We start from the raw sequence: 72,089 nt of genomic DNA, 5'->3' as shown, positions 1-72,089 counted from the left end.
CTCTGTTTACCCAACCTTCTGTTTCAAATTTGGGAGACAATGGCTCGTGGGGAGCCGAGCGGGGGTGATTTGCCGCAGTGCTGAGTCACGGGAGTCCAAGATGGATTTTCTGTTAACGCCGAGGCACAGCCCTGGTTATGGCAGTATTTGGAATTATCCTTGGACCAGGGAATGCTACGATGCTGAGAGAAATGGAGTGCTGGTGCCCTTGAACATCCACTGCATCACCTTCATGCTGGAGGCTAGGGAGGACTCCAGAAGGGAATAGTGGTTATCACTATCGTCTCCTTCTCTCCTTGTCTCCTTCTACCAGCTTTCCAGCTGGATATAATCACAGAAACATAGAATCATAGATTCACAGACTGGTTTGGGTTAAAAAAGACCTGAAAGCTCATCTTGTTCCACCCCCTGCTATGGGCAGGGACACCTTCCGCTATCCCAAGGTGCCCCAAGCTCTGTCCAACCTGGCCTTGGACACTTTCAGGGATGGGGCAGCCACAGCTTCTCTGGGCAACCTGTGCCAGGGCCTCACCACGCTGACAGGGAAGAATTTCTTCCTTTTGTCTCATCTAACCCTGCCCTCTGTCAACTTAAAGCCATTCCCCCTTGTTCTGTCACTCCAGGCCCTTGTAATGCTTGAGTTCAGAAGTTCTCTTTCTGGGGAAAGCTCAGGAAGGAGCCAAGGATTTATGGAGAGGCTAGAAAGAAGAACAACAAAGATAAAAAGCAATCCAAAGGCATAACTTTGGGGCATTAATGTTCATTAGGAACTGGTGGTGATAGGAGGATATTTCTGTAGATTAGTCTGGTTTTGTTTCATGCAAGATGTTCTGCTTTCCTTTCAAGCTGTTCTCAGAATCCAGATTCTGTGAAAACAAAGATCTGTTGTAGCCTGCAGTGCATTCTTGCCTCTCCTTGCTACAAAAAATAGTAGCCCAGATTTGCCCCCTTTTATAAAATAACACCCAGTTTAATTTAAAGTTGCAGTGAAGCAACGTCTATTCTCCACAGATGTCCTCCTTCAGTAGACTTGTCTCAGCACACAAATGTTTCTTGGATCAGCAGTGGATGGATGGATGGATAGATGGATCAGGAGGTGTGCTTCTCCCTCCATCATCTGTCAAAAGCTACTTCTGAAATATCTCTAATGGAGAACATTCAGGAAAAAAAGTCAAGTAAACATGAGGTGGAAGAAAAGGAAAAAAAACCCCTAGAATCATGGAATCACAGAGGTTGGAAAAGACCCTTAAGATCATCAAATCCAACCATTCCCCCACTGCTGCCAAGGCCACCACTGACTCACGTCCCCAGGTGCCACATCCACATGGCTTTTAAATCTCTCCAGCGATGGGGACTCTCCCAGTGCCCTGGGCAGCTGTGCCAGGACTGGACAACCCTTTGCATGAAGAAATTTTTCACAATATCCAACCTAAACCTCCCCTGGTGCAACTTGAGGCCATTTCCTCTTGTCCTGTGACTTGGGAGAAGACACTGAACCTCACCTGGTTACAAACTCCTTTCATGTGGTTGTAGAAAGAGAGAATGTCTTTCCTCAGGCTCCTTTTCTCCAGGCTAAACCCCATAAATCCAAGGACTTTGTAGAAATGAGAAGATTTTCAGCCACATTACTTTATTTTAATGACTTTCCTGAGAAAGGTTTGAAGCAAAGCATGGGATACTGCCCATGGCATCATTTCATAACGAATTTCAGCATGGAATTTTGAATGTGCCACTTGTTGCTGTGCAGTTGGAACCTCCTTCTCTCTGGAGGCCTCATCCTGCCTGTGAAACACAATAACCTTCAACTTTTCTCACCAGTTGGAGGCAATGCATGTTCATATTGCCATAGGCCCCAGAGCATCTAAACCTTTTGCTTTGGAGCAAAGTCCTGCAGGAACACGGCCAGCCCAGAGGAGACTGTGAGAAATTCTGTCCTCTGGAGAGTCCTGTTTATTTTAAGCAAAACAGCTAGTTTACATGTTGGCCTTTTAAGCAAAATACTCCGGTTCATTCTGCCTTGGATTTAGTTATGTAACCAAATCGCTATGTTTTTTAAATAATCTGAATGGAATTTGCAATGCCGCCTCCCAAGGGAAAGGGCCCGATTCTGATTTTCCAGCTGATTCCCTCACACAGGTGAGACTTCACCTTCAGGGCACTTCTGCTTGGGGACTGCATTGCTTATCTGTGCCTTGCACCCAGGACACCTGAGGCCTGGAGAAATGGAAGGGGATAGACCAAAGACAATGAGCAAAAGAACATCAGAGCCAGGTCTTGCTGCAACACCTCTGCGCCCTGGGCTGTCTGCTCGCTGGCATTGCCTCCTGCCATGACCCTGGGAATGATCCAGGGGGACTTGAACGCTGCCTGTCTCTGGCACTGCAACATTCCCAGGAGATGGTAGACTCAGCCTTTGAATGACCCAAGGCCTGGCCCATGGCTTCCTGCCTTCCACACCAGCGCTAGGCCCTGTCCCTAGGCTGTTTCACGTGGCAGAAGGTGTCATGAGGTTTAAAAATGTGCCATGTCTGGTTTAAATTCCAAATTATGGAAGGTCTGTTGTTGGGGCTGAGGCATTCTGGGGAGTAGGGGTTGGACACTGGTGTCAGGAGTCCTTGGCTACTGCTTTTGGGGCTGATTCACACTCTGGTTGTGAGTCCTCTTCATATACTATCTACTGAAGTCACTATTTTGATCAAAAGTCATTATTTTGGTTACTACAGGACACCAATATCATAATTGTCTGCCTCTGTACTTTTTGCCAGCCCATACCAAGGTCTGCTATCACAACTGCTGCTGTCTGGGTAAAACCAGAACACAGAATTTCTGAAAAACTTGGTTTTGTGAGATTTCCAACCCAAATTAATGAGTTGTGGAGAAGCACAGCCTTTGATGTATGTACAAACACCACCAAGCTCCCAGCCATCTTGAACTGAAAGAACTCTTAATCCTCAATCCCTTCCCTGCAATTAGAGCAAGGACAGTTGGTGCTCTCCATGACCAGTAATGCCATGTTTTGGCTTGGAATTGCCCCTGCCAGCGAGGAGCTGCTGTGTAAGTTAGAAGTCCATGTGTGGTTAGCTGCAGCTCTGGATTTTTGCAGTGTCTATTTCTACAAATTGGATTGACTTTGAATTCTACAGCTCAATTTCTTTTCTGTCACAGTATCGTGTGAAGCAGCAAAGCCTCAATCTTTTAACTGATCCTTACACTGTCAGTGCAAGATCCAAGGCTAAATTTCCTATGGATACGTATGAATCCTGACATGGCAGATGGCTCTATCCTGTGTTGAATTATGGAGCTTATTGTAACACACATAGTTCCTTGATAGACCTTAATTATACCAGAGGAGGGAGCCTGTATGATTTAGGCTGAAAATATGCTCCAAACAAATTTCCAGGCTTCAAAAATTATCAAACGCCCATTAATGCCACCATAAAAGATGATCCACTTAGGTGATGTGCATAAAGAGGAAATAAATACAAAATATTGGGGTGGAAAAAAATGAACATGAATGTCATGGATCAGTTCCTCTTGGATGGCATGGAGGGCTTCTTCACCTCGTGCCCTGGGAGCCACAATGAGTTGACTTCAGCAAGAGGAACACTGCTGCAAACCTTCCCTTCCTTCCATCTGCTCCGTTCCCTCCCACCCCTCTCTCGTCAACCTCCCTCTCACGCAGGGACAGAAGGTCCTTGGCAGGTAAAAGTGGGATGTCCTCTCCAGCCAACACCAGTGGCCACTTTGTTCTTCCTTTTTCCAGGCTGTGTCTGCAAGACTAGAGCATTCCCAGAGCAACTCAATCCATCTGTCCTTGCTCCCACATCCATCACTGTGGTCAAGGACTCAGGAAATGAAGGATTTGGGGTGACCGCTTCAGAGCCTGGCCCTGTGACAGACCTGGCATCTCCTGTCCTCCTCCTGGGTAAGCCCAGCACCCGGGCCCGTGCTTCCCTCGCCTTGCCTGGCTGTGTTCCTCCAGGCCAGTGTGCTTTGGCTGCTGCTCTCCGAGCTCTCGGGTTCTCAACCCGGAGTTATTTCAGGCAGCGCTGCTCGGTTTCTCTTCCAAGGGCTTATGAAACGCTCTTCTGGGACTCTTCACCTGACTCATTGTTTCCTCTGCCACCCCACGCTGGGAAGCACCGCCTTGCCGATGACTTCTTTGGGAAGCTCCTGAGGAGAAGAGAGCAAGAGGCGCCAGGCAGAATCTTTAACCCCCGGCTTTATCTCCATGGGCTCACAAAAGTGGGGATTTTTCTGCTTTTTCTTCTCTTCTCAGCAATTGCCCGGCTGTAGCTCCTTCTCTCTTGGAGGAGATTTGCTGTCACTGAGCTGACACCCGAACACACACTTTGGCCACCTCGCAGGCCAGACTGAAGCGCTACAATAGGGACCACTCCGTACTTAGCGGGACACGCCAGAATTGCTAAATGCCGTCTAACCACACCCATCATCAAAGGCCCGAACGCTCCCATTGCATCCGCTCAATTACAAACCACAGAACGACTTTGTTTCAGTCAATGGCAAACAGTCGGACATGGAAGCCACCCACCTTCAAAGCCCTTCTGTTTGTTTGTTTGCCATCGTACTCGGGCCGGCTTTTCCCGCCACCTTCCCGCTCCGTGTGTGTCGGAGCAGCCCCTCATAAATATGAACACACTTCTCATTTCGCGTCTTTTCCTTGCAATTTCTGCCTTTCAGCTGGAAGCAAGGAAATGGCTGCTTAGTGCAGACAAGATTAACCCTTTTTCTTCCTCACTAATGGTCTGAAGTTTTCCCCCTACCCACTATTTTTATTTTAAGAAGTTTTTTTCCCCCTGAGACTCTCAAACTAATTATTTCTCAGTTTTGAGGCCAGTGATTTCAAAGTAAGGACAAATAGGGTCCCAAATCTACAAAGTCTTTCCTGTCTAACGTATTCTTCCTTCTCAATTGCTCCTCTTCTTATAAATCACAATACCTCTGATAAAGAGAACAACAAATTCTTCTGCAGGGAGGCAGACAAGGATCCATCTATATATTAATAAGCACAGGCTTCACAAAGATGTCTTATGACCTCCATCTACGTGTTTTTAGCCCAGATTCTTGCAGGAACAAGGCCCTGTTTGATCAGATTACATGTCCATCTGCCCATCACTCTTCACCAATTACTGTGGAATTCCCTGCCATCTTCTGGTTGGGTTTGATGAGATCTTCAAGATGTTAAGTTCCTCCAAGGTCAGTGAAAAAAATAAAAGGGTGGCCAGAGAGAAAAGTTGAAGCAGGAGATCAACTGTTATGAAACCTCATCAAATCCACATGGGCACTCACATTGAAATCAAAAAGCCATAGGAAACTGAGGCTCATTAATCCCATTGCTGATGGAACAGCTCAGATTTTCTTTCCGTTTCTGTTTTTGTTTGTCTGCTTGTTTGTACATTTGCTAGAACAAATAACTCACTCTTGTGGAGCACTACAAACTTCACAGATCCAACCCAAACACAGTTCTGGCTACAAACACTCAGGAATTTGGGAGTCTTCCATCCAGACCCACATCCAAACCATCCCAGCTGAGATCCATAAGAAGTAACACAGGCAAGGAAAAACTTGTCTGAGTCTGCTCTGGCTTCTGGTGTCATTCCTCTGTGGGGAACCTGGCTATATCCTGATCCTGCTTTTCTGGTAGATCCCACAGGTCTGATAGCACAGCGCAGACAAATCCATACCTGGGATATTGAGTCCAGTTTGGGGCATTCCCTCAGGTCTTGAAGCTCAAGGTGTTCTGATTTGACATCAATAGAAAAGCTTTCATTTAAAGGTGGTGCAGCACTGGGCCAGGTCACTCAGTGACAATCTCCCTCCTTGGAGGTTTTAAAGGCTCAGCTAAAGCCGTCACTGATCAGGTCCCATTCCAAGCAGAACTTACAGACCTTCAGAAAATCCTTCCCACCGATACTTCTGTGGTTCTGGGAAAACATCTGATTTATTTTCCTCTTTATCACACTAAGAGCTGAGTACATCACCCATGTTAGCTCTCAAAAATTATTATTTTGAGAGCAATGAGGCTTCTTCTACTTTCCCTGTCACAGGCTGGTCCTTAGCACTGAATTTAAAGTGGAGGGAAAGGGCCAGCATCATCTGTCATTCTCTGAAAATGAGAAGCATTTTCAGCTCATTAATCTAACTTTTCACAGCCCAGCTCCTGCCCCTCTCGGAGGCATGAGACCATGTGTCACAGAAATCTTTATGCCTAATAGCAATGAAACCTTGAAAAGTGAAAACAGTCATAGGCAAAATACCCAAAACTTCCTATGAAGATTGAATTTCTCTTTCTTTTTAGTACGACAACAAAACTACCTGGGGGTGTGGAAACTGAATATGCCACTGAGCACATTTATGTCCATCAGTGCCCACCCTTGGACAACCTGTCCCTAACTACATTTGGGAAAAATCTTCCCATTTCAGCATGTCAAGGAAATAGTAAGGATGTTGCTGATTCAAGGAGTATCTTAGACAGAATGGAAATAGGTGACATAACCCCAAATCTCTGCTTGCTACGTGGATACTGAGGCCTTCAGTTCTGATAAATAATCTGTATTTTTCTCTTTTACCTACTAAAATAAGCAAATAGCCCCAGGGTCAGCTATGAGCATTTACTCTGCCCATAATCCTGATTCGTGAGGCAGATAGGCAATGCATTTAAAATTAGAAAGGGCTAAATATTCTCAGATTCAGAATATAAATTTCATTTAAAGTCAGTTTGCGATTGCTAAAGACTCCGATTCATTAACTAGCTTGTCTGAATATTGTCATGAAAACCTAAGCTTTATTGAGTGCTAAAAGCCTTAAAAAAGATGGAAACATATGAAAATAAGAACATAAATTCCCTGCCACCACCACCACCACTCCAAGTGTAAGAGAGAACCAAACCATAACAATGGGCTCATTACAAATGCTCCATCATTTTGCAATAACCAAGCACTTAAAATGTTCTTGGTAGCTGCTCTGAGGATGCCATTTTTTTCATTATGAGCTGTACTTAGTGCATAATTTATAGCTGGCAGGCCAGGGATAATCCTACAGTGTGAATGTGCTGCGAGACTGCTGTAATTACACCAGAGCTGTGGTTATGGGCCTCGTGGAACTGATACTTCTTTTTAATTGTGGTGGTGATAAGATCAAATCCAACCCCGTGTATCTCAGTGGAAGGTTTGTGGATGTAACTGTAGCTGCCAGCTGCCCTCCTGGGCATCTGCTCTCCCTCCAGGAGCCTGTGAATAAAGGGATGACTTTTCCCCCAGTCTTGCATCCCCCAAACCATCAACCAGTTAGAGCCTGGCCCCACTGGAAACAGCAGTACAGCACGAGAGATTTAAAGGAATGGGATCAAACCAAGGAAAACATCCAGATGTTTCTTTTCCGTCGCTTTTGGTCTGTGCTCCGTTTTCTCCAGTAAGTCACTAAAACACTTTGATGTGAGAATTTTATGTTGGTGATGGTTTTGCAGCAGCCAAGCCAGCAGACAATAATCCCTTGGTGTCGATGTTCATTGGCTTTGTCATCTTCTTAGGACAAAGGAAAAAAAGACCTAAAACTGTTCTCTACCAAAAATAACTTTAGAAAATAAATATTTTGGCCCCATCTTGCAAAAAGTCAGTGTGACATTTAGAGGGAGCTAAGAAAAGGAGTCTTTCCTGCCTTAGGAAGAAACTTCGCTTAACTTGGGTCCTGTTAACTTCGTCATACTATTACTTGGGCACTGTTTGGTATTAGTCACTAGCTGCTCCCTCTCAGCTTTATCCAATTTAATTTCAAATATAGTGCAAACAGATGCCTTTATGTTTCATTTTTAAATCATTTATTGTTCTACATGTAGCAAAGAAGCTTAAAAAAGAATGTGAAAGAATTGCCAGAAAGGTTTTTTGGTTTTTTTAAAAGATATATATATATAATTGCAGTTGTGGTTGCTGTGGTTTCTTTTGGGTGGATCAGAAAAAAATCAAGTCTTCCTTCCTCGGGGATATAAGGGGAAAAAAAAGAGAAAGGATGGAGAGGAAAACTCATTCCCATGTCTAGTGCTTTTTATCAGTAATGGAATGAAGCAATCAGGTTTAAGGGCTTGTCTAGACGGAGGACTCTGGCACTGGTGTAACTCCCGTGGTGGAGTAAAGTCTGTGCAAGTCCCAAACGCTGCTCACAGCAGCAAAAGAAGCTGCAGGGATGCAAAGCCACCACACAGAATGAGGGAGCTCCAGGTCCTGCCCAATCCCAGCTTAGGCAATGCAGATTGTTTGGACAGGGGACGGCCAAACAAAATTTGGTAAATCATTTTTTTTTAATTTATCGAAGTGCCCCAAAGCAGCATTACCAGCACAACAGAATTGTTGATCAATTAAAGTATTTTAACAACTTGATTCTTCTGGAGGAGAGGGGGTTGTAAATAAGAGAAACATGAAGAATTGCTGACCACAGTGCAATAAGCCCAGGTTTTAAAAGAGGCTTATTTTAATGGAAAACATAACATGGCTTTAAACTGACAGAGAATAGGTTTAGATTAGACATAAGAAAGAAATTCCTGGCTGTGAGGGTGGGAAGGCCCTGGCACAGGGTGCCCAGAGAAGCTGTGGCTGCCCCTGGATCCTTGGAAGTGTTCCAGGCCAGGTTGGATGGGGCTTGGAGCAGCCTGGGACAGTGGAAGGTGTCCCTGCCATGGCAAGGGTCTTTAAGGTCTCTTCCAACACAGACTGTTCTGGGATTCTATGAACAACAGATGAGCAAAATATTCTTTGTGAAGTTTTCTAACTGAGATACATAATAATAGAGGGATACCTTGGTTTTACTCTGCTCTGTTTGTCAACAAAGCTTCAACCATGTGGCAAAGCCACTCTGTGTCATTATCCCCGTTTCACTGGCAGGGACACCCTGTGACTTCCCAAAGGCCTCGTGACAACTCATGGCAGCATCAGCAAGAGCAAGAACATCTCTTGAGCTTCTTTCCACATCCACGCCCTTGGGCAGTGCATCCTGCACTTGGGAACATGGTTGAGTGGTGGCCTTGGCAGTGCTGGGGGGACTGTTGGACTCGATGAACTTTGAGGGCTTTTCCAGCCTTGGTGATTCCAAGATTCCATTATTTGCACATCCAGGAGAGGTTAAGCCTGGCTGGGTTAATTTTGCAGTCCGTTTTTGGCAGAAAAGGAGGGAAGCTTTTTTCATGTATCTCCAGTGTGATGTTCATTTTAGTGGCTGTGATGGGACACCTGGGGACACTGGCAAGTTCTGAAGAGCCCTAAATCCCACCCCATAAATATGAATTATCGAGGAGACGGAAAGAGCCTGGTTTGCCCATAAACCTCATAAACCAGGGGTCAAATCCTGCCCTCAGCACACCATGACCTTCCCAAAGCCACTGTGGGGTATTAAATTAAAACAGGTAAAGTCCAGGAGCCCCAAAACACACTAAACCCCATCAAAGATTTCAGTGTTTATCAACCAGGACTGCTGCAAGTCAGGGGAGAAACCAAGTGCAGCTCAGATCTGCCCTGTATTTCACCACCTTGAACAGGAAAAGGAAGGTTCCTCTTCAAAAGAACACCACAGAAACCCTGCACAGAGCCAGAGGGCACACATGCAGGCCCAGATAGGGAAATATGGGAGCACAGGAAGCAGCCAGGCAGCCAACACTGTCCTGGAAAGGCTAATATTTGCGTAATACTGAAAAGCTTTTTGCCTTTCGGATCCTTCCATGAGAAAAGGCTAAAATATTTGGTGTACACATTTCTCAAAACGAGAACATACCATACATAGTTAAAGTAATGACTAGTGCTCTTAATCCCAGACACAAACTTTTCACTGAAGCCTTTTTTGGGCCGGGTCATGTGATTTATTCGGTTTTCAGTATCTATATATAAAACTACTTTTTTTTTTTTTCTTCCTGGTTCATCCTTCCCCGTGTTCTAAAACCTGCATGCTTCATAAGCTATTTTGGTTTACCACACGGTTTGGCACTTGGTATTTTTTCCTATGATGTGAAAACAAAATTTCAGCTTGGCTCTTGGTGGCCATGACCTGGGATGCAAATCTTCTCACTCAATTAAGGCTCTAGCAAGTGGCTAATTACCTTTCCTGGTGGCCAGGTGTCCCTATTACTCAGAGACCTTAAATAGGGGTATCCCAAACCCTCAAAGTGAGAGCTGTTGGTCCCTAGGAACCTCTACCTTCTGCATGGACAGTCCTTTGGCTTTTTGGTGCCAGAAACTTTGGTTTGGGGTAAAAAGCCTCTGTTTTGTGCAAAAAGCCTCAGGATTAGGCAGAGCAGAGCAGCCTGAGACCTGTAGACCCTTGATCTGCTGTACAGAGCTGCTCATCTTCTGGCACCAGAGCTTTTATTTGCTGTGCATAAATTAATACTAAATACATCCTCAAGCTTTACTTGTCCACTCAGAAAACTGCTCTGCTCAGCCACACACATGACATCATCACCAAATTTAGTTGCAGGAAAATAAAACCAGGATTACCTGCATTTTTAGCACCAGGAGAGGGGAGGGGGAAAAAGGAATGGGCCTCCTTTGGGGCTTGGTTGTTGAGTTTGGCTCTTTTTTTTTTAATATAAATTCTGATCTCATTTCATTTTTGTTTACAATTAGAGACACTGAGGGGAGACTTTTAATGGAGAACAGAGAGACCTTTTGCATGGGGGCACATTAACTGGGGGCTGTGTTACTAACTCCAAGCTGTGTCTGAGAGATCACGTGTGGTTTTCTCCCATCACAGACATACGTGGAGAACTTGGCAAAACCTTCCATGCTCCGAGCCCCAGGAGCTCTCTCTGTCCAGGATTGCTCTCCATGGGGCATTGCCTCCCTTTTCCGTCCCACCAGCTCAAGGACCCCTCAGAAGCATCCTCAGGGTCCCCCAGCTCCCCATGGGGGGCTGAGGATGCATTTGCTGGGACATAATTTAATGCCCTTTAGTTGGTCAGAGAAAAATCACCCCAATATCTGCCTGACTTGGTTAAAGTGCAGTTTTTCCAGCTCTGGAGAGGCACATGCACCAAGCCACCATCTCCCAGAGCTCATGTGTACTTTCCTGAGCTGAGCCCCTGCTGCCAACCCCATTGTTCTGCCCCCCACCAAGTCCCTATTGTTTGTGTCCCTTGCTGGTGGCATCTGGCTCAGCCAAACTCCTCCTGAGTGGGGGCCCAGGCTGCAGGGTTTGCTCTGTTGTGTTGAGTTGGTTTTTTTTTTTCCAGGAAAGACTCTGAATGATCATTTTTAGGGGGCCAGTTTTAGGCACTGCAGATGGAGTTGATTTGCAAAAAGAGGGTGTTGAGGTGGAGGGTCAGCAAACCAGGCGTTTTGGCAAGATGGAAGCCTGAAGACTGAGAATCCAAATTGATGCATTTACTCTGAAAACCTACAGACAACCCCCTTTTTTTCCCCTTTCCCATTCTCTAACAGGTGCTGCTCCACTGATCCCAAGGTGAGGAGTAGCAAAAATGAGAAAGAGGCACATGAGATCCTGGGGTAGACACGACACTACTCAGCAAAGCTCTGGCAAGGCCTAAACCCTCCTTATGTGCTGGGCTGTACTGGGGGCTCGTTTAGGGCGATGCCACTCCCAGAGCAGAGGGAAATGAGCTGTCTCTCAGGACTGTCATCCTGCTGACAGGCTCCACGGCGTGCGGTGCGTCGGAACTGCATGGGAGCACATTTTGTTTCCATCGGGAACCGTGCCGGATCAGCGCTCGGCATCCTGTTTATGTTAAAACATTGGCGTTCCATTTTTATAGGGAAGCTGGGAGAACGGTGCAGCTGGGGCTTCCACTGAAGTGTCACCAATTAAGTCACTTTTCAGCAGGCTAATCAGTGCTCCAGAGGTTCCCAAGTGAAGTATCTCCAGTTTCCAAGCTGCTCTCCTGGCCAGCAGATGTTGGCCAAAGCAGATGTTGGCTGAGGCTCGGAACCCCTTCAGCCACCCTGGGCTACCTGCCTTCTGCTCCCATGCCTTTCCCATGTCCCCTGGCCAAGGTACAGCCTGCACTTTCCACCTCCCCAGCGTGGTTTAGGGAGCAAAGGATGAGGCGGGGCACAGCCTGTTGTGATTACAGCAGCACCACTTGGACCCCATGGTAACCCGACTGTTTGTTTCCCTGTTGCATAAATGAGAAGGGCAGGATCCCAGCCCTGCAAAGCTCCTGGGGAGCTGTGTTGCTTGGGACATGGGATGGGAAAGGGTCATTTGGTGGGGCTTCACTGTAGGTTTGGAGAGGAGATTTAGTAGCCCCTGCATGCAGGGTCAGATGCATGTCCTTGGCACAGCCAGCTCCTGGGATCATTCCAGCGTGGACAGCCCAATCTGTGGGACAGATTCCCCTTGGAGAGGGGTTCCTGCAGCTGTGCAGAGCTGATGTGGTGATCCCCAGCCCTGGTCATGCAGGAGAAGCTCTCCAGGGCTGTGCCAGGAGCACTTTGCCTGCTCCAGGCAGATGAAAGCAAAGCAATTTTTCTCCTACCCACCAGCATCAGCCCCAAGGGGGATTTATTGCCCTGGGACTCCCTCCTCACCTGCAAGCAGAGCACAAAGGAGTAGAGAATGTCACTACACTCAACCCCTGAAATAAGGCTAAAAGAATCACTATGAGGCAATTCTAGCTGCAGTGACAGGCTGAGATCACCCTCCACCCACGGGGGTTGTTGATGGGGTCAGAATTGGTCCCTTAGATCTGCAGGGTGGAACCAGCAGGGTGTGGTTGTTTAAGACCACCTTTCATATTCTCCCATGGCTGGTGAAATCTCTGTTAAATAGCAGCCCTGCAGGCCCATCCTAGCAGAGAAGTTTTACCTTTTTTACTGATGTTTGCCTACAGCCACAGAGCTCCAAAACCCCGGCCAGCTCAGTAATACTGGCTTGGCTCCTTAATCATACATAAACCATTTAAATACACAACAAATAAATAGACACGTTCTGTGTTTCTCCAGGAGGGCTTAGCACCTTTACAAAGGGATTTCTTTGATACTTAAGCAATAATAGATTGGCTTTCGTTTTGCTAAGACCTTCCTTATATCAACATATCTCTTCAAGTACTACACTTCCTTTTATGAAACGCTGGAATTCTTTCATGTTGAAAATGCTTTTACAGCCAAGTGCTCAGTTGTGCTGGCATTTCTTGTGTCTTGAACTCCAAACTGGCTAACCGCAGTCTCAGAATTCCCAAAGGAAATAATGAAAATTCCTAAAATCCTTGGCAAGGAAACAGTTGAAATTTTAAATTGAGTTAATCGTTTTAGCGAAAATGCTTGTAATAAAATAAATATGGGGAGCTGGGGTGAGGAGGGGGGAAAATCTGCTTCAGAAATGAGCATCAGAGGGAAAAAAGAGAAAGGGAGAGAAGATCCTCAAAAGTGAAGCCTCCTCTGCTTCCTTACAGTATTTACTGTTAGGCATAGCTGCAAACTCCTGCTGAAAGCAAGGCTTTGGTGGGTGTCCTGGTGCTGTGGTGAAAGTGAGGTCCTTGAGAGCCCACTTAATGCTCCAAGATAACCCTGGTCCTAAAGGTCTGGCCTTAGTGATGTCAGGTGTCTTCAGTGGCTGTGAAAAGATTTCTGAGGAGAGAAACTTGGTCTCTGGGATAGCACTTCTGTGACACCAGCATGATTAAATTAAACTTCAACTCAAGTAGGTAACATAGGCCTTTGACAGGCTTTCTTTTCCTTTTATTATTTTTTTTTTTTCAATTAAATCTGAAAAACTCTAATTATAGTTGTTCAAATATGCAAGAGAACAAAACACACCATGATTTTTGCTTCTTCCCTTCATTTTAGCTAATACAATAAATGGCTAGAAGAAGACTCAATTATCAGATCTCAGCAAATAATTTCCAGATGACAGGTCGTTTGTGGAGATCCTTCACCATATTTTCTCTCCCTACCCTTTGTAGGTGATCCAGCCCACTGACAATGTGAAAGAACAGCAGCAGCACCCAGGTGATGGATTGCCAGGAGGAGGATGTGGTGCCCAAGATCTGCTTCGTACCCTGAGCAGTCATTTCACAGCTTTCCCCAGGCATGAGCTGAAACCTTGGCAGGGCACTGCTTTATTATTTGGTCTTTCATAGACACCAGAAACTTAACATGATATGGCAACAGGCACTTGCAGTCCTGGGCTGATCCCACAGTGTGGGCAGGAGGCAAGGGGAGGATTCTGACCCTCTGCCCCACTCTGTTGAGTTCCCACCTGGAATTCTGTATCCAGCTCTGGGGTACCAACATAGGAAGGATGTGGAGCTGCTGGAGCAAGTCCAGAGAGGCTCCAAGGGCTGGTGCCCCTCTGCTCTGGAATCAGGCTGGGAGAGCTGGGGGTGTTTGCCTGGAGAAGAGAAGGCTCCAAGAAGACCCCGGAGCCCCTTGCAGGGCCTAAAGGGGCTCCAAGAGAGCTGGAAAGGGACTTTGGAGAAGGGGTAGAGGGACAGGACAAGGGGAAATGGCTTCCCACTGCCAGAGGGCAGGGATGGATGGGATATTGCAAAGGAATTCTTCCCTGTGAGTGTGGGGAGGCCCTGGCACAGGGTGTCCAGAGAAGCTGTGGCTGCCCCTGGATCCCTGGCAGTGTCCAAGGCCAGGTTGGATGGGGTTTGGAGCAACCTGGGCTAGTGGAAGGTGTCCCTGCCCACGGATGGTCTCTTAGGTCCCTTCCAACCCAAACCCTTCTATGAAGGGTTCCCTTCCCACTCATGCAGTGCTGTCCTGTTCTGCAGGAGACAGTCCCAGGAATGCAACATTGACAGCACTGGATCAAACCAAGGGCTTGTCTGGACAGTGTCTGTCAGTGACCAGTCCTAGGGGTGGGCTGTGGGAAAGAACTGCAATAATTACACATGGAACAGAGCAAATATTCTGGAGCTCTGCTCTGCGATAGATCTCAAACAACCAGACTCCTTCCACAAAAGTGGGGTGCTTGATCCAGGTGCTGCAGCAGCTGGACTTGCCTTCTCCTGTAAGGTCTGTCTTGTCTTCCCCTTCAGAGAGGGAATTCACCAGTTATCCATAGGAAAGACATAATAGCTGGAGAAAGAGTGGGGATTTTCAAAACTAAACAGTGCTTTAAAAAAAAAAAAAAGAAAAGAAAAGAAAAAAAAGGAAAAGAGAAAAAGAAAATAAAAGAGAGAGAGAACAGGAAGAAATTGCTCTAAAACATGTGATGCTAAGGGGAGGTCAGGAAAACAGAGCCAGCAGGGGTAACAAGTCAGATAAGATCATGCCATCAGTGAAAGCACTTGCAAAAGGAAATGGATAGTGTTCTAAACCTCAATTAATTTAATCTAGTGCTTCACTGAAAACAAATTATGATCACAGATAAAACAAAACTCTGGTGAAATAAAGAACAAAGCTATTGCAGCTATGATTTACAGTTCAAAGATACTCTGTTTGTTTCCTCTTCATCAGAGATCTTGGTTTCCCCTTGAGAGCATATGAATAATTAAAGGTGGTCTCTTATGATGTGTTTGCTGCTGCTCAACGTTGCCAACCCAAGGGCTGATACAGGAACAATGGTGAGTTATGAGACCTGCTGGTTGCATTTGCCTTCTGTAAATAAACCACGAGGCTCGGTGGCTTCCCCGCAGTCACAGCAATCACACTGCTTTGTTTAAGTCAGGAATCTGAATAACAGGCATATGAAGACTTGTGTGGTTTGTAAAATTGAGTTGAGTTGGAGGAGCAAGCACGGAGGGCCAAGCTGTCAAAGCAGCTTTTGGGTTCTGCAGAAACACCTGCAAGGCTGGAGGGGTGGAGATCCTCTCCCACCAGAGAGGTCCAGCCAAACTCTGTGGGCAAAACTTGGACAAGGGCAATAAGGCAGAGCTGTTGTGCCTCAAAACAGAGTGTAACTCATCACTTACACTTGAGACCAAACCTAAATGGAGCACAGAGACTGCACAAGCCCAGCTCCCTCCTCCACATCCCCCAGGCCTAAGCGTGGGCTTTGCAGCTGTGCTGGGATCTTGTGTGAGCAGTTGAAAGGGAGGGAGCAGGCCTGGGAACAACTCCTCAAGCATTCAGGATGGAATGGGTTGGATTTCTGAGGTGCCAACCTCTCTGTCTCTAGAAGATGAATCATTCCCTTAGACTTCCTTCCTGCCTTGTGGCCTTTGGTGAAGGGAGATGAGTCTGGAGGAGATCAGGTAAACCTGGCACTGTGGGCAGAAGACACAGTCAAGCCATGTTTACAATTCTGAGATTCCTTTGCATGCAAACTATAAAGCCAGGAGATTCTTGCTCAAAAAACCCCTTCCTGGAGATCACCTCCTCTGTGTGACCTGAGGAAGGAAAGCTCTGTACCAACATAAACTCCTTTTTTTGATATATGGGGACAGAGGGAACAAGAGAAATCCCCAACTGTAAGTCATCCCCCTGCACAAATCAGTCTGTCCTTGTGAGCAGTTTAACCCTGAGAATGAAGGAAAGGGAGGAGATTGCCTCTTTATCTGTGCATGGGGACAACATACAGTATCCAAGGAGGCAAACTGTGTTGCAGAGGAGCTCTGGCTGGTGCTGGAAGCTGGCAGGGACTCCCTGTCAGGCTGGCTGAACACAGGGATTGCAGTGAGCTCACAGCAGAGATGATCCAGCAGCAGAATCCCCAGGGACCGGGGAAGGAAAGTGTCTTCATTGTACCATTCCTAAGACATGCTGGGCACCTCACAAAACATGTGGTCAACATCCTGGATGGAGCAGATCCCAGGCTCTGGTGGGGTCCAGCTGAGAAGCACGTGGACTGCTGCTGACGGGACAGGACAGCATTGCTGGAGGCCAGAGGAGGACAATGGCAGGACACTGAGCATCTCAGGGACTGCCAGCCCGCAGGGGGAGGCCCTGCCTTCAGGTTATTGCTTTGCAGTGTGCCTGCTGGAAGAGGGTTTGGGCCCTGCTCCTGGAATGGGGTCCCCAAGGAGCCACCACAATTGAAGGGAGAATAATGAAAGCTCTGCTCTTAATGCAAGTCACCCACTCTCCCAACGAGGCTCTGTTCCAGGACCTCTGGTTTAACCCAAATTGACACCAACTTGGCGAAAGCCCCCAGCTGCACATTCCTTCCATACAGCTTTACAAGCTGCAAATGCAAAACCACAAACCAAACTGGGTAGGAAAAAGAAAGGGAGCCTGAACCATGCAGGGTCCCCCTGTCTTCCCTCCTGCCCTGATCACCACACCCCTGTTGCCTACCCCTTTTCCTCAGTAGCTTCTTACCTTTTAAAAAGCCTCCCAGGAGCATCAGTTTAACTCCTTGCTTAATGCCAGTATGTCCTGTCTCTGCACCAAGAGCAAAAATCAGCTTCCAAACTCCATTCCTTGTCAGGTTAGACCATCTTCCTAGGCACAGGCTCCTGGTGAGGAACTGGAATGCCTTTAGCCCCCTGGAAAGAGTCATAACTACGTGAAAAAAAACCTAAACTACTAATAAATCCCAGCAAAAAACGCCAAATACTTACTGGACAAGGGAAACACTTGCAGTTGGTCAGGGCTGCTGAAACTTCATCTGTGGAACTATGGGTTCATGGAAAACCTCCTCACTGAAGGCTCTGTCTGTCAGTGAAGTGTCTCACCCAGTTTTTTGAGCAGAAAGAACAGGCATGAACTGTCTTCCCAGGTCAAGCCGACCTCTAAAGCACCATCCAGATGTTAAGCTGGTTGGTTCACACCCTGGAGGTTCCTAAACTGATGATGTGACAGAAAATCCCAGTCCCTCACACCTGTGGGATGTGTGCCCACCTCTGCTCCCATCAACAAATCCTGTCACCAGCCTTTGCCAGTGGGAGCTGGACCAGTAGAGGTGGCACTTGGGGACGTGGTTTAGTGGTGGACTTGGCAGTGTCAGGTTAACGGCTGGACTGGATGATCTTAAAGGTCATTTCCAACCTACTCTAGGGACACTTTCCAAGGCACTGCCACGTGTGTGTTTGTGCTCCAGGAAGCAGCTCTCGTGTCCCCTTACTGAACCACGCGTTGGAAATGGGATGTTGGATTGCACACAGTTCCCTCTGCATTGCCCTGAGGGAGCAGCAAACTTGATCTATCCTCTTCTTTCCCACTTCCCTGCCCAGACCTGATCTCCATGGGAAGACCTCTGCTTCCAAAAGCTCTGCTCCTTGCTGGGAGCTGGCTGGAGAGCTGCCCACGCTTACCGGTGTCTCTGAGGTCTGTGTCACACAACAGAAGTGTCACAATGAAGTGAGCCATGCAAAGCTGCATGTCTGTGGTTCCTGGGCAGATCTGAGTCACTCCATCACATTCCCACCTGGCACGTGCTGTGCTAACTCCAAATTTAGCCCTAGGGATGAAGGTGATTCCTCCTCTCCCTTTTTAGGTGAAAGTCACAAGAGCAGTCAAGAAATCACAGGGAAGAGGGAGTCAGCACTCATGTCAAGGACTGGGAGAAGGTTGTTTTGCTTAGCTTTTGTTTTCCTTCTTCTCATTCTGCTTCCCACGTGGTGCTTTTTAATTTTTTTTTTTTTTTTGGTGTCTTCTTCTGTCAACTTTATTTGGATACTGCCCTATCATGCACCAAACTCTGTAAGTATCTGAGGGTGCTCTGGTGTATTCAGCAGTAGCTAAAAGAGAGCAGAAAATCAATGCTGTGGGAGAACTGGGCTAACCCTTACCCAGGAACGTGCTCTGGTTTATTAATACCAGGGAATTCACAACGAAATGTGCAGTGCACCTACTGGGTCTTCTCATGCTACTTTTGGAAGGATTAAAGCCCCCTAGGACAGCAGCTGCTCTCTGAGGATGTGTTTGCATGCCAGCACCGCTAATGCATAGAATAAACTGGATTTTTCCAATTGCTAATGATTTTAATCTTTTCCTTCTGTTTCTGAAGGGGCCGACACAAAACAGAGTTAGCTCATGGTGTTTCCTTCCCTTTTCCAGTGCATTTTATGTAATGTTCATCACACACACACACACACTTGGAATTCACCTTCTGCCAGAGGATGCCACGGGGTTACTGCACTTCCATGGATGTTCCTTTGCACAGCTTTGTCCCATTGCCCCGCTGAAGGAAAGATGTCCTCAGCACCTTGCTCTGCAGCTTTATTGCATGCATCACACCATCCCTTGGCATTTAGTTCCTTCATCAGCTTTAGCATGGAAGCCATTCCTGGAATTTGTCAGCTGTAGCATAGGACAGGCCTTGCTCTCCAAATCAGCTGCTCCACAAAGGCTGAGCCATGGATCTGCCTGTTCTTTGGTGGACCCAGACCTGAAAGCCACAGTGCAGCCATGCACTGAGCAGCCTCCCATGTATTTATCTCCTCTTTAAATTACCTCTTTTCAGCAGCTGGGGTTCATCTCCTCCTAAAGGCCAAACCTGAATACTTTGCAACTGAGGCAGAGCACTTCTATGATAGGAATTGCTTTCATCACAAGCACCTCCTGCCAGGCTGACTGGATGTCTCTTACTGATCTGACCTGTCCTGGAACAAGGACCTTTCTGCTTTCCAAGGGACGCTATTTCATCCTCATTTTTGCAGGTAGGATACAAGACTTTCTCTGTCTTCACTGCACAAGTGACAGACCTGGTCACCTTCACACCATGGCAGTGAAGGAGCAGAAGGCAGGAATCCTGTACAGGATCCCTAAAGGATGGATCCAGCTCAATCAGTCCCTCAGGACACCAGCAATGAGGGCACAGGCAGATCCTTCTGAGTGAAGAGCACCACTTTCCCCATCTCAGCTCCTGAGTACACAGTTACAGAGCATGGTCCAGGATGGATTCATGGGAATAACAGAACGAAAGATGTGCTGGACCCTCCCTCTGTAAGCTTTGCTCTCTGCAGCAAGTAGACCCCCAATAGTTCTCCACATCTTTGATAAGACAAGGGGGAATGGCTTTGAACTGAAGGATTGGATTGGTTTAGGCTGGATATTGGGAAGGAATTCTTCCCTGTGAGGCTGGTGAGGCCTTGGCACAGGTTGCCCAGAGAAGCTGTGGCTGCCCCATCCCTGGAAGTGTCCAAAGCCAGGCTGAACGGGGCTTGGAGCAACCTGGGATGGTGGAAGGTGTCTCTGCTGAGATACCACAGCAGAGGGGCTGGAAATAGATGTTTTTTGAAGTCCAACCCAACCCACTTCATGATTCTGTGATCCTGGACACATCTGGGCCTGGCTGGAGCCCCAGCAACACGTGTACACTGAGTTCACATGTGCTCAACAGCAGTGACTCAAATCAAAAGGCTACAGATCAACCCACCCTTTTTCCTCCTCTTTCCTGCTCCCACCCCCACCCCGGGTCAGTACGCAGAGCACAAATCTTCATGGGTTTTTTTTTTTTTTTGCCCTTCGAAGTGAAACATTCTGTATCTTATTTATTTTGAAAACAATTTATAAGGGCAATAATAACATCCTTTGGCTCCTTGCCTCCATAGCCCCGGGCTCTATACATGCCTCATTACGGGAACAGCACACACCCTGCCATGCACAGGCAACTCACTGTACGCTCATTAAAATTCTGTAGGTATTGGCTGATATAAACAAAGAGGAAAGTGCACAGTACTAGAAAGCTGAGTGCAGAAAATGACTGCAGGAGAGGTCGTGTGGTTCAGCGACACGGCTCGGAATCCTGGAAATCTGAACAACCTTTTGTGGTTCCGGCATCCCACGCAACCGCGCACCGTTCCTGGACGAGCGGCGCGGCTACGCCAGGAGGCAGTCGTTGGACACGGATCCGTGCTAGGGCCGGTGCAAAAAAAACCAAAACAAAGCAAAGTTTGCCTTTTGTAGGAGGAGATAAATAACACAAAAATCAAAGTGGCTGCGACAGAAAACTTCGGAGAAAAGTCCGAAGTTGGAAAGCCCAGGCTCTTGTTGGAAGAGTAACGTGCCTCAAAATGGTGAAGAAGAGGAAGAAAAATGTGCAGAATGCATTGTGTAAAGAGTAATTGCACTGGAAAGGAGTTATAAAGTAAGTAAACATGACTTCCAATTTGATCCATATTAAGATTTATTGACCCTGGAAGTCAATATTCTCTGCACCAGGGCCAAGGTTAACATTGAGTTTGAGGCCAATGGGAAAGTTGTAATGAAGTGCTGGTTAAGAGGCCCTTGCAGAACTATCTGGTTTTGCCGGAGGGTTGGAAGTCTTTCCATATGATCAGCCCCATCTTCCTCTACATTTCAAAGGCATCCAAATCTGCCAGTTTTTCTGTGAAATCCCAGCCACATTAACACAGTGCCAAACTGATAAACCCCTTGGATAGCTTTCCCAGCAGAAGTCTGAACTATCTCTATGCTACAATAGCCCTGAGGCTTTGATCGTGGTCAGGACCTGCTCGTCCCAATCCAGTGTAAACAGAGAGGGAAGGAAAAGCTGACCTCAGCTGATGACAAGTTAAGAACATGTTTGATGATGCTGTAGGAAAAAGCAGTATTAGTGAATTTCTGTCCTTTGACAATTCCTGCTTTAGGGAAGAGCAGGCATACACCATCACAGCAGAGATTTGCGAGGTTGTGCAAGTAAAAAGTATTTGTTTGGAGTCAATAACGATGTGACAGCTCTCTTACAAGAAAAGAACTCATCCTTTGCTCTTACACCCTGGCCTTGCCATTGCAATTTTGCAATTTTCTTAGAAATTCACTGCGAGATGTTAGATGGACAGAGAGCAGACAATCTCGGTATATTAAAAATAAAGCTCTTGTCCAAAGTCTGCTCTGAGGCATAACTTTATACTTCCAGAATATCTGAGCCTGCAAAAACCTGGATTTCCAAGGTTGGTTTGGGCACTTGCCTAAAACCTTACTGCACCTGCAGAAAGATTTGTGTCCCAGACATGATCTGTTTTCTTGAGTTTTACCAAGTAGGCCAATAAATGGCACCACTTCTCCCAGTGAACCTTTGCTTCCCTAAAACTGCTCTGCCAAATCTTCCTTAGCAAGAGGTGGGGGGTAGAGCTGGAGAGAAGACCATGGTTGTTATGAACCTGGTGACAGCACAGTCCAGCAGAGCTCACCATGAATTGTATGAATATTTTTGGAGACTGTACAAGACCACAGCCCCGACAGGGAACATGGATTTCTTTGGAGCACAGAGGAAAAGCAGCACAGCACTTATTTCAGTCCTGTTCCAGAGGAGCAACTTACTTTTGAAAGTACTCTAAATAAAGTTGCAATGATTTCCCCAGGACTTTGCTGGGTTTGTACATCTCAATGTCCTTCTCCAGCTGCTCGCTTTCTCCTTGTGTTCATTAAGACATTTGGTTTTGTTACAAGGTCTGGGCAAAAGAAAAATAGCTGTATGCATATTTAAACAGACAATTAAACTAAAGAGCACCATGTACTGGCACAGAAGAATTCATGGTGTTATTCATATGTTTCTGGGCCCAGTGAGGCTGTTGTTGTGCACAGCAAACAGCACCTCACCAGTGTTCTCATCACAGCCTTTTTTGTCCATGCTTCACTTTTCCTTCTCCAAAAAGCACCAGCTTTGGGTCAGAACCTGCAAAACACAACTGTCTTCTCTAGGAGGGAGGATCTTGAGGAAATCGGTTCCTGGTAACTACTTTTGGCTCTCCATCTTCTTAGACATCTCCTGCTGACCCTCTACAGTTGTGTCTTCCTCTGTGTCAGCATCTTCAATGAGCTAAAATAGGAAGCACCTCAGTAGGCTCTAAGGGATGTACCCAGAATTCTTCATTATGTGGGAATGAAGCATAAAACTGGAGAGAAATATGGATGGATGGGAAGTATGTCATCAAATGGGAGCCTAACCCCTTACCAGTAACACAAGGCTGCAAGCCACAGTGCCAGACCACTGGGTAAACCAGGTTGCAAGGCAAGGATACTTACTGGGAAAGGAGACTCGGTGGCTGCAATCCAGTGACAGCTACAAACACATCCCCAAACCCACATTCCAGCCCTTTTTCAAGACACAATCAGGGAGAAGCCAGCTCTCAACCTAAACTTTAATTTAGCTGAGTGTCACAATTGCTGCACAACTTGGCATGGTGGACATGGCCCTACATGGACTAGGAGAGTTCTCAGCAAACAGGGAGGCGAGCTGGGAATGCCATTTTCCCACACTTCCTTACAGAATCAATTTTCTCCTCCCAAATGACAAACAGAAAGCAGAAGAAGATGGAGAAAGCTGTTGCCATTCACTGGATCCAGGAGTGTATTAAGGATGACATGGTCACAGCAACTTCAGCAGTACCAGATACAGCCTTTTGCATTTCTGCACAAAAAATGTATTTTGTCCCTGAAAGAGACCACTAATAATTTTGTGCAAAATATTAACACATTCCCACCCAAATCCTTTCATCAGCACGAGGGTATTTGAGACACTTCAACCTTGCAAAGAAAGTTTTGAGGTCCATAATCAGTGAACATCACCCCCTGGGGAGCAGGGAAAGGCACAGGCAGCAGCTGCGAGGTTTTGAGATGAAGCTCCAGCTTTCGGCTCAGAGAGTTTATACCTTTAAGAGGCACAAAACAAAAAAGAAACCCAATCCTTGAGATGAGTCACTCCAAAGTGTGCCCGTTTTTCTCCTCGCAGGCCTGAGCAGCCTCACACAAAGCCCCGGGGCACAGGCTCCTCATTTGGCAGGGCTCAGCGCAGCAGCGGGGCCGGGGAATACCTTTACGCTGGAGAATTTGGCTTGTAACAAGGCTTTTCAGGAACATGGCAATTGCCCACGTGAACGCATGGCTTCCTGCATTAATATGCTAAAGAGACAAGACAAGCATCTTTAGCTACAGCTGAGGACTAATTAAGACTGCTCTTTTACAAATATTGCATGGTTCATTCCATTCTTCCCCGATTAAGAACAAAAGAAGAAAGAAGTCATTTATTGTCATGAGTCACTTCAGATACAATGGAAGGAATTCCAACAGATGACTGAGACAAAACAAAAGCTGACATTATGAAAGCCATGTCTAAACACTAATTTAAACTGTCAACTTGCTAGTGAGGAAGGTTCATGACAGAGAGAGGATTCAAACTTAAAAGAGCACATAAATCATTGAAGAGATTAGCAGCGTGTGATGGGGCCAAAGTAGCTGCGCTGGAAACTCGCTGACTGGTAGCGAGCTCCTCGCAATTTGGGGGTGAATGTCGTGTTTTGCCAACAGTCCTGGACTAAAATGAGTAGTTCGGGCCGCGTTCCCAGAACTGGGAGCTCCGTGTGAGTCAGTGGCATTACTCCCATTTCCAGCAGGTGAGGATCAGACCCTTTGTGTCCCACATTAGATAAAATCTGGCCTGAGCTTTCCTCCGGCTCATCGGAAGTGCTTAATTTCGGAAAGGAGCCAAAAAATGGCTTTGGGTCACATCCAGAGCTGCTGTAAATGGTCGTGACCGACTTCCACAAGCTGGTTACACCACTCAGGCACCTTCCTTTCAATAGCACCTCGGTAACTCCTCTCTTTTGATTTACAGGGGACGTATCTCGAGGTAGTGCCTTGTAATTCTCTGCAGACCTGCTTTCCACCGGTAGGAAACTCACTCATCTCCACTTAAGAAACATGGCACATGAAAATGCACTGTTTGCTGCGGGGTTTCACTTGTGGATCTTTTCCCTACACATTAGAACAATTTCTTACAAAAGAAGCAAGTACGTGCTTTTCAGCCCATTTGGTTTTTCAAACAGGTACATGGCCTCCAGCTCTCACACATCAGCTCTGCTTGATTTGTATCAGTCTTGAAGTGAGCCACAGTTCTGCAAAATGAAAGAATACTGTATTTAGATCATCTAAAACTTCTGTCTTTATGTGCTCACTCCCGTTTTTGCTAATACTCCCAAAACAGAGAAACCATTATGGATTACCAAGGTAGAACCATTCATATTGGTGGATTTAAGAAGATTTAGCATCTATCTCAACTATTTTAAAATCCAGTTGACCCTGAAATCCACACAAGCAAAAGCTCCATCTTTTCTTCAACTCAACATTCAGGCTCCTTCTCTGCTTCCCTCACAGATCAGAAAGCAACCAGTGACCCTGTTCCCCCAAAATTTATCTTAGTAAAAAGGAAGAGGCCAAGAAAGTGTTTGATAAGCTGATGAATAAGAATTAAGAAAATGCAGTTATTTACCCATCTGAGGGCACTGCTGTGTGGACTGGTGGGCAATACTGTGTCTCCTGGACACCAGCAATGAAGAAGATCCACTTCCTCACTGTACTGCTCTCCCAAGGATGGGGATATTACTCTGGAGATGGCTCCCTTTAACTGTCTGAACATCACTCTAAAGTCAGTGGGGAAGGTCCAGGCCTTCGCATCCTGCTGGAATTAAATCACTCTCAGCTTTGGCTCCAATTCAGGCAGAAGTTCAAAAAGTCAATTATAAAATAAATAAAAGGAGGGAAAGTAAATGAGATGCAGAGCCCTTTAACTTAGAGGGATGAAATCACTGTGGAAGCTGGGGAGGGATTTGCTGGAAGTTAAGGCAGAATCAGGATCCTTTCCAGCATCCTCGTGTTTCGCTGAGCTTGGTGCAGAGGAACAGAATTTTTTCTTCACATCTTTGCCATGGAAACCACTACAGATTTTCCTTTACTACCACTGGCTGCTTGTGTTCTGATGGTCATTGGGCCTGTTGTGCTGGGCACTGCAGAAAGGCTGATCAAGAGGACTGGCAACAGATGATGACAGGTAAATAATGGGATGAAACTTGCCACATCCACAAAAGCAGAGGTTTAAAAAGAAGTAGACAGTAAATTTTTTAAGCTATTGAGAGCTTCTTACGGAGACCAGTTGAAAGGGTATTGCAGAAGCCAGGACAAGAAATGAGATCCTGGATGAGAGCTTTAGCTGTGGGAATGGGGGAATCCCACCCCGTTGGGGATGTTCTGCAGAAAGTCTACAAAAATTGACCATGGATGAGAGGGCACTGAGATGACCAGGAGAAGATGATGCACAATATGGACAACAGTGGAGGCAGAGCTACATTACCCTTGGCATTCAACAGAGAAAAAAGCAGAGAAATGTAGCGGGAACAAAAATGGATTTTGGTCAGTTGAGGAGTGAGCTTCCTCTCTGAGCCTTTTGTGGCTGGAAAGTCAGCAGCAGAGCCAGCTGGATTTTTCTGGAGCAGTAGAACTGGAAAAGGAGTAGGTCCCATGTGAAAGTTAGAGTTGGACAAAGTGAAGGCAAGCTTGCAGGATTGAGAGAAGTGGTAGAAGCAGAGAGAAGCATGAAAGAGATTTCATGATGAAGAACATCAATTTCTCTCCAACAGGTGCCAGTCTGGTCAAGGTAGAGGAGAATGGGAGCATGGGGCTTGTTCCAGAAATGCCCCCCTCATTCAGACATGAGGGTCACCTGCAAGTCCACCAAATCCTGGTCTGGCTACTTTGAGGCAGTGAGCCTCAGACACAAGCAGGGCAAAATAAACCACCCAACAAGGGCTGTGCTTTGCACACTTTGGTTACCACTCCCCAGAGCCTTCAGTGGGGAAGACAAATCTTGATGTGAGTCCATTGACACTGGTTCAGTCATCCACCAGGCTGTTATCTCATTCTCCTACATCACTTTAACACCACTGTATCTTTCCCAGAAGCCTCAGCTTAAAATTGCTGCAGTGCAGGGGTGAATCAGGCCTTTCATTTCCAGGCTGACATCAATAAAGCTACATCCAGAGGGAAATTAGCCCCAGGACAGTTATTCTGACATTTTCACAACAGAAACTTTTGGGGTTTGGATTTGTTTTTCTTTTCTTCCTTCCCCCCCGCCCCCCCCCCCCCCCCTATTTTAGTGGTTCTCCACTGAACCCACTTCCACAGCATGGAAAGGGAGGGAGATGTACCTGGGCTCTTTGTGCAAGAGGATCACGAGGCAAGAGTCAATGTAGCCGTGCTGACAAACAGATCAGGCTTTGGAGATCTGAGCCTGAACGTTACCTCATGCTTTAGCAGCTTCACTGGCTCCAATGCCTCAGATTGCCTGAGTTTCCCACCAGCTCAGCGCAGTTCTTTTCCACATATTTTAGGTCTTGAATTAGTCTGGAGCTCAAAGGAGCAACATTTCCAGGCTCTTGATGAAGAGCATGTCTATCAGTTGAGAACAAGAAGAACTGCCAAGCTTTTCCAAGGTTGTTTGCCTGCATCTGAAGTGTGGATGAGCTGCTTGGCCCTGCGGGGTTATTTAAGGACCCTCTGGTATCTGCCGTGATACGAAGGCAACGTAAATATCCTTATGTGTGTGTGTGTGTTGATGGAATAGAGGTCCATAAATCCATGAGCAGTTGGCTGCATTTTTCACTCAGCTCCCATCCATGTTTGTAAACACTGCAGAAAGAGCCCCAAATCTGTGTCCAACACGGAGCAGTTATGGAACATGCTGTAATCCTGTAATGCGAACCAGAGCGGGCCCGCTAACCGTGCAGCTCTGGAGAGAATTCCTGACATGATCCTTTTACGTATTTTATGTTAATCACTTCCATCTCAGGAACACACACAAACAATACCCCATTAGACGTTCCCTTTGGCACTCGGACAGCAGCACAAGCTGCCGTGTGTGCCAGAGCGGCGGCCGGAGCAGCCGCAGTAGGGATGGGAGGCCATCGCTGGATGCTGCTCATGGGAAGCAACTGAAGGACAACGTGCAAAGAGTACAGCTGAGACCAACTCCTACTTTGGGTTTCTTCGCTGGTTTTCCTGTGGGCTTTTCCAGGAGAAAGGTCTCCAGCTGCTTCCCTGAGAGGGCTCATGGGTGTTGGAGCGTTGCCATGATGCCAAAGACCCTAAAGGCCTTCTTCATGGGAGATGGAAATTTGCTCAGCATGGATCTCCACATCGCTGTGCCCTGAGCAGGTATAGCACAGAAAGGATAGAGCTTGGGATAAATCAGTACCTGCCTGGTCAGGTTTCCTTGTCCTTTTCCCAGTACTAGGGACACACAGAGATTTAACTCTTTAAATAAGCCTTGGAACTACATGGAAGGTATTTTCCTGGTGGAAAGAAAAGGGCTGGATCTCCAAGAGCAGGGATGTGCACAGAGGGTTTTGCTGCAGGCTGGGACACAAATACCACTTACAGAGGGGAGGTGGGACAACTCTGAGAACTGAGGGTACAAATCCTGCTGTTGTGGGGAGCTCATGGGCACCTCAGCACTGGGAAGCAGGCAGAGGGAAAGGGAGGAGAGGAGGCCACATTTGCAGAAGCAACTGCTGGAACAGGACATGTAAAACAAGTCCTCTGCCATGACAAGGGAGATTCCTCACATTTAATTGAATACCCACTGGGTGGTGAGGGCAGACTGCTTTGTCAGATCACCACAGGAGCAATTCCAGCAGGTGTTGTGCCCCACTGCCAGCAGGGTGGGATCCACAGGGACCCTCCATCCCGAGTGGTACCCAGCACACTCCAGCAGGTGGGAATCAGCCAGCACCATCCCACACCGGGTCAGTCGGCAATAACCAGGAAAAGCAGAAAGGAGAAGATAACTTCAAATACCCAGCAGTTTCATACAATTTTGAAATGCTCTAAGCCCTCAGATACTGTGTTTTCCTTCTCTGCCAGAGTTTTTTTATTACTAAAATGAAGATTTCAAGAGCTCACACAACACAGGCCTTTGGTTGCAGCAAAGCAAGATGGACTGGCATGGTGCCACTGAGAAGCAGTGCCTGGGCTGGGACATTTCTGCTCAGGATGTACTTTTAAAGCAATTAAAAAGCAGCTCTGACTTTGAATAGTAATGCTGAAGCAGAATTCACTCCAACATTCACTAGCCCAAATGTCTTCGCTGAAATCATGCTGTTCCCCTATTGTTATTTAACAATAAATCCTGCCCCAGGGGAAATGCGTATAAATATGAATTTAAGAGTTCCCAGATACAAAGTATCTCCACTTTTTTTACCCTCCTGGGAGATAAATGGCTTAGAAATCTCCCTACAAAGATGTGCTTTTCTTGATGCTTTTCCCCTTAAAGCTCTGAAATGATTCTGTATGAGGGGAGAGCACCCAGCCACTACAGAATGACGAAGAAAAGCATCTTAGTAAGATAATGCCTTTATTTCAGTGCTGAGGCATTAAATACCATGGTGTGCATGCAGATGTGCTGCTCTGGAGCCCAGCTGGACTGTTCTGTGGGAAGGATAATGTGGATTGTTGATTGTTGTGTTCCCTGCTCCCTCTCCCAGTGCTCTGGAGTCCAAGAGGCAGCTCTGGAGCTGCCCAAGGGCTCCCACTGCCTTCTCCATCTCAGGGATGTGCTATGCAGAGGTGCTTTTGTTGGCAGCTTCATTTTACAGCTGAGGGGAGGGGAATGCTGAACCTCCAAACCTGGATTCCTTGTCCTTTGTGGCCCCATGGGTGCCAAAGTGGTGGCAGTCTGTGGCCTGCAGGTCAGGGGGATCAATGGACCAGAACAGCGACTTTAAAAACAACTGATTTCAATCTCAGCTCTGAATCCCAACCTGGCCCCCACTGAGTGTAGAGGGATACATGGACAGCAGTGTTCTGTGGTCCAAAAAATGTTGGTGAATAGCTTCACAACCCTGCACTGAGTACATATCAGCCAGATTTTGCAATCTAGCCTATTTGTGTTTGTGATATGAGAGACTAGACTAGAAAGAGAAGAGAAGAGAAGAGAAGAGAAGAGAAGAGAAGAGAAGAGAAGAGAAGAGAAGAGAAGAGAAGAGAAGAGAAGAGAAGAGAAAAGAGAAGAGGCTGATCAGACATATGTGATATCCACAATCAGATATATCTCGAAATTCAGACAATGTTGTTAACTCTCCAAGCATGGCAGAGTGCAGAATTTATCTCGTTGCTTTTTTTTTTCTTTTTATAAGATTTCACCCCTAATAATATTCTCCTCTAAAGGAAACCCTAAAGGTGATTCACCCAGAGTGGGGAAAGGCACATGTGCACCTTGGCAAGGCACGAGGTGTGTGTGGTGCAATGGATGCTGAGCACCAGGCAGAGCATCCGACCTCCCCGACTGCTGGTGGAGTGACACCACACATTTTCCATGAAGGCTGGGCAGAGTCCCTGGGAGTATCTTGGTAAAGCCCCAGGCACTCGGAGAAATGTTGAAAGTAATCCAGCTAAAGCTCCACCTGGAAAGTGGTGGGTGGGAAAAAGAGCTCAGTGATTGGGATGCCAAAGAAGCAGAGGTGAGATAGCAGTGGGGAGGGATCCTCCACAAACCAGTGCCGTGCTCAGCTGCTGCAGAAAACATTTGGGTTTCACCACCTCGTTTCTGTGTTTGTCCATCCCAAGTGTTAATCAATCCTCTGTGATAGCAACCTAACAAAGAGCTTCTACCGTGCACAACAGCCACAGTTACTAATTCCTGCTGACTCCCTCTATCAACATTTCTTCCACTCTAGTTTTGCCCTGGGTTTTTCCATCAGTGCACTGAACTTTTGAGGGAGAAGAGCACAGCTTCTGTGTTCTTTTCCAAGGCACTGGAGGTACCGAGGGAGAATTAACCATCTTTATGATTTTTGCTGTGAAACATTCCCTCTGCTCCCCTCCCTTTCCCATAAAAAGCCAGAAATGCCACTTAAATCACTATTGTTCCCTATGATTTAATTTCATACCACTGCTCAGCAGCTACAGCTATTTACAGAAATCCCCAGTTAAGTGATCATGGATATTTAGGAATTTTAATGCAGCGAGCTCATCCCCAAATTCAGCATCTCTCCTGGCAGCTGGGGTGTAGATAGGACATGTTTACTTAATGTGCTGGAAGCCCAAATATTTAGTTTGTGGTTTCAGTGACTGAATAATCTGTGCTCGAGGGCTACGTGTGCGACTCAGAGACCGTGGAGGGAGAACAGGTCTGGGACTGAAGGTGGAAACGTGTTTGTCAATACCCCAGAGCCCCCCACAGCCACATCTCACCTCCCCTACCACGAGGTTGGAGAGGGCATGGATTAATACAAACAGCCTGCTGATGTCCCTTTGACAGAAAATGTGGGAAATGGAGTTTAGCTTGGATTTATGAACTGGGAAGGCCGTTCCTCATCCTGATTAATGGCGAGTCACGGAGCAAAGCCAAGGCCGCTCGCGAGCCCGTGTGCTCCACGTCAGGTGTCGTGGGAGTGAGAACAGTGGGAGAGCACAGAAAGGTCTCATGACAGTCTGTTAACTAATTTTCATGTGCCAAGTGAAGACGTGTACTGGAATTTTGCAAAAGCTATATTTAGCAGTGCCGAGCGTCTCTGAAGAGAGCTTTGTAAGATGCTGGAACGGGGAGAAAAAAATACACACAGGTATAAAAAGCACTCCAAGAAAGCAATAACTTACATGACTTTAGAGGGATATCCGACAATACATTTACTGCCAGCTGGGGACTCAGATGAATATCCAGGAGGCTGATGAACAGCAGGCTGCCCAGCCCTGCACTTCTGCTGGAATACAAGTGCAAAACAAGCTCATGAATGGCCTTTTCCTCCATGGATTTCCAGGGTTTTTGCCCTGGGGAGCTGGCATTTCCTGGGAATCCACATGGCAGATCTCCATCACAGCCTCATCCTCCTGCTGAGAAACCTCAACAGAATCCCAGAGATAAGATTTTTTTACATTTCTCTATATCTTTTTTGTCATGTTGTGGTGATGTAACATGGATGTGAGGAAGAAGGCAAATCCTCAAATCCTCAGCTGTGTGCAGAGGAGGGCAGGGAAAGGCACGAATGTGCTGCATGATGGGGCAGTGAGTGACCCAAGACTTGATGCAGCTGGGGAAGAGGATGGAGAGTCAGTCCTCTGAGGAGCAGCTGAGGGAGCTGGGAAAGGGGCTCAGCCTGGAGAAAAGGAGGCTCAGGGGGGACCTTCTGGGTCTCCACAACTCCCTGAAGGAGGGTGCAGCCAGGGGGGATCGGGGTCTGCTCCCAGGGAACAGGGGACAAGATGAGAGGGAATGGCCTCAAGCTCTGCCATGGAAGATTCAGGTTGGGCATCAGGAGGAATTTCTTCACTGTAAGGGTTGTCAGGCATTTGAAAGGGCTGCCTGGGGAAGGGCTGAACTCACCATCTCCGGAGGTGTTCAAGAAATGACTGGAGGTGGCACTCAGTGGTTTAGTTGATACGGTGGTGATCAGTTAAAGGTTGGACTCGGAGACCTTGGAGGTCTTTTCTGCCCTAAATGATTCTGTGATTCTCTTTCACCCCATGGTCATCCACGGCTTGGTCCTACAGCTGAGGAGCATGGAGAGGATCTCCTGCATCTTCATGTGGTGTTTCACTATGCCATGCTCGCTCATTTGGACACCAGAAAAGGAAGGGTGCTTTCATCCCAAACGACCCTTCAAAATACTCTGGTTGAACCCACCATCACCAGGCAGCGTTATTATCAAATATCTGCAGGAAAACAACCAGCAATTAACCTGCTGCAGTACACACACGTTCCTTTCATAGAGGAGGAAAAAAAAAGGAGAAAGAGAGGAAAAGGGAAAATAAAGAATAATGCCACAGGATCTCCGCAGTAGCACAGAGGGCACAATCCAGTACTGTACAAGAGCCATGCAGCAGAGGCCCAGAGGACACACTGTCCCAGCACAAGGGCTGCCAGCATCCTGACAGAATTAGGAAGTCCTCTCTCACAGTTGCCCTGTAGACATGAAATTACACAAAGAAAGACTTCATTAGGATCCCGAACTAAATATAGTCAAGTGAGGAGAGTGGAACATTCAACTTTCGCTCTTGGCAAGCAGCACGGCTTTGCAACCTTTAGGATATTGTTTTAACTAAGCTGGAATTCTGCATGGCTGTGATTCTGACAGCTCAGCACCTACCAGGGGGAAAGAATTAGAAAAATAAAACCTTTACCTGAGAAAACCCTGGAAAATGTATGTGCCCTCATGGCAGAGCTCCTGCCCAGACAAAACTGCTGCTGTCACTGGGAATGACGGGCTGGAAAATTATTGGCGTCAATGAGAGTTTTGTATGAGCTAAGATCATGGGGTCAGAGCCAAACTGTTTGCAGCTCCAAAAGTCTTAGAAAATTGTGGATAAAACAGAAAATAACCAATGCTGAGCCTGTGAGAAGCCTTTCTGAACAGGCCAGGTCCACCAGCATCTTCAGGGCTTCAGGCAGCTCTGTCCTACCTAACACTGCTCCACATCCAGCAGTGCCTCGGCATCACTGCTCCATCTGCACCTCTGCTGGAGGAATGACCTCCCTGCTGAGGCCTCAAAATGCAATCCCACCAGCTTCAGGAGCAAAAGCACTGGCATGTGAGGAACAGGATCACTTTTACCAAAGAGTATGGGCATTCAAATGCTCCTGAGGGAGGTAGGACCACCAGTGTCCAAGCTGGCATCACTTGGGAGCCTGGGTCCTGCTTTGTCTTCATGGGAAAAGGTCCTGGCATCAGATGACACAGTTTGATGAGGACACCTATTTGTGTTAGGCAGTCCCAGACCCTTCCCCCTGCAGGAATTGGAGCACGAAGATCCCAGTTCTGCCATCCAGCCTTGAGTGTATTTTTGGGGTGTCAGAAACAGGAGCCAGATTCTGATCCTGGCTTCCTTCATTGTTCAGGTGTTTTACTCTTGCACAAATCCAGAGCTCCCAGAGCCAGGGACATCTTTTTAGGGCTGTCACACTCTGTTTCTGCCTGCTCTGCACAGGGAACAAGCACAAACACCCAGGAGACAGCGGGCGATCAGCCTTCCCTGCAGGAAAACCAAAGGTACATGGGTGCTCACTTCAAGCACATAAACTCCCAACACCTCATTTGCTGTCAGGAGTCAGGCACATTGAGGTTTTTATTAATCTGGCCTTTGGAATAGTCCTTTTGTTTGTTCTGAATCCCTAATAATATTGCCAGTCCCTAATAAAGGTCAGAAATCCCACACTCATCTGTCATCCTAACAGCATCCATTAAAGAGAATAAAACACTCCTGAGTCCAGCTCATGATGCTTTAAGAGGGGGAAGGAAACCCCCTGAACAAAAAGGACCCATTAAGAGGTGAAGTGGGACAGAGAAGGAAAAAAAAATCCATCCTGAAAATGATCTCTGCTATTTCCCCACAGCTACGTCAGTGGGGTGAGGCCTTCGGTGGAAACGGCTCCTCTGTGGGGACACCCTGAGATGCAAAACCTTCCCAGGGACATCCCTCCTCATGTGCTGTACATCTCTCCTGTCACGGAACAACCTGGAATAGCTTTTTGAAGACATCTCCCATTAAGTGAGCTGCCTCCAAGGGATGGGGAGAATGACCAAGAACAGCTGGACCAGGGGAGTTTCCAACCCAGCAGGAATATCCACAGATAGGAGAGGAAAAGGTGGATGACCCTGGGAGAGTGTTTGCGGAGAGTCAGTTAAGTAAACCAGGTGGAATAAAATCAGTTTATTCTGATTAACTTTTAGCCTCAGACATGAATTTGACACTACCACAAACCTGCAGACTCCCCTGCCAAAACCTGCAGCCTGAGCATGGCACAGAGCCGCCCTCCCCCTCTCCCAGCTCGGGCTGTGCTGCTGGACCTCAGCTCCAGGGCTGGAGGCTCCCAGGACAGAGCAGCTGGCAGCCAAGACCAGCCAGGGCTGCAGCTTTCGAGACACGTTCCACAAACATCACTGTTTTAGGAAAAACATCAGCAAAGAGCGGTCACGTGTTTCACTCCAGGAGCTGAAGGCGTGAGAAGGGCTTTAAAAAAAAACCCGGTCTATTCATTGAAGAAAAGCAATCCAGAAAAGAAACCAAAAAAGGAAGCAGGCCTGATGTAGACCCCCCCAGAGAGCTGTGGGGCATCCTGAGCAGAAGAGTGGCTTTGGAGCACCACCCTGGCCCACACAGGCAGCAGTGCCCACCTCTGGGATGGGTGCAAGGGGCTGACGGGTCTCTTGAGAGCAGGAATTCCCAAGATGGCTTTCCTGTACCCATTCCTAGCCCTGTGCTGGAGCTGTGCCCTCTGCAGCAGGCACAGGCAGCCCTGCTGAGGAACCCCTGCCTTTCACTGGTACCAGTGCAATTATTTCCTAAAATGCCCCAGGTTTTCCTGCTGCCAGAATGGAGCCTACCTGTGGCGCATCCGATCCCCTTCTGTAACTCTGCCTAAAGCAGTCCCTTCTCATCTCTAGACTTCTGCATTTTTAGTTTTCTGCATTAAAATGGACTCTCTGCAAAAGGCAGGCTCCCCAGCATGGTGGCAGGTGTGCTGGAAAAAGACGTTTTACAGCATGGATTCATGGTCAGAACAAATCCAGGAATGTGGAAACACGGGTGTGTGGAAGCAGGCATGCCCAGCCCCAGAGCGGAGGCATCATTCCCCCACATCCCCAGCCAGTCCTGCTGTTTGGCACTGGCTGGGGAAGAGCAGGGAGCTCCCAGGCCTCCTCCATTCCCAGCTTTTGCTACCCTGTGGCTCCTGGGTGGATTTTCCAGTGACACTCAGCTGCAGACACAGCATCAGAAGGGACAAAGTGATGCCTGGCTTCTGCATCTTCCGTCTGTGCCAGCTCTCCAGCATTTATCACCCCCTTTAAAAGCACAGCTTTCCCTCTGCCCCAGACCCTTCTTGTGAGCCCAGGCCGAGATCTTCACCAGGAAAGTCCTCTGGAACTGAGAAAAGAGGTAGAAGGGTCCAAAAGAAACACCAGATGTACCAAGCAGTGAAAACGAGCCCTGCCACTGTGTAAGAAGGCACAGGCTTGTATAATATGATATATACTGTACATACTGAGAGAAAGAATATACTTCTCACTGTAAAGTGTTTTACATGTTAACCATCAGGCATACACCAAGTCAATGGATGCTGGCACTTTACATAAATATATGATGATGCAGTGCTATATGTAATAAAAATCTGGAGCCCAAAATATGGAAGCAATTCAAGAAAACAGATCTCACATTTTTGCCTTTGTTACAGTTCAATTCTGACATGCTCAGATTAGAATTCAACATCTGCATGCATTTAAAATTAAAATATATAGGTATTCATGTTCTCCTCCTTCCACAATGTTTTACTGCTGCCTTTTTCTTCTTAAATATTAAAAACATTACATTATTTTATTTCAGATGTCTCAATATATTACGCATCACCCTTTCACCTCAGAGCTTTGGTTCAAATCCAGCTCTTCGCTGAGGAAATAGAAAACATCTGAAAATATTTAGTAGTCTCATCTCAGTGTCTAATCACCGTCTGCTCTGACATGACAAAACACAACAAACAAACTGGCTTGCCACAGATGAAAAATGTTTACACAAAAATACTCAGGAGTGTAAGAATGAATAAAGACATCTCTAACTGCATTAAAGCCCATGTTGTTAAGTAATAACAAGTAGTTTGCAGATAATCTGAGCTGCACCTGCCCCTCTGGAAAGAAAAAACCAAAAAAGGCAGGGGATTTAAAGTCCTCGCAGCCTAACGGGTCCCAGCTGCATGTTTTTTTGTTATTCTAAAGCAGGAAGATGTGTCAGGCTACAGTGCAAATATTGTCCATGGGCATCACGGTCTGGAGAGCCTAAGTACCTCGTGATTTAGGAATCTCAGAAGAAAACTTTATTGCCGGCAAATCCTCCTGGACTAAAATATATGTACTTTAAGAGGAGCGAGCATAAATAAGTCTTTGTCTTTGCTGGGGAATTCAGCCATTTGGTGGGTGGTGGGGAGGGACAGCAGCTGTCCCAATAGGCTCCACGTTGGGCACTGCAATGGGGCACAGCACGGCTGCTCCGTGGGGCAGGGGTGAGTTTAACATGCAGGAGAAAGCAAAGGAGGAAATTAGCCACTATTCCAAAGGCCAGGAAGGTACAGGATCATCCCCCTGCAGTCACCTCGAATCCTGGATTCAGTTCTGGGGCCCTCATGACAAGAAATTGAGGGATGGGAGTGTGTCCAGGAAAGGGAATGGAGCTGGGGAAGGGGCTGGAGCCCCAGGAGTGGCTGAGGGAGCTGGGAAAGGGGCTCAGGCTGGAGCAAAGGAGGCTCAGGGGGGACCTTGTGGCTCTGCACAACTCCATGGGTACAGCCAGGGGGCATCGGGTTCTGCTGCCAGGGAACAGGGGACAGGATGAGAAGAAATGGCCTGAACTTACTTTTACTATTAAGGGTTATCAGAACTCCACATAAGTAAAAGGAGTGATCATAAAGATGGAGCAGCTCTTCCTCTTCTACAGACAGTTCCCACCTACCCTGCCTGCAGCATTGACCTCATCCCTAGACATGATCACACACTGGTCAGGTTTCGCCCCACAGAGCTTTGGGGGAAGTGGTTCCATAAATATTTCCAAACCAAAATTTTTCAACTTGCAGGAGCTGACAGGAACCTATATGGGAAAAAAAAAAATGTTAAAATTCCTTGCCCTGTCCTTGAGTATCCTCAAATCAGTTGAGTATCAATCAAAACACATTATTTTTTTTCAGGAAGATATTGTAGTATTTCCTTCTGCAACAGCCAAATTAAATATGAATAAATTAACATGCTAAGGTTTCACCATATCCCCTTTAATGCAAAATAACATGTATCCCTTAATTCAATAAATTAGAAAGTATATTTTTTCAAGGGGAAAAAATACCAGTGTAGCTAAGTCTTTGCAGATCTTGGCATGTCTACAATACACAAAGGACAGGCCAAGGAGAGAGACCGATGGCCCTGCTGCCTCCAGAAGTCAGGGCTCAGCTGAGGAACCTCTCTGCGAGGAAGATTTGCTCCTCTGGGCACAGTTGAGCCAGGGCAGGTTCTGAACAATCTCGAATCCAATCTAACCCCACTCCTGCTGCAGCACTGAGCTGCTTCCCTTTGCACACACCAGCACTGGGTTTCTCGCCTGGATAATAATTTCCTCTCCATGTGACTTAGACAATACCCAGAGCATTTTCCATTAAGGCTTTCTCCACAGCACCCCTTGGTCTGGGGTTACATTTTATTGTCTCTGCTTCATTTTCCTGCACTTTCCTTCTGCCGTTGTGTTTTCCTTTTGCCCCTTGATGAAATCTCTCTCTTTGCTCACCATATTTAAATTCAGCAATGACACACAAGCTTGTTCACACAACTTCACACCTCTCTGCCCCTGTTACAAACCCATTCTGAATTAATTCCCATTCCAAGATGTGAACACCGTTCCCATCAGCCATGTGTCCCTGCAAGGCAGTGTATTAGTAAATTATTTCTCCAGGCTCTTGATTGACATTGTTGAAAAGATACTTTTCATGCGTGTCAGTCTTTGTGGGGTGAAAATGCTTTTAACATGCTCCTAGGATTTACATGGGCTTCCCTGGGCTGCTGCTGCCAAGTTCAGATGCGGTTGGAACATGTGACATTCTTTGTCCTACTCTTATTACATTTTCCTTTTTATGCAGCCCTGCTACATATTTCATATTTTTCATATTTCTGCCCTGTGATGTAAAGAACAGCCATTTGCTTAATGTCCACTCCAGCATGAGCCTGTCAGATCCCGCTGCGACCACTGGGCTTTCTTCTCCTTTTCTTTTTTTTTTTTAATTTTGTTTTCTTTTCATTATTTACCTTCTCTTAATATTTTAGGACTCAGCCCTTCGAAGAGCTGAGCAGATGCCACGTGTCTGCTGAGCCAGGGTAGGAGACCACACGTGCACTCATGGAGAGGGACAAACCCCAAGCACCACATGTTTGCTTCTCTCCCAGCAAGCAGAGATCGGTCTCATTTCTGGCTCTGCATGCAACAGTCCAGCCCCAGAGCCAGAGCTGGGATGTTTCCAGGATATTTTCCCTCCTTTGCAGACACAGCCCTTGCTGCTCAAGCTCTTCCAGAGCTCCACACCACCCAAGACATTACCATACCGGTGATGTCTCTGCAACCTCATTAAAGAAGCTGCAGCAGCATAATCAAGGACTGGAAGCCTCAGAGCCAGGCATGGGCAGGGGGAGCAGAGAAGGAAAACATCATTTCGCTTATAAAAGACTGCATTTAGAGCAGAAAATACCGGGGAAAAATGTCATGTTTCTCAAAAAAGCTATTGCATGCCTAAATGTTGGTTTGATAAGCCCAAACTCTGTTTGAAAACAACAAACTCAGGACTGGTTTCCTAAGGTCATGCCCAAGAATGGCATTTGATGAGTTAAATGTATCATCCAACATTTGCTTGCCAGTTGTCCACTTTGCTTAAGAAGTTACTTCCTAAATAAAATATAATCTCTTCACTCTGGAGGAGGATCTGTCTTCAAACCACACCACTTTTGCTCCATTGCTGAGAAAGTCTCAACATCCACGCTCAATATCTTCTCCAGTGACTGCTCTGCCATGCTCTCATCCCATTCCGTGGAGCACACCAGCAGACTGCAAATATTAGTGCAGACAGAGGTCATGGCTGAAGCCCCAGAACACTAATTACTAACACTGATTATTAAACATAATCAGCAAATCATAGACCAGGAAGGAAAAATCATAATAACAGAAGTATTAAGATGTACGCATTTGAATTGAAGTTGATCGTCATCATCACCTGCCAGTGTCCAAAAATAATAAATAAAAAATCACCTGTTTCCTTGGCAGGCAGCAAATTGAGAGCTTTCTTAAATTTGCAGCAGTAGAGTCCACACTCAAATTGTTCTGCTGATGGAAATCCAGCAAACTTCTCCGTCACTATTGCGGGTAGAGGACAGGCCACCGATGGGAATAGTTTCACAATTCTTTTATTGGAAGCATCTGTAGAAACCATAAAACAACAACTACAACAACAGCAACACAAAGCCATGTTTTCTCACTTCTTTCCGAGCAAGGAGGGTGCCAGAGCAATTCCCCACCCTACCCCCGCACTGCATGGTGGTTTCCTTTGTTCATATTTCACTGCCTGGATCCAGCAGCAAGATTTATGGGCTGGTGCTCAGCTCGGGATGTGCACAGGACTGGTCTCCGGGGACCTGGGCTTGGCCATGCAGAATGGGGGTGCAGAAAGGCTCCTGCAGCTCCAGGGAGGGAGAAATTGGAGGGAGGTTATTCTGGGCCAGATTCCAGTGCCTTCCACTGAGTAACAGCTCACCGAAAACCCAGCCCTGGTAGCTAATGAGACTCTTCATGGAGAAATGTTGTCACTCCGTGTCTGCAGGGTATCGCACCCAAGGACACAATGCCTGGATCCGGACTGATGTCCCCTGTGCTCCCTTCCGGTCTTGGTCACCATCCCAGCACTGAGGAGCCCATTTATTCCAACGTCAGATGACTTCCCTGCAACCAAGTGTTCCAGGAGCACTTGCCAGCCTGGCCAAGAGCAGCATTGTAGTGCCTCAAGCTCTGCTGGGACCTGAAGTGGGACTGAGCTGCGTGGATCCCAATGGGGAAAGGGCTCAGAATGTTGGGAAGACGGTTGTGCAAGAGCAGGACACGAGATCCCAGGTGAACATCTTGGCTTAGACACCTTCCCAATGTTGTTTCTGGTAGGTTACAACATCAGTTCTGAGCCACCCTACCCCAACAACGGGGGGATGTTGTATTTCCTGACTCTTCAGGCTTTTGTAAGGAAGAAAGTCTCCTATTTGAGAAGGGTGGGAGGAGGAGGCCAGGAAAACAAAGCACGGAACAAGACAACAAGCCAGCGGTAGAGCCACTTAGCACAGCAAAAGCAGTGACCATGTGAACACGCAGGGCTGAGCACAAAAATATCCAGGGTCTGTCCAAATCCTAAAGGAGCAGAGCTCCAACACCTCTGGGCAATGGCAAAACCGGGTCCTGTGCGTGCAAAACAGGAGATTTATTTTTGCAGTGTTTTTGTGGTGCGTGTGCTCGTGATAAGCCAATGAAAGAAACCCAAGTGAAATACAGACTGGGAAAAACGTAACCTATGAAAGCCACACAGAATCTCTTTTTCCCCCCCCAATCCTCGCTCCTTTTCAGTTTGTCTAAATATACCTCAGGGCTTTTTCTCTTGGTTTAAGTGTGCTCTTTCATGGATAGTTTTCAATGTATGTTGAAGTCGCTGGCTGCTGCCAGCTCAGATTTTTGCACTGTGCGTCTCGGCTTTCTCTTCCATTAAGACAAAGTGCTGGCACTGCTCTTTGACCAAGCACATTGTTCATGGTACTGAGCAGCAATTTTCCATCTCTGACTGTCTTTGGGCTAACCCCAGGAGGAAGGGTGAGCCTGGCTTATTAAGCTCTTGTTTCTCAGAGAGCAGCAACATCTGGAGCGCGGGGTGGGCTGCTGGCACGCCTCAGCGGAAAGGAATTCGGCATGGGGTGAGGTCTGCCCAGCTCCAGAGGTGTCACTGCAGTCGGGTCTGGGGACAGAGAAATAATGAAGCCCCACATAAGGTAGCACATTTCAACCTGTGCTGGGCTGCTCTGAGATTTTGCTGCCTCTGACAGGGAGTCAGGAGGCCCAGGAGCCATGTTGGTCTTGGGTTTTATCATCCAAAGCTACATTTTGCTCTTCTGCTACACAACATTTTGAAAGCTTGTGTTTCCTTTGATGTCTAACTCAATGCATTACCAAAAATCAAGGCAGATGTAGAGGATGAACACCACTACTTGATTTCAGTGTCATTTGAAGTTCCCTCTGAGGCACTCCTGAAAGCCCATCCCAAACAGAGCTGTCCCCTGCAAGTCATGGTACAGAAACCATCTTTGGCTGAAGACAGGTAGCATTTGCTGTGCCCACCAATGTGGGCATTCCCCCTGACTCTGTTGAGTGTCACTTTGGTCCAGGTGAGATGAGATGTCCTGGAACAAGATGGGTCTGTTGCTTTGGGACACAGGGCCCCAAGATCTACACACAGGACCCCCATATGTGGCTCTTCCACAGCTTCTCACTAGTATCCTCCTTTCCCTTGTGCTCTTACACACCCCAGCTCTCAACCTTTCCTCCAGCTGAAACCTTCTCCTCTCAATAATACTGGGGAGTCGCATGGAAAAGAAACCTTGCTGGATGGGGCTTTCCAATGCAGTGCTAAGGGACTTTAACTGAACCTCCCCCCAAAATGTTTATGCCTTTGGTCCCCACGTGTGTTTGCAATCCTACTTGCTGGAAAGAGACCACCACCACCGTGAAGATAAAAGCCATGCAGCATACGACTCCTAGAAGTTTATTTTGGCTGCCAAGCCAAATGTGGAGATAGTCTCTAATTAGAAGTGTTGCCTCTGCAGCAGTGCAGAGCAATAACAACAGTGGAATTTGTCTGAAGCGTGCGCTCCCCTCGCATGGCTATGGTGAATTAAGCAAAAATGTCAAACTCAGTCTGCAAGCAGCAGACACATTGCATCACATTCCATGTTTACACCACACGGCAGCCTGACTCCAGAGCACGCTTCTTGACGAGCCTTGATGATGTTCATGCTAATTTGGGTTTAAACCCAGAAGATCCCGGGATGTTCCCCTCTCCACCTTTTCAGACTACTGTGATGATGATTAAGAAAGGAGAGTTTCTAGTTAACGCCTGTCATCGCTTAGCTTTGGGAAGATGTGTAACACATTTCATCCAGTGAACCCCAACAGCTGGAGTACACCCACTCAGGGTATTCCTCGTTTGCTGCAACATTTATTTATTTAGAGCTGACTTCTCCAGAGATGTTTAACCTTGCAGAAATATTTGCAAACATCAGGAAGTCAATGTAAAAGCTTTCTGCCAAAATAATACCTCTGCCTGATTTTTTTTTAAAGGCTTTAGACCTTGCTGTAATGTACACAGAAATGGTATTTATCTACAGATGCCCAGGAATTACAAAGACTACAGAGTTGAATGCACAGTAGCATTTTATAGCATCACAAATATACTGCATTTCTCACAAGAAGAACAAAAGTTTAAGGGTTAATGATGTCCTTACTGGGTCTCTACCACACATGGACATAATGCTCACCTGAAAAGTCCTCTTTCCCACTTTTGGTTTTTTTCTGTAGCATTTTTCTCTAGCATACCCCAACATCAGAAGAATAAAAATAGTTAAGCAGAACCTTTCAGAATTTCCAGGAATTCTTCAAAAACCAACTTTTTCCTGTATGATGACAATGTCACTCTATGGTAAAATGTTGTCAAGACCTACAGAACTTAGTTCCTCCATCAAATGCAGGTCTCTGCTTTGAAGCCTGGAGTACCAGACCTGCTCTCAAGAAGTGTGAAGCTATTGATTTCCTCCTCTGTGCCAAACACTGTCAGTACCCCCAGCCCCTTGCCAGAGCACATCGCTACACACCAAGCAGGAAAGAAAACCAGGAGTGAAAACAAATTTGTCAACCCCTCTGGGCCCTTGGCTGGAGCTTTACGGGGTCAACAGAGGCCAAGACACAACTGTAAGATTAATTTCTCCCCACCTGCAAGAATTAGTCTGTTTATTTAAATCAGGCCAAAGAAAAAAAAAACCACAAAAAACCTCTCAATGGTCACCTACTGCAACATACTCAAATCCTTTTACAAACTAGGGCAAGCCTGGTGCTCACAGGTGGGCACATCCAGTTACAAACCCATTTTATCTCAGCTTGGTAACACCTAAGGCAGTGTTGAAGCACGGTGTCTTCTTCAGGAACTGCCCCCGTGGTGGTTTGCTCCCAGTTAACTCCAGTTAAAAGCTGTGCCTGAAGCACCTGACTGTGAACAATCGTTCCCAGCGAAATCTTGTGCAAGCAGAACAAACAATTTTCTTCCTAATAAAAGCAAGACCTTCAAGACTGACGGAGCCAACAAGTTAATCAAGTTTCCTACTAAACAGGAAGTTGTGGGACTGTGGCAGGAGGAGTAAATCTGTGTTTTGGCTGGAGAAAGAGTGGAGAGGAATAATACAATTAACCACTGGGGTTTGTTGTTTATTTGACAGGAAAATACCCTTCAAATGTACCAGTTTGGGCAATATCCAGTCTGATAAGACTGGCAATAAAATGAAAGCTGAGCTTCAGAAAAGGGAAGGGTGAAGCCACCACAGGCATGAGGACCATTGTAATTAAACCAGTCCTGCTATTAATATTTTTTAGGACTTTTCCCACAATAGTTGTTATTACCACTAATTACAACTGCAGCAATACTTGCACTGCAGCAGCATTTGGCTTTTCTGCCCTGGAGCAGGATCTCAGTGTGTTGCTCAAATGTGGAACAAAGTTAATAGCCCCGAGCCCCACAAGAAGGTTTCTAATACAGCACGTTCTTTTGCAGGAGCTTAAACAGGAGAATAAACTCGCTGCTGGTTCCATTCTTGTCCATATAAACCAGCTTCCACTTTCAAGGACTTGCACGTTTCCCTGTCATCTGATGGGCAATTAGTCCAGTGCATCTCACAATGGTGGCGACAGACCAAATCAAGAAGAGCAAAAAAGTACAGACAAAAATGCAATCATGCCATTACAGCAGAACATATGACCACATTTTGCTTCTAGCTACCAAGCAGCACTATGGGATGTGTGTATTCATGTGAAAATAAACCCAACCAGTCATTGAGATATATACAAAATGGATGATTCATGATAATTGTGACACTGGAATTGCTCGACAAAGAGAGGGAAGAAAGCTGTTGATTGCCAGGCACCTCAAGAAAGACCACAGATACAGATAAATTTAATGTTATAGACACTGTGGACGTGCAAATTTCTATCTGAAGACTAACAGACAGGCCTGTGAAAAGAAATGAAGAAAAACATGCTCGTTAGCTTCAGAATAACTGGGGAAAGTTGCACATCCACCAATTCAAAAAGGGTGGGAGTCACCGAGTCGATATGCAGCCCTCAGAGGTCCTAATGAGCAATACACCCTTTCTAGCCTTAATCCTCTGAAACAGAAAATGGCAGAGAAGACCACAAAGAAAACACATAGATCACAGCCTAATTATGGTCCTTCAGCTCTTTGGGATTTATCTTTCTCCAAATAAGCAGCATTATTGAACCCTCAGCACACTGGGTGACTTGAAAGCGTAAGTATTTGTTGGATCAAAGTACACATTACTTCAAAAGCATAAAATGCTTAGATATTGAAGGCAATAAATCTTCCTCTGTAAAATACATGCATATATAATTTATATGATAAGCTTAATACTGAGATTTTTAGCTTGGCTTCCAACAGACATGAGATGCAGGCAATTATGTTCCCTTAAGAGCGAGTCCGTCTGTCCCCTCTCAGTCCCAAAGAAAATAACTTTGGAGCCCATTAGCCAATTTCAACCAGTTTTGGCAGAGGGATGGAGGTCTTGAGGGTGTTAAGTTCCCATATGCTTTGTGCTCATAGGTGGCCAGGTAGGAGTGGCAGACTCATTAGCAAGTGCCTTGAAGGAGCAGCATCAGTATGGACACGACCCTTTCCGAGACCTCAGAGCACCCAGAGGGACGTCATGAATCTTCAAATAGGGACCTGTGAAAAAACTCACATCTCTTTAGGCATCAGCAACTCAGAGCACAAGACTTGAGGATCTCCTGCTGTTGAAACCACTTATTTCTCCTTCTCCTTTGGTCCCAACAGCAGCTATGGTGCCTTCAGAGCACCTTCACATCCCAATTCTCCACTCACTGCAGTTGTGTCTTTCCATTTAATGGGAACCCCGCTGCATTTTTATGTCTCAGCTCTCTGCTCATAACTGGGGCTATCTCCTAACATATGGAAACAATTCATTTTCTTTGTCATCGTTTGGATCTGAAACTCGGGTACTCTGAAATGTAACTATACATGAATTTCCCTGAACTAATTACATAATATTTATCCTATTTTCTTTAAAGTAATACTTGCTAGCTAAGAAATTAAGAACTGCATTGCTTATAATAAACTCTGCATGCTACATTGTAATCTAAACTGTACAGTTATATATGGTGAAGAACTAAAAGGTTTGAGTTATTCCCCTTGGCAAACATTTTTTTAAGGATTGCTTAAATAAGCAGTACAGAAACCAGATGTCATTTGGTAAGAGTATCTGAATGACCAAAAATTTGCTGTCTGGGTATTTTTTTTTAACTTTATAAAAACATGAGAAATTCTTTGGATTTATATCATATTTAGCAGCTGTGAAACAGTGCAAACATCTGTTTGTACCTATAGGGAGCTGACCTACGGGGTCCTCATCTCTTAATCACCAAGCAACAAGCCAGTCTCATATACATAGTTTATTGTTTTCTTTTTAGCTGCCTCCTGCACTTCAAAGTTTTTATACTCTCATGTTCCATTATCACAGTGAGAGGGACAGTCCATTCATTACAAGCCCAGATCTGTGCAATAACTGATCAAAAATGGCCATAAACCACCATGGACACAGAAGTGCCCTCAAACACAGCCATAAGCACCTCTAAATCTATCATAAAAATTGTTGCTTCCCTTTCTTCCCTGTATTATTCGTTGTTGGTCTGCTGCTGTGGGTTTTTTTTTTAATGTAAAGGCTGAAAGAAAAGAAGATGAAATGCAACAGAAGTCTCTTTTTATAGCCAATCCTACTGTGGGAAGAGGGGTTGACAAGACAGCTCCATGAGGTCCCATCTACCCTCTTTTTCTAGGTTTCCACAATTGTCAGTTATTATAAGACTGCTATCTTCTACAGCTATGGAGCATCCCAATGAATCAAGAAGAAGGAAAATGAAGTAGCTTTAGTGGATATCCCCTTCCAAAGAGGTTCTAGTGCTGTGCCTATGCCCAGCACACAGCCTAAGGAAGATCCCATCCTCTGTCAGGAGTCCTAATATAATGCAGGGCATGGAGGGGAAAAGAAACTTATTTGAGAAGTTTTTTGCCCTGTTCATTACAACAACACACATTCACACCCCATCCTTTACTGATTTAGCCAGGAGCAAAATTTTTAAGCCACTGAGATAATCTCTCCCCTTTTCCCCCCAATGTAATATTGACCCTGAGACCTCAATTTTTATGCAGTGAGGGAAAGGTACAAACAGCATGGAAGAAAAGATTTGTGGGCTTTGGACATGGGAGTAGAATCAGCACTCCCAGATATACTATGAGAGCTTAAGCTACACTCTGAACTAAGGCTGAAAACAAATGGGAAACACTGTATGATTCCATCCCATTACAGTACAAATAAATCATTTCTGGAAATATAAAACAAATGGCCCAAGCTCAGCTTTATGGATGATCCAAATGCAAAAAAGCTGCTAATTCTAAAAAGCAGATGCAAGTAACCAATTAAGAATGCAGCAAAAAAAAAAAAAAAAAAAAAGAGTGTAACTTGTTTAGCAGGAAGATGTTAAGGCCACAAAAGTGGGTCTTCCAATCACCTTTTTTGGTATTCCTGAGCAAACATTCTTTTTTGCTTACGTTAATATGGAATGTATTATGACAACCTTCTTATGGATATCCATGCCTTTTGTCTATCAGTACTTGCAGATACATTCAAAACAGCTGCAAATATTTTTTAAATTATGTAAAAGTCCCAAACACTTTGAAAAGAATATTAATATCCCTTTAAAACAGCAGTGTATTATATTAAATTAAGGATAGGAATTTAGGGAACAACAAAAAAATGTTGTTAGCATTAACATTTTCACTGCTTTCAAATGCAGTCGCCTCAGATAAGGCTTAGAATTATTTTGGTAACATTTAGAAGCGTTATGGTGTTTGCACATTTAGATGACAAAGCACATAATCACACATATAGGTTACAAGGAAAAGTTTGTCTTCTCAAAGCACAGCTGGTTTTTTAACAGCTATTTGAAAAAATACAGAAATTTTTCTACATATCACCTCTCCCTAACTTTGCTTTGCTTCAATCTGGAGATCAACACAGCTGCAGTCCCATTGCCAGTGCCCACGGAGATGTTCTTTCTCTTAGTGCTGCTTCCTCAGTATTTACCTCTGCATAAAATAAAATAAAATAAAATAAAATAAAATAAAATAAAATAAAATAAAATAAAATAAAATATCTTGGAGGGGCTTTTAGGAGGAATCTGGCAAGAGGAGGTATCATTTCTTGCAATGAAACCCTCAACCATCTTCCTGGCATGGCCTTTCAACATCCATGACAAAGCTGACAGCAGGTAGGGGAGTTATGGGACATGAGCAGCTCTATCTGCCCCTTCTACCAAACTCCTGAGGAAGGGAAAACACTAATTAGTGCTTTTCCCTGGCCATGGGAGCAATGCCATGGCAACAGGGGCATTGACACCACTAGAAGATCACCACAGAAGGACAACAGAAAGTGCAGAAGATCAGTGAATGCCCAAGCCCAGGCACAACCTCTTGCAGGTCCTGGCCAAGGGGCAGAATGGGAAAGTTCTGCAGTCATCACATCCTTCCACACAGCATTTTTGGGGAATATCTGCTCTGCAAAGGCAGGAGGATTTGTGTCTTGCCTCAGAACTCAGCAGAAAAGAGAAGGGACAGTGCAAAAGCACCCAGGGGAGCTGAAACACCGTGCTCTGAAATGGTTGCACCAAAGGATGCATATGCAGAAGTGACAGCAACTTGGAAATGCATTTCCTGGCTCTTGGGTCAACCACTACGTTTAATTTTAACTTTAAGGGACACCCAATACATAACTTGGACACAGTACAGGCTGCTTGAGCAAGGGCCTTCCACCATCTTCTGGCTGATTCTTTTCTCATGGACTGCAGTGTCCTTTGATCAAGTGTGTGCAGCTCCACTTTCTCCCTCCCAGGACAGACTAATGATAGATCAAATAACAGGGAGAGTGAGCAAAAGAGGGAAGGAAGAATAAACCTGATTCCATGTGCTACCTCCATTGCTGGGTACTTGTGGACTGATGTAACTTTCCTTTTTTTTTTTTTTTTTTTTGGTAGGATTAAACAGCTAATAAGTACAGATTTCATGTCCCATAAATAACACTGTGTTTGTCAGCTCACTCAAAGAATAATCAATAGTTAGTGCATGAGACTTTCCAGTACAACAAAATAAGCTCCGCAGTTACTTTTCCCAGACATACCTTGGAATCCTCCACCTGATTCTGTTCTTACCTAAAATATCAGTTATGTCTCCCAAAAACCAACCAGTGACTTGGTTACATGCAGATGGGCGCCTTCAAAACTTCTGGAAACAAGACCTAAATAACTCCTACATCTGTGGAGGCTCCCTTAAAATTTGGTCAATCAGGACACAAATTCTGGTCAGAACAGCCTGCAGTTCTTGGCTGTCCCCAACTGCTAATTCCTTGCTCAGGCTTCATCTTGTTGGAGCAGGTTTTGGATACAACTGGCTCGGTGCTATTAGCCCTTCCCTCTGTCAGCCCTCACTGAGTCAGCTCCTGTTATCCTTGCTAAAAACACGGGAGATTTCTGGTTTGCCCATGTTGAAATATCAGCCTCTGAAATTAATCTCTGATTAATCTGAGGTTTGAAAAATCACAGAATTGAATGGGGACTAGAGATCATCTTGTTCCAACTCCCCTGCTGTGGCGAGTTTCACTATCTCAGGGTGCTCCAAGCCTCATCCAGCCCAGCCTTGAACACTTCCAGGGATGGGGCATCCACAACTTCTCCAGGAAACCTCTTCCAGTGCCTCAGCGTTAAGCCAGATAAAATTAGCAACATCAAACTCTCAGATGATTCTTTGCAGTGACCAAATATCAAATCACTATCAAAACTCAGTTTTTACCTGTAACTTTTTAACTATTCAATAAAACTACTTTGTTCCTTCTGCTCTGCTTCTTTGGACAGAGACAAAGCAACATATTCAATGCAGTATTACTTTTGCTTTTCACCTTTACTTTCCACCTCATGGATGGTGCTTATCAAATCTGCTTTTGCACCTGTACCTAATTTAAAGGTTATAGTTCATCCTTTAACCCTGCTAACACCACCCGAGAGCCACAGCAGCAGTATTAATTTAGTGGTACCTGGAACTCTGCTCTAAAACCTCAATTAAAAATTTTTAAAAATATTTCTAAGCAATGTTCATATATATAATTATAGATATACAATTGTAGCTATAATATCTATTGCATATTATATTTTATATATTATCTACTATACTTTTTATTATAATATATTATCTATAATATAATAGATATATACATTATACATACAATATAATAGGTAGATACATATCTCAGCATAGAGGCACCATTTTTGATACAACAAACTCCTGTCCTGGGTTTCCCCTGAGCCAACCTCCTTCATGTGTGTAAAAGCATCATTAGGATGCTTTTTGGGTGGCATCCTTGGAAGCCCCAATGGTCACCACCCTCCCAGAGGGAGTTGAAATTTGCTGTGTCTGCATGTGGAAACAGCTCTGCTATCTGTGCCTGTGGTTACCTGGAAATTCCAACAGACAATTTTTGGATTATAATTCCACTACCCGCTCAGCTACCAATTCTTGCAACCTGTCCCTGCCAAGAAAACTCCCGGAGAAATAAAATCCCCTGAAAACCTTGCTCACAATGCTCCAGCTCAGAGCTTGGCAGCTGCCCTCCAAAATTAAGTGATTAAAGTAGTGCTAATGAGACATTCATCCCCTGCACCTTTTTCTTTAAAATAAATATGCAGGGCTCTGCATTACAGGTGCATGCAAAATTGCTTAAATAGACATCTTGGAAGCACAGGAAATAAAAACAAAGGACACTCTGGCAGAAAGTTCCCAAAATACTTGAAAATGTAACTGAAGAAATAACTCTTGTTTTTGGACTGAAATCTGCAGACCTTAGCAGATGTGTCCAAGCTAAACCAAATATCCAGAGAACTGGATCTCCTTTCTGATGAGACATAACGAAGAGCACTGCACTGGCAAGGAGACAGGCTGGAAGAACCTACTGCTCTTTTCCAGCTCTGACTTCCGTGATAGCTCGGAGTTATCCTTAGGCATTGGCTTGATCCATCAATGAAGTTTCTTATTGAAAGCCCAGGCCCCAGGGCTGCCAAACCTACATCCATATTGAACTGGAAGCACTCAAGCATTCATGGAGTGAATAGGATTACAGGACACTCACAGGCGAGCATGTGGGAGTGGAAGCACTGGAAAGATCGTGGAATAAAAGCGGGGTTAAAAATCCACTCAAGAAGAGGAAAACTACGGGGAACGTTTTTTTAAACTTTTTTTTTTCCTAATATTTTAGAAATGCCACCATGGAGGCGTCAACTTAAATTATTAGGGAAAATACTAAGGCAAGTAAAGAAATGGCATTCCACAGACCTGCATGGAGGTGTAAAGGGGATATTTTCAGTGGGGCTTTTTTTCAGGCCCTGCTCTAACAGTACCTGCCATTGTATTTGCAGGGCAGGGTGTCAAATCTGCTTACAGGAATTTTAGCTGCTCTACTTTGCAATCCTTTCTGTTGCAGGGCCCTGCTCCTCTGAAGGTGAAGCCTACAGCAAAACCCTTTCCCCCAACAGCAATGGCAGCAGGAGCAGGCCCCGAGTTTGTAAATACTAACTTCTTTCGAATGTCAGATTATTTACTTTCTGCTCTTCGAATCACCCAGGCCAAATGGACAGGGGCCAAGTTTGTTAACAATAGCTCTTGGCTGGGACACGCTGTAGCAAAGGTTAAATCCTGTTTGCCTTATTCCAGTGTGGAGTCCCATCGACTCCACCACTGGCTTTGGGAGGGCAGCAGGCTTTGACACCAGGACCTGCCCCCAGTTTGGCAGGATGCAGAATTCCCTGAGGCACCCACGGGCACCATGCTGGAGCCTCCAAGCACAGCAGCAAGACCCACCAGGATGAGGGGCTGAACCCCAGCCAGAGGGGGTTTGTAACCATCAGGCACAGCCATTGCTGCCACGCCACTCAGACACATCCATTTGAGCCTTCTCCATGGGGTTGCAGTAGCCATGGTGGGGATCTCAATGAGAAAGGAGATCACAAAATCCCAGAATGGTTTGGGTTGGAAGGGGCCTTAAAGACCGCCTCATTCCAACCCTGCCATGGGCAGGGACACCTTCCATTATCCCAGGTTGCTCTGAGCCCCATCCAACCTGTCCTTGAACACTTCCAGGGATGGAGCAGCCACAGCTTCTCTGGGCACCCTGTGCCAGGGCCTCCCCACCCTCACAGTCACCAGGCCATTCCTGCTTGTCTTGCATGTCTTCATGAGACACCCCTGTTTGCAAGGTCAGGTCTTGCCTCTTCATTGATCAATCATGCAACATCAAGCAGAAGACAGCAGCTGCCATTTCACCAAAAATCTCCAAATCCACACCAAGAAACAAGCACTGTCTGGCATGATGGACCCCCCGAAACACCCTCAGCATGGACAGAGGAGTTGCCTTTCCCAGAAGAATCCCATCTCCATGCAGCAAGGTAGGAACAGCACCCTGCAGGCCTTCCTCAGTCTGTGTATCGTCCTCCTCTTCCTCCCAGCCTTCCTCCTCCCCACTGGTGCCAGTGGTGCAAAACATGCTGATCCATGAGGGCACAGGGTGTGCTTTGCCCGGCGTGACCCGCACAGATGGCTTGCAAAGGAAGCACTCTCACAGCAAAGCCAAGTGGCCACAGGCTCATCCAGAGACATTCCTCTCCTGATTAGGAAGGTTGGGAGGGAGCCAGGGGTGGGTCAGCGATCTCTTTCCTGTGGCTGCAGCCATTCCTGCCATGACTTGGATCACACCTCTCGGAGACACTCTTGGGTCGGGCACAGGAAGTTCACGGCAGCAAACGCGCCGGCGGGGAAGAGGGAAGAGCACAGGGATGGAGGGGAAGTTCACTGGGGTTCAGCCAAAGCTGGATCCGGAAGAACAGAGGTCTGATAAAAAGGAGAGAGGAATTGCAATGGACATGACCCCCAGGGACTCCTCATCCCTTCTCCAGTCAGCACAAGGTGCTGGACACATCGAGAATGAAGAGAGCAGCTCCAAGCAACCCATAGCTTAGAGAGGTTTGAAGAAATGAAGGTGTAGACCTACCACCACACCTCACCTGGGTGAAAATCAAAATCCCCAGGTCGGAGCACAATATTTCTCATTTCTTCTGGCATCCCCAATGCAAACCATCCTGCTGAACTTGGACAGGTTTGCTGTGCTGCACACACTGTGTGCTCCACAACACAGGAAAGACTAAACAAATCTCTCCAGGCAGCCAGGGTCAAGCCATACCATTTTTATCCCCGAAGCCAAGGAGGAGAAGATTGCACTTCCTAGCAGGGAAAATAACGACGCAGCAAAACGAAAAAACAAGGGAAGCATTACTCAAATTATCTCCACAGCGAGTGGAGGGATGGGAGTCCAGAGAACAAAGAGATCAGATGACCAGATGGGACAGATCAAGCTGACCGCAAAGCCTCTGTCCAACATTTTTTGACAACTGCTAGAGCCATATGTTCATGAGGATTGTGGAATAACTGGGAAGGGTGTGTGGACTCAGAGCGAGCCCGACCGCACTCAGAGCTGCGTGGCTGTAGGGTGTGAGCCAGGGAACCTTTGGTGTGTGACCCAGATCCCAGCCCTGCACCCTGTGAAGGGAAAGGGGCTGGTAGATCATTTAGCTCACCTCATGACCGGCTCTGACCAGCCCTTCTCCTGTGTTTCCTGGTGTTTGGTCCACCTCTAATGAGCCATGCTCTGGGGGGAATTCTTAGGTCATTTATTTTGCATCATGTCTGCTAGGAGAGGTAGCAGGACTATGGCTAATTAGGAAAGCAGACAGATAACACCAAACAAAGCCAAGGGCAGAGGGATCGTGTCTGGGCACACGAAGGCTGGGAGTGACCCTTTCTGCCAGCTGCCCCATGGACCTGAACATCAACACTCCTGAAGGCCAGAAGCTGTGCATCCCAAATGGCCCATCCTGCCCTTTGGGCGACGTCCCCATAAAAAACACACTTCCCTCATTTATTTTGTCAGCTGCTCCTTTTGATTACTTAGCGCATTCCAAGGAGTGCAAGGAAATTCGATGGATGACGTCCTGCAAAGTAAAGGTGACAGTTTTCAGGAGTGAGAAGTAATGGCAGATACCACTCCTAGGGATGTGCAGGGACATTCAGCACTGCCCTGAGGCAGTCTGCCACCCACTAATCAGGGGGTCTACTACACACAGCAGACTTAGGACACAGGACCAACCAGCCACCATGGCAGGCAATAGTTTTTCCCTCTAAAATTGAAGCGGAGAGAATTTAACCCCATAATATTACTTAATTTTCACCCTGAGATGAGTGATCAAGGGACCATTTCCCATTGCAAGTTTTCAAACTGCCCCTGCTCTTTGAAAGAGCCTTGGAGTCCTTCTACAACCAGAATAACACTAATAACTTCCAGCAAAAGAAGTAAAACAAGTGCCAAAAAGCCCCAAACGTGGGCAGGGGTGTGCTCCTGTGAAACTTCTGCTGGGGACCCTCAAGACACACCACAGCAGCCCCAAGACCCCTCTTGCACCCCTTTCCCCACCCCCCCAAAGCCCACATAATCCCACACCATTCACTAGATCCCCACATGATCCACAATTTTCTTTCACCTCCAAGAGACCAGACTGCCCCTCCATTGGCAGATCCAGCCTGTGCTCTGTGCTTTGTTGTAACTCCCCAAAACTCCTGACCAGAGAGGAAAACACTGCAGCTTGTTTCTCATCCTAAGGGCCTGCAGGTGTTTTGGGATAGTGCTGCTGGAATTTATATCCCACAGGCTGCTCTTAGGCAGTGGTGGCCAAAAGCTCAGCAAATGTCCATGGACTGAGGCCCTGGTGCTCAGCAGCCTCCCAGTGCCACAATCTCCCAACTCTCCTGCACACAGTGAAGAAGTGAAACCAGAGGAGGCCATGAAGATGATCAGAGGGATGGAACACCACTCCTGTAAGGAAAGGCTGAAGGAACTGAGATTGCTCAGCCTGGACAAAAGGAAGTTCCATGGTGAACTTTTTGTGGCCACTCAGTACCTGAAGGGGCTACACGAGACCTGGAGAGGGACTTTGGACGAGGGCCTGTAGTGACAGGACAAGGGAGAATGGCTTCCCACTGACAGGAGGCAGGGTTAGATGGGATATTGGGGAGAAATTCTTGGCTGTGAGGGGGATGAGGCCCTGGCACAAGCTGCCCAGAGAAGCTGTGGCTGCCCCATCCCTGGAAGTCTTCAGGGAGAGGTTGGACGGGGCTTGGAGCAATCTGGTCTATAGAAGGTGTCTCTGCCCATGGCAGGTGAGTGGAACAAGATGATCTTTAAGGTCCCTTGCCTTAACCATTTTAGGATTCTATGACTCTATGAAGAAAGGAGAAACCCTGTGACCAGAAGCATTCATATTGTGACTCCACCACTCTGGAGTCAGGGACAGCAGAACAGCCAAGAACTCCACAGGGAGGGAGTTTCCCATCACTGTGATGGGAGCGTTTCCCCTCGCCAGGACAGCACATCTGCTCCCCAGAGCGGCCACACTCCACGGGGGCTGCACCCACGTGAGGAGCCCATCCCTCCTCTCTGCCCAGCAGCACTGGGAAGGGGCTGGCTGCACCTCCCCATCCTCCCCCCCTCCCCGGGGGCAGCGAGATTTCCCGGGAAGACGGGAGCAAGAACCAGGTTAGAAACGTCGTGCGAGCCCGTTCCCTGCTGGATAACATAAACAGGGCTGTCGGACACGGGGAGTGCTGCCAGGCTTTGATCAGAGCCAGCTGCACAGCTGGACTCTCCCCACGACCATCGTCCTGCTCCCCTGCCCTGTCCCTGCGGGGGCCTCGTCCTTCTGCTGGGAGAGAAAAGAAGATCTCATGGCTTTGCATCTGACACTGGCAATTTTGGGATGCGGAAGAAATAATTCGGGTTATTCCCCAGCAGCAGCTGGGGGAAAATGACTCCCTGCTTTTGGAGCTGAGAGTTCCCAAGGGGAAAATGGTGCCTTGGGTTTAGGGAATTTTGTGGGCATTTGAGCTCAAATGTAGCTCATTTATGGCTTTTGTCCACCAGCAGAGCCAGGGAGCTGGGGTAGGATCTTCCCATCGGCCGAGCTGCTCATGGCTGAGCCTTCTCCCCTTAGATCACTTCACCCAACCTGGTGAAATGATCCAGGTAAAAAAAATAGGAATTTGGGAAGTGTAGCACTTTTTACAGGTCTGGATCACCCCAGAGATGTGGTTCATGGCCCAGCCTGCAGGTGGTTTCTCATCCAGCAAGGGTCAGTGGGGACATCACATCTCACCTCGCATCCCACCCAGCTGCTTCTCATCCTGTCAGGAATGGTGCTGCTCCATTGTCCCCTGGGATCTGTAGGGGTTGGGCTGATCCTGGCAAACACCCAGCTCCTGGGATCTGAGCACTGAGGGAGGCCAGGGGATGTAGTTCCAGCTGCAGGGACATCCCCTGCCTATGTGCCAACAAGAAGCCTTACAACAAGTAGTCATTTTTCACATCAAGTTTTCCAGAATTCTCATATTTTCCTCCCTGCTACCTTAAGATCAGTTTGACCTCACTATTTTTTCTGTTTTTGTACTAAAAGTTTATGTCTTTCACCTGTTATAAGGCAACCACGGCCTTATGAGAGACAGAGTGAATAAATTAGCTTTTTTTGGTGCAGATTTTGTCCACAACTGTGCAATCCCTGTTATGGTTGAGAGAAAAGTGTCCGAGGCTGGAAAACACCAGCATTTTCTGCTGCAGCCTTTTTCAAAGTAGTAACAGCTCAATGAAGTGGTTAAGAGTTTACAAGGGTTTGGAAAAAATTACCTCCTTTTAGTAAGTGTTAATTATATGACTAATTAAATAGAGAGGAGGTTGAAACACTCTCCTAGTCATAACCTGTGTGCTCCCTGCCCGCTCCTTGCGTGACAGAGAAAACAGGGAATGAATCCTGTTTGGCCTTCATGGCAGGAAGTGGCTACTAAACCAGCTCTAACTTCTAATTTATTTACCTGGGAAGCTGTAGGGAACTGTTTTAAAATTGACCAACGTTCTGCTACTTAAAAAAAAAAAACCCAAACCCACCAGCCATTCAGTAAAAACACATTTGGAACAGTCCAAGTTTTAAGTAAGAGATATAAAAGGCCACTTTGTTTATGTTTTTCAGCAATGGTATGTTGGCTTCTTTTTTTCCTAAATGACGGCGAAGAAAAAAAACATTATGTTAAATCTCTTATCTCCACACAAAGTGGTTGCAGCTATCATAAAACACACACATTGTGTCATTTCAAAACACAAATGGGCTCACGGTCAAACATTCTTCAGATTACCTCCTCTTTTCTTTTTCCTTTATAATTTTGTGGGCATTAATACATTTCAGCATATTCAAGAGAGGTGCTTTGTTCCTCCAGTGAGGAATTAATCACATCCTTCTGGAGAAGCACAAAGAAACCACAGGGTCAGGACTGAGCTGCAATTGCTGCAAAGGCCCCCACGATGCCCAATGCTGTGGCACCAACCTGTACCTGATCCCATGGACTTTTATAGTGCCCAAAAGTGAGGGAATGGGGCTGTGATACAGAAATCTGGGGCCAGCAACAAGATCCAGAGCTGGTCCAGAGCTCTGTTTGACTGCAGGCAGCTCATTTAACCTCCCTGTGGCCAGCAGAATGAGTTAAAAAGCCTCCTTCCACAGGGGATTTCATTTCCATGCAGTGGGACTATATCTCAAACCCTTCAGACCTGGAACCTGAGGACAAAACTGCTTTTTTTGATGATTCCAGGATGATCTGAGCTCACCAGGCTGCCACAGGCAAGCTGGCAGGGAGGACAGGCACTTCTATCCACCGCCTTCTCCCTCCCCACTGCCAAAATCCAGGCTCGCACATCTGGCCAGCTCCCACCCACCTGGGCAGGTCCCGCTGTTTGAGGGCAGGGCGTAAAACCCTGGGCCAACTCCAAGGAGAGAGCATCAGCCAGCCCCAACACGGGGGCAGCTCAGCCAAAAATTAGGCTCTAAATATAACAAAAACATGGGAGGTGGAAAGCAAACAGTGCCTGTTAAGGTGTGCTGCGCCTCAGAAGGGTACGTGGGAGAGGTGACAGCACAGCTGCAGGCTGCCCTGACTCACTGAATGTCCTGCAAGTCAAGAAGAAAATTCTGCCAGCACAGCCAAAAGAATATTTTTGGCACAAAAAAGGATGTTTCGGCAAAGCTCAGCGCTCCTGATGCTGCTGGGGCTGTTGGGTACCTGCTGGCCACCTGAGCAAAGGGAGGGGTGCCCCATTTTCCCGGAGCCTCCACAGCTCCTCCAGGACATTTCCCTTGGAGATGTTATGCACCCCAGAGTCCTCCTCCATCTCAAACTCCCTCCCAGTGCTGTTGGAGACCTGTTTGACTCAGAGATTTCCGTGATGCCTGCTGGTTTTACTTCCCACATCCTGCCCCATTTCAAGGTGACTCAGACAGTGATGTTTGAGTCATGTTTGAAGATGTTGAACCCAAGGGATGACGCTGAGATGACCCAAAATTACAGGTGGATTTTCCAGCCCTCACTCATGAGTGTTTCCACCTCCTCCTCTTTCTCTCTCCTTTTTGTTGCTTTTAAAGGCTTGTGGCTGCAGACAGCTGAGAAGAGGATGTCATGCAGGGACATGACAGTGGGTGTTCCTGGGAGGAGTGGCAGGGGGGAAGTGGCAGTACCAACAGACTGGGGCTCCTCCTTGGGCAGGTGCAGATCATTGATATTTGGCTGGGTGAAGCAGCCATGAGGTGTTCCAGCCTGTGAGGAGGCAAGGGAGAGCCTTCCCCTCCCATCCACCTGCAGCTTTTTTACTCCACAGTGATTCTTCAGCCTCCATTCACTTTCAAACGATGTCATTAAAGAGCTTCCAAATAAGCATCTAATAAAGGAACAAGCAGGAGGAGTGACAAAAACTTGGACGTGAAAAGAGGTACTTAGATTTTTGAAAATGAGGAACCAGAGGAACAGAAATAGTCAGAGTTTCTGATCAGTGGCACCTGGCCAGCACACACGACCAGCCACCACCAGCGTGGCCAGTCAGCTGGTACCACTAAAGTTTGTGCTATCACAACACCCCAGTCTCACCACAGCAGAGGCAGCCTGGGGCTGTGGAGATCTTGAGCATTGAGGACCCAAATCCACCAGAAACCAAGATTTGTAGGTGGTTTGAACCCCAGAATTGACCTGCATCCTCAGGGTTGTGCTTTGCTTTGATAGTTTGGTGAGCTTGAAGGTCTGGTACTGCCACAGGGACACCTGAGGGTCAAACAGAGACAACCAAACCACCCCTGGCTTGGGGAGAGGTTTCCTCCTCCTGTAGCAGTGGGAACTTAGAGGAATCACAGAATCACAGAATAAGCTGAGCTGGAAGGGACCCACAAGGATCATCAAGTCCAACTCCTGGCCCTGCACAGCACCATCCCCAAGAGCCACACCCTGTTCCTGAGAGCATTGTTCAAATGCTCCTGGAGCTCTGGCAGGCTGGTGCTGTGACCACTTCTCTGGGGAGCCTGTTCACTGCCTGACCACCCTCTGGGGGAAGAACCTGTCCCGAATATCCAGCCTAGACCTCTCCTGACACTACTCCAGGTCACTCCCTGGGTCCTGTAACAGGTCACCAGAGAGAAGGGATCAGCGTCTACTCCTCCTCTTCCTCCCATGAGGAAGCTGTAGACTGCAATGAGTTCTCCCCTCAGTTTTCTCTTCTCAAGGCTCGACACACCAAGTGCCCTCCGCCCAACTGAACCCCACAGGTCTCTGCCCACCAGCAGCCAGCTGGACGCTGCCAGACCCCATCAGCAGGAACCAGGACCAAAGGCTGGAGAGAGAGTGTCCTCTCCAGGTGATTCACACCCACCTGCCCTAAATCCATGTTGGTGGGAATGCAGGACATGACACACACTGAAACCACCGTCACTTTGCAAATCCATCCTTCCCTCCACCCTGCCAAACCCAAACTCTGAGCTGGTCCCCCAGAGCCAACTACCCCAGAGAGAGTCAAGAGCGAAGAGGGTAAATGAACAGCAGGTACCCAAATATTCGACATGTAAAAGGTTAAAAGCAGCACAGACTGTGAAAACAAAGGCTTGGACTTCAAAACAAGCTGAAAGCACCATTTCAGGGAAATTTCTGAAAGTGTTTGTTACCGCTAGTGCCACGAAAGCGACGGATTTAAGGAACTTGGACATGCTGCAAACAGGCTCTGTTTGCTGGCCGTGAGTCACCCGCTCCGAGCGGGCATGGCCAGCAAACAAACCCCCGGAGCACCACACAAACACTGATAACACTTGCACCAGGCAACAGCCACAGGACCTTTCAGCAGCTGAACTAATCTATTCCCACTGCTACGCTGCGTTACTTCAGACACAAAGTGGGGAATTATTTTTTTTTTGCTTTCCCTGCTAATTAACATTTGTTCGCGCACAAAATGCAGAGGCCGGTGCCAAGCGGACATACCTAGATAGAGCCTAATATTAGATTTCACAAAAGCATTCATCCTGTCTAAACAAACATCCTCCATAGAGTGTTAACCTCAAAATCTTTGCCCAAACAGATGTTCCCACCGCGGGCACGGCTCGGCATCGTTTCCCGGGACGAAGCGAAGCCTCCACATCCATGACCATCCCCAATTAACCCAGGCATCGACAGGAAAACACACTGTTATTTTAGGAAGCTTTGCAGAAAGTTTCCTTTCGAATTTAAAACCGGATCAGTCATTTTTTGTCTCTAGCAGAGGCTTCATTTAAGGTCTGTTCGAGTTACTCACTTTTTGTTACAGCCACAGACAACGTCCTGCTTTTAACAGTGGAGAAATTTCGCTGGCAAATGATACAGGGTATTGATTAGCCAATATGTGGTTCAGGTCTGGTCTAACAGGCAGGAGGCTGAAATGGGAAAGCAAGTTTTTTAACAATTTGTTATACACGGTAGCAAGAAAAACAGGAAGTAGGTGTTTATTAGCAGTTTCCAAATATACCAGCCAAAATAAAACTCCCCGTGCAGTCTGAGGTATTCAAAATACAGCGACGACCAGAATTCCTCAGATTATAAGAGGGTAATTAATCACAAACAGTGTTCACAGACCAGTGATTTGGAAACTTCCTTTTTATTGAGGATCTGGATCAAGAGCAAACTTCAAAGCAAAACTAATTGATCTGAGATTCATTGCGTCTGGGCGATAAAGCAAAAAAATAAAATATCATTCTGACGCAGCCAGGTCCGTGGTTTACATTCATCCTGCCCTGACAGCCTGTAAAGCACATTAAAAAGCCGTTTTTCACTGAATGCTATAGCTCTGACCTATTGCAACATAAAAGCTATTCATACACGGGAGACTGTTGCTTCCTCACAATCAGTGTATTGCACCCAAAGCCAGCCGTGTTATTCCAGGCTTGTTCCTCAGGAATGTGAGCATATCTTGGAGACTGATTCATAAAAGGAAGAGAGCAGCCCACTTCTGGGCCAGGCTCACATGCTTTATTCAGAAGTGAAATTTTCTGAATTTTGCTTGGCTCCAGCAACTCTTAACTCTGCTGGAGCCAGGAGTGCAACTTGAAGTGAGCAGCTCTGTCCTTTTTCTAAAAATTGTCAGGAAATAGTGGGGTTCACCAATTTTTCTCCATCAAGGTTGTATGCACATCCCAGCCAGGACACTGCCATTCACCAGCAGCCAGAATTCATTGAAATATTTGTGATTTAAGCTGTATAATTTGTCACCTAAATCATCTGTTTTTTTAACCTTGTCCTCCCCTAGAGGATTCAAAAGGCTCCAGTGATATCTCCATGAACACACAGCCCCACTCTAAATCCATATGCCATAAGACAAAAAAAGAAGTAAAATCAGTAAGCTTTCAAAGGTATTTTCTCCACATCTGCTCTCCTGGAATGTGCCATAGATACTCCCAGTCCCACATGGGATATCGTCATCTGATTTCACAGGTGGCTGAGGCAGAGCCATGGGGCAGCTGGATTTTTACAGGGTTAATTTTCATGTCAGACTGGAATGGCATGGATGGATACAGAGTTTAGAAGAAGGGGAGAGTTGGTTTCTTCTTTGACTGTAATAGATTCCCAGGCTGAAAGCACTCACACCAAGAGGACCTTTTCAGTCGGAGAATGGTTTGGGTTGGAAGGAATCTTAGGGGGTTCCACCCCCTGCCATGGGCAGGGACACCTTCCACTAGCCCAGGCTGCTCCAAGCCCCGTCCAGCCTGGCCTTGGACACTTGCAGGGATGGAAGCTTCCAGCCTCAGCTTCTGTGGGCACCCTGTGCCAGGGCCTCTCCACCCTCCCAGCCAAGAATTCCTTCCCAATATCCCATCCATCCCTGCCCTCTGGCAGTGGGAAGCCATTCCCTCTTGCCCTGTCCCTCCATCTGTTTTCCCCAGTCCCTCTCCAGCTCTCCTGGAGTCCCTTTAGGCCCTGGAAGGGGCTCTGAGCTCTCCCTGGAGCCTTCTCTTCTCCAGGTGAACACCCCCAGCTCTCCCAGCCTGGCTCCAGCCCTCAGAGCAGCTCCATGGCCTCCTCTGGACTCGCTCCAGCAGCTCCACGTCCTTCTGGATGTTGGGAGCCCCAAAGCTGGACACAGAACTCCAGATACTTCCATCTATGCTCCTCCTTTGTTTTTCTGGATAGTCTGAGGAGTCACTGGCAAATAAATACTGAGGTGATTCCCCCTTCAGCCCCAGACCCCGCCAGGGAGTTCTGCATCCCAAGGTGTGTAAATGACCAATTCCTTGGAGAAGAAACTCTCCTTTCAGGTGCCCCTGGGCAGGAGATGAGCCCTGGCTCTTCTCTCCCAGAAGAGTTCTCTGGGGGTGAAATCTGGGGAAAGGTCTTGATCCTGCTAGGAAGACAGAAGTCCCAGTCAGACCGTGGGATGGGGTGTGCTTGGATCACACATTAAACCCTTCCAAAGCCAAGACTTCCCACTTCAAACTCTGTCAAAACACAGACGATGCGGATGCATCCAATTTATTCTCAATAGGTTTTGCAGACTTTCACTTTGTTGGGCTGCTTTCCTGGAATCAAAGACAGAAATCTCTAAGCTGCCAGATTGCCAAAACCTCTGATAAAGATTTAATCCTAAATGCAGGCTGTGATTATTTGACTTTTATTCGCTTTTTTTGTCTATTGTCTGCTGCTATCTTCACCTGTGTCATCTGCTCTCAGCCAGGCAGCCCAGTGCTGTGAACAGGAAAGATCACCACGAACAAAACCTTTTACAAGGGATTAAATTTCATCTAAAAGCATGTAATTCTCCATAGCCAGGAGCAGTTTCTAATCTTCATATATAGGAACTTACAAGGCAAGGAATTCAAAGCCACCGGATTAAATGAAAAATGTGAATGAAAAGCTACATGCTGATACTCAGCTGACCTAGGCAAGTTACTGTACATTTTTCAAAGTTTTAAATTACCACTAATGGAAAACGTGGGGAGTAAGGCTGAAGTGTCTCTCTACATCATTCCTTAAAAAAAAAAGAAGTCCAAAACAATGAATGAATATTTTCAGCTTAGCCCCTGATGCTTTCCAACACAGTTGGCCTCACTTTGCTCTCACTGTATAGATCAGCAGGTATCATCGGATTAGATTAAGACCAGCTGTTAGTTTCTAGTAAAGGAATTTCCCAAAAAGGTAAAATATAATTCAAGCTTAGCAGCCTAGATACTTTGGAAGAATAAAAACCTCCGCTCGTGACTGTAAAAAGCAGAGAAAAAGACATTATAAAGCATTTAAGAGCTTTGGTTCCAATTATTTTATATTAAAGGATAGGTAAGCTTAAATTGCTCAGACTCTTTATAAAAATAAAAGGGATTGTAAATAAAATTGGAAACAGATATACAACAACTGAGTTCCCACAGGTGCATTTTCTTTACTGGGGAAATACCCGTGTGAATTTCCAGTTTCCCATCATGTAAGGGGAGACAATGAATTCTGAAGTTACCCCGTTTGCCTTCAGACTTTGCCACAGAAGAAGAAACCTCTTGTCTCTTTAGACCCCAATGTCCCTCTGTGTGTCTCACACCAAAGCAAAGGTTTGTGCTGCCTGCCGGGGCTCAGCGCGAGATCAAAGCTCTGGGCCACTCACAACAAAACAAGAGGTAAAGCCCAAAGAATCAAAGAGACAAAGGAAAGGTTTAAGAGATAAGGATCAGCCCCAGATATGATATTTCATCCAGATCAGATCCGGTGCAGAAGTTCAATTCAAAGTTCATAAGACAAAAATACAAAAGAGATCAGCTCCGAGGTTTTGTTGTTCTCTATCTCTCCAGGTTCACAGTGACATTACCATCTTCCTGGCAACAAAGGTTTCACCTGTATTATGCAAAACCATGGAGCTTATCTCATCTCCTGCTCCTGGCTATGCATCTGCTCAAATATGAATTTCAGGCATTTATAATATCCTTACCCAGCCCTACACCAAACGCCTCCAGCTGCATCTCACCAACAAGATGTGACATCCTGGGGTAACCAACCAAACCAGAAACTCCTTTCCTCTGAGAAAGGCATCTCTCCACTCACTGAAGCTCCACCAAGTTGAAACATCTGGAGGGTTTTTTTAAAGACCAGGAGAGAAAAAAAGTGCACCTCTGGATTTGTCAGAAGTGCCAAACCTGGTGCATGTTATATTTACAGCCATAACAGTCTTGGCTTGCAGGGGAGTGCTTGGGAATTACTTGGTTGAAAGAGTCCATTTATCAAGAGTTTAGGAATGAGAGGATGATGGCTGTGGAGGTCTGTACGTGTTTGGAGGTAGGGAAGGCAACTGGGAACTGAGATGTCATCGCCCTTGGGCGAGGTGCACACTTGGCAGTGCCTCCCCTGGGAGCAGCTCTTCTGAATGAAGTGAAAAGAGCATCACTGACTCTCAGTTGCTGCAGGCAGGACTAAAGGGACGGCAGGATGCTGTGCTCCACAAAATCCTACAGCTCTTTCAAGCTTTTATAAAAATACAACCAACATCTCCCTCTCAGTGTTACAGACCCTCAGCTTTTTTCATAGAATATCCTGAGTTGGAAGAGACCCACCAGGATCAGCTGGCTGGCCCTGGCCCTGCACAGACACCCCACCAATCCCACCCTGGGCATCCCTGGCAGCGCTGTCCAAACGCTCCTGGAGCTCTGGCAGCCTCGGGGCCGGGACCATTCCCTGGGGAGCCTGGGCAGTGCCCAGCACGCTCTGGGGGAAGAACCTTTTCCTGATATCCAACCTAAACCTCCCCTGGCACAGCTCCAGCTGTTCCCTCAGGCCCTGTCCTGTCACAGTGGATGGATTCATGGATGTAGCTCCTACCAGCCAGTTCCCAGGGCAGCCCCAGCTGCTCCAGACCAACACAAACCTTTGGGGTGAGCAGGTCACAACTGGCACGGGCTGGGCACTGCCCATCCACAACTTCCATGCAGGAGAAGAGCCCTGAGCGTGGCAGGGATGCTTTGCACCAGCACGCAGAGAGCCCCGAGGGATGCAGAGCCTTGGGAAAGGGTTCAACAGGACTATTTACCATGGGGTTTTGAAACAGCTGTTGCCTAAACACAAATGTGATTATATCACTTGTCAGTCCCAGTGGTGTGCAGACACACAGGTTATTTCAGGCAGGGCTGAGCAGAGCACTGAGTTCCCTTACAGCAGGTGAGGTTTCTGCCTGAACCCACATCTAGCAGAGCCTGCTCTGGCATCTTCACACCCTTCTGCTGGCTTTCCTCACCCCACTGCTCAAACAGAGTCACTGTGTTTCACAAATATTTACTGGAATACTTATTTCACCATGTTGAAAAAGAGGACTCACTACCTCATGAAGCACCAAATCAGAGGCAGCAGCTGGATGCAGTAGAAGACACAGGAAAATCAAGGAAAGGTTTGGCAGGAATGATGAGCACCTTTCTGTGCACTGTGTGAGGCAGCTGTCCCTGCCTCCCTCTTAGGCAGAGCTGCACAAAGCTGCGTGGAAAAAAAAGCAAAGAAAAAGGGATTTAGGAAAGTGCAAAAGAAAAAAATAACTAGAAGACCCAGTTCTTAAATTTGGTGAGTGCTGCAGGCTTGTGGTCAGGTTAGGGCAGTTAAATATGTGCTGTAAATATACAGCAAATGGGTCAGGGCTCCACACAGCATCCATTCTCTTACAGGGATGCTTTTGGCATTAAAATATTGAAGGACATCGCCAGGCCTTGGGGGGGGCAAATGCCCCCAGTGACAATGGGATTGCACCTGAACCATGGGATCTGTGCACAGCCTTGCAGTGAGGTCACCCTGATGGCACAAGGGCAAAGATGCATTTTCTGAACCAGTTGGAATCCATGGTGCTTTCCCAGGCAGCAGTGCAGCCCTGGATTATCCCACTTTCCACCATGAAGGAATCTGGACCCCAAGCACCAGGGCCTCCTGAAGGGGCCGGGCTGTGCTTGTGGGGAGAACTTGTGGAATGGAGGAAGCCATGTGTCTGTTCCAATACTTTCTGCTCCAAAGGAGGTTTGGGAATGACTCACTCACAATCCTCAGACATGTGAAGACCCTGGAGAATCAGAGGCAGCCTGGAACATGAAGATTGTCCCCACCACTGTTTATCTGATGCAGCACAAGAGCGTCGCTCCAGGGGTTTTGTTTTGGCCAGGGGGGATAATTGGCTCCCTGTCAACACCACAGACAAACCCACCTCCTGGGGGATGGGGGGTTTTTCATTTTGCCCCCAGAGATCACACACACCTTCTGAAGTTCCCTCACATGTGGTCTCCCAAGGTGCTTTCACAACCTCCACACCACGGGTACATCAGCCAAGCAGAATTCCAGACTCATAAATCTCCCAGCAATTACGAGGCCTCATTCAACCTCCCCGTGAGATAAAACAACCTCTGCCCTGTGGTGTCATGATGGGATTTTTTTTTTTCTTTTTTTTTCCTCTCTTTCTAACACATTGAGCTGGTGAAATGACAAGATGGAAAGAGGTGGGATTGTCCAGGATGATCCTTCAGCAGAGCCTGACTACACTGCAGTGATTGGGAAACCTGCACCACTGCTGGGACCCATGGTTGGGTGGTAGGGAAAAAAACTAGGTGAAAAAAGTCACAATATAAAAATAAATACATAATGGGAATAAATATATATACATATAATGTGTTTATATAAATAATTATAAATAAATAAAAATATAAATAAATATATCAAGATAATAAATATAAATATATGTTCACAGAACAATATAGTTTAGACAAGACTATGCCAGAAGTAAAAATAACAGGTTCTTTAGTGCTGCAGTTGTGGGGTTACTACTACTATTATTATTATTATTATTATTATTATTATTATTATTATTATTATTATTATTGCTATTATTATTATTATTATTTCCTGTCATAGTTGTTGATATTGTCATTATTATTATTTTTTGCTGTATGTAATTACTTCAGCTCTTACAAAGGAGAACCTATGGCAAGACAAAGAAAAATTTAAAAAGAAGATGAAAAAAACCCCAAGTTTAAATTTGCTGTTGTATTAAGCAGTCTTGAAGCTTTGATCTGAAGAAAATGCCAAAAAGAGCAACCAAAGTGTTCTTACCTGGACTCTTGTCACAGCAGTTTCACACCTGGTGAGTTCTTAAGAAGGCTCAAACAATCAGGTGGAGTTGAATAAAATTCAGAATTTCAGTCCCTTGGACATCTCTAATATCCTGTCACCTGTTTAGATATTTTGTTAGAATTAAAAAAAAACCCAAATTAAAATATCACAAAGAATGTAAAATGAAAAGGTTGGGGAAATTTCTGTGTCAGAATCAACACTTAAACTAAAATGAAACTAAATTCATAACATTAAATGAAAAATAATAAAATTAAGTTAAAATAAAGTTCAGAAGGTGTAGTTCAGAAAATGCAATTTTTAAATTTTTCACTGAAACAAATCAGGCTTCCTGGAATTTCAAGAGACAGAGAAATGGGGATTTTACCCTTTTTCTTTGACCAAATCCCATCTTTTACTGGAAAAAAAATACAGTTATGAAAACTGTAAGTGAATCTGTTAAACCATGATTTGTGGGCCCCACATGAGCAAAGGTGAAACAATATCCTTGTCCATAATCCCATGGAGCTCACAGCAATTACATGAAGCTGGAACAGCATTTGTAGTTACATATTTTTAGATCCTAAAGGATTTCATCCTTCCCAGTCCCAGGACACTGAACCAGCCCATCTTTTCCTTATTTCCTCAGACAAACAGTAGAATCACAGAATGGTTTGGGTAGGAAGGGACCTTTAAAGGCCACTTTTTTCCACCCCCTGCCATAGGCAGGGACACCTCCCACTATCCCAGGTTGCTCCAAGCCCCATCCAGCCTGGCCTTGGACACTTCCAGGGATCCAGGGGCAGCCCCAGCTTCTCTGGGCACCCTGTGCCTCACTGCCTCACTGCCCTCATCATAAATAATTTCTTCCTTTATCTAGTCTGAGTCTGTCTATTTTTAGTTCAAACCCATTATGCCTTGTCCAAGCATCACCAGTTGGGATCCACCAGGGAGTGACAGAGGAACCCAGTTACTGCTGAGAAAGGGAAGAATTCCCAGCCCTGTTGGCATCACTGGGTGACAGCCGAGCACGAGCAGCCCCTCCAGGCTCTTCAAAGACTTCCTGCAAGTCCTTCTTGACTTGCCACAGATTCCCACTGCTGGTTGTCCAATATCTGGAAAACGTGGGAAAGAGCTGATTTACTGGATTTTGCTTCCCTTGCCAAGCTCTTTAGGAGCGAAGTCATGGGTACCCTGCACAGGGCACTCAGACTTTCCTGTGCCCCCATCAGCAATGGAAAGCTGTTGGAGTTCAGTGGGCAAACAGCTTCCTCTGGAAAGCTCTTCCCTCTCCAAACACGTGACTGAGCTGCTGGACACGGCTCAATTCAGCAAAGTCATCAAGTTAAGTCATCTGAGCACATTTTTGCAGCGAGAGGAGGCTGTGTGGTGGGCTGGTTTGGGAGAACAGTTGGATGCAAACCTCCCTGGGGGGAACAGATGCGGATGACATGCTGGAGTCCGGCTGGTTTTCATACAGCACCGTCCACTCCAGCTCCCCAGCTTTACTGCAGCCATTCCACACTGGCCAAACACAGACCAGGGGTGGTACTAAGCCATTTCTACACCTGCCTTCTGCCACAGCTCATCCCAGAGCCCACTGGAGGGGCCTCTCTGCTACCTGGCCCAGAGCAGAGCAGCTTTGGGGCGGCTCTGTGCTGTTATTGTTGCTGGTCCTGCTCAGCACAGCTGAGGCATCTTCCTTCCAGATGTTTGCAGGGTGTGTTTGTGCTCACTTTGCTGATGCATGAGAACAGTCACAAGACAAGATGCTCAGCACCAGCCAACATGCCCCAGCCTAAATAGCAGCCTTTATTTCAACCTCACCTGTCCTCAAAACAATGGGGTTTGTGATTTCCTATGTGTGTAATACAGCAGTGAGTGCTGAATAAATAAACAGGAAACCCTTAGGTCTGATGGTGTTGCTCAAGAAAGGCACAAAAGCAAAAATTCCACTTATCTGAACATCCCTCCCAAATCTGCTTCCCACACAACCTTTTGGGACATCACGTTTGCATCAGTTTCCTCAATTACTGATTCTATCACTGGTGTGATTCTTCAAGTGGCCTCCCAAGGGTACCCCAGAGATGAGCCGGGGCTGGGAGGAAAGGGGGTGTAGTTCCTTAGCTCTTGTTTTCCTGAGTGCGCCTGAGGCCACAAGCCATGAGTTTTCAGCTTGTGATTTAACCAGGTTTCCTGGAAAGGCAATTCCTTGGATTTTCTTCCTACACCTTCCTCCTGGCTGAGCTCTCACAACCCACTGCACACCAACCCAACTGCATGGCCAACCTTTGTGTGTGGGACCGAGCTGGGGCAGGGACCTGAGACAGGCAGGGGCAGAGCCTGGGGGGACCGAGGCTGAGCAGGGAGCTGGTGCATGGAAAGGGATCTGCACTTTCGGGAGATCCGAAATTCTCGAACGTGCCGTGCAGCCGAAGGAAATCAGAGCATGGGATTGAAAGACCACTTGGAAAACATTAACAGCTCATTACTGATGGTCTGTTTAAAAAACCCCATTAATGTATATACACATGTCCCTGGACAGCACGTTTACCCCCAGCTAATGGCACTGAGTGGAAGCTGGAATGATCTGTGCATAACGACTGAGCAAACTCCCAGCCCTCCCTCATTTGCACTTTTCCCGCACAGGCTCCTCCTGACCTCTTCAAATCCCATCCCAATTACAGCCTCCCACTTACCCTTCAATGTAAATAAATCCTGCGTGGTGGGGAAGGCTGCTACCAGCACAGAGAAAAGCAGTGGAGGGAAAGCACAACCTGCAGCCGGCTCTGGAAAAGGGCAAGAAAACAAAGCACAGGAAGGAGGGATCGTGGGGCCGAGCTGTAGGATGGGAGGTGACACCCTTGGGATTCTCAGAGCTTGGGCACAGCTCAGTCCTCTGGGGAGAACTTGGAATCATTCAGGTTGGAAAAGACCCCTAAGATCATTGAGTCCAACCGCTCCCCAGCAATGCCAAGGCCACCACTGCCCCATGTCCCCAAGTGCCACATCCACATGGCTTTAAAATCCCTCCAGGGATGGGGACTCCCTCACTGCCCTGGGCAGCTGTGCCAGGGCTGGACAACCCTTTCCATGAAGAAAATTTCTCTAATATCAAATCTAAACCTCCCCTGGCACAATTTGTGGCTGTTTCCCCTTGTCCTGTCCCCATTCCCTGGGAGCAGAGCCTGACCCCCCCGGCTGCCCCCTCCTGTCAGGGAGTTATGCAGAGCCACAAGGTCCTCCCTGAGCCTCCTTTGCTCCAGGCTGAGCCCCTTTCCCAGCTCCCTCAGCCATTCCTGGTGCTCCAGGCGCTTCCTTAGCTCCATTCCCTTCTCTGGACATGCTCCAGCCCCTCAGTGTTGTCATGAGGGGCCCAAAACTGAACGAAGATCTTGCAAGGTGGAGATCCAAAGCAGCATAAAGATACCTGCACCAAATAGATGGATATCCAGCAAATCCCTACAGGTTATCCATTCACCTGACTCTTCTCCTTGCTTGGATGCATAGGAAACTGCCTTAGGAAACTTAGGATCTTCCCCTGGGAAAAAATGCTGTCTCCCCAGATGGATTCAAAAGGGCTTAGAAAGAAAAGAACTGGATCTCTGTTGGCTTCCTGGGACATCCTTAGGCTGCTACTACACTGTATTTTCTCTGGATTTATGGATGCTGAAGAGCACTTTTGGGCACTGGGGCAGGGTGAACGCCATATGGATGCTCCTCACAGTACAAGGTGAATGGAGGCAATGAGCCAGCTAAAGCCACCCAGGCTGTTCATTCCTAAATCTCATCTCTAAATGCGTCTTCCTCGACTTGCACCCTGTCTCATCCCTGGGTTGGGATGCTGGGATCTCACACTGCAGTTTCCCCAGGAGCCATGGCTTCCCTTGCAATTTCAAGCCACTGGTGCAATTACAGGTGTCACAGGTCTTGGGTTTCAAGTTGCTGGAGGTTGGGGGTATCTTTTAGATTTTTTTTCCTTATTTGTGGGCTTAATGTGGGACTCTTATACTGATCATTAAACCATTACCCTGTGGGTTTAAATTGTTTTCAAAGAACTAAATGATGTTATAATGCTCTGGAGCTGTCAACTTAATATATGGGGATGTATTCAGCATAAATTATAGGCAGTTTCCATGCCACAAAAGCCGCACAAGTTCATGGATCCAGCCAAAATATTCAGCCGAAAGCTGTGCCAGGCCGCAGGGCCCGTTTTGCCAAGACATGCAGGTGTTCACCATGGAGAGCAGCCCCACCACTGATCCAGGAGATTCAGCATCTCCTCCCAGCCAGCCACACTCTCCTTGGGTCACCTGAGCCAAAGCGTGGCATGATCCCAGAAGCCACAGTGGGGATTTTCAAAGGTGTTCCAGCCCTGAGGAGACACAGCCTTTCACCTGCAGGTGCAGGAGCTGTGGATGGAGCCCCTGCCAACAGTTCTGGAGAGATTCAGCTCCAGGATGCAATAGGGCTTAGAGCCTTGGGCATCGCTGGAGCTTTGTGGGATTGAGGTGACACAAGGCCATCCGCTTTCTTCTTGCTCATGAGGCAAGTCCTACCCTGTCAGGAGAGCAGAGAGTTTGGAGGCTGGAATATCGAGGGCAGATTTCACACACACAGTCCTGCAGACAGGGCCCAGCTCGTGGACACAGACACAGAGTATCTGAACTGGACAGTTCCTCAAGAAAGGCCAAGGCTGCTGCTTTGCCATCACAAATCCCAGATTTGAGGCATCTGCAAATGAAGTCCTCCTTTGGAGGACACGTGTGAAGACCAGGATGGCAGTGCCTGCAAAACAGGTGTCTGCATGAATAATCCTAATTATCCCAACAGCTAAGCCACCTACTGCTGGGATGCTGGGGCTTGGCACGGATTCAGTGCAAGGAGAAGGTTATTTGTGTGAGTCTGGGTTTCATTGTCATGTTTTTCCCATGTTTCACAAGAGCATGGAAAATACTGGAAAGCATGCCAGGCACACACACTTCACATCCACTCCATGGAATGGTGCTTCAAGGCCT

General features: G+C 46.7%; 1 long non-coding RNA gene across 2 annotated transcripts; it reads right to left on the bottom strand.

The window, feature by feature from the left end:
- Nucleotides 1-22,947: 22,947 nt before the first annotated feature.
- LOC138110932 (uncharacterized) lies at nucleotides 22,948-60,395 on the bottom strand. 2 transcript variants are annotated; one of them, XR_011151165.1, is made up of 5 exons: nucleotides 60,290-60,395; nucleotides 39,378-39,545; nucleotides 31,942-32,270; nucleotides 31,218-31,321; nucleotides 22,948-24,685 (listed from the first exon to the last, which is right to left on the bottom strand). It is a non-coding gene; the product is annotated as an uncharacterized lncRNA (long non-coding RNA). The 2 variants fall into 2 exon arrangements; XR_011151166.1 differs by having other exon boundaries at nucleotides 31,218-31,318.
- Nucleotides 60,396-72,089: the final 11,694 nt, after the last annotated feature.

This window comes from Aphelocoma coerulescens, chromosome 5 (assembly GCF_041296385.1).
Source record: "Aphelocoma coerulescens isolate FSJ_1873_10779 chromosome 5, UR_Acoe_1.0, whole genome shotgun sequence".
Lineage (NCBI taxonomy): Eukaryota > Metazoa > Chordata > Aves > Passeriformes > Corvidae > Aphelocoma > Aphelocoma coerulescens.
Note: the sequence above shows the minus strand (reverse complement) of the source record. Positions and strands in the feature narration are given on the sequence as shown.